This window comes from Vigna umbellata, chromosome 5 (assembly GCF_029865625.1).
Source record: "Vigna umbellata cultivar VRB3 chromosome 5, Vumbellata_1.0, whole genome shotgun sequence".
Taxonomy (NCBI): Eukaryota; Viridiplantae; Streptophyta; class Magnoliopsida; order Fabales; family Fabaceae; genus Vigna; species Vigna umbellata.
The window spans coordinates 9,259,640-9,320,587 of record NC_142169.1 but is presented as its reverse complement, the minus strand read 5'-3'; the positions used below and the strand labels follow the sequence as shown (position 1 = coordinate 9,320,587).

General features: G+C 34.5%; 2 protein-coding genes and 3 pseudogenes across 2 annotated transcripts; 3 read left to right on the top strand and 2 right to left on the bottom strand.

The window, feature by feature from the left end:
* The first annotated feature begins 11,872 nt into the window (after nucleotides 1-11,872).
* On the top strand, nucleotides 11,873-14,443 carry LOC124846553 (L-type lectin-domain containing receptor kinase S.4-like). The gene is made up of 2 exons (XM_088091435.1): nucleotides 11,873-12,172; nucleotides 12,340-14,443. The coding sequence occupies exons 1-2, from the start codon at nucleotides 11,900-11,902 to the stop codon at nucleotides 14,293-14,295; spliced, it is 2,229 nt and encodes a 742-aa protein (XP_087947561.1). The 5' UTR covers nucleotides 11,873-11,899; the 3' UTR covers nucleotides 14,296-14,443.
* A 2,545-nt stretch (nucleotides 14,444-16,988) lies between these two features.
* Nucleotides 16,989-17,616, bottom strand: LOC148197648 (uncharacterized; annotated as a pseudogene).
* A 78-nt stretch (nucleotides 17,617-17,694) lies between these two features.
* Nucleotides 17,695-18,456, top strand: LOC124846549 (putative galacturonosyltransferase-like 1 pseudogene; annotated as a pseudogene).
* A 34,309-nt stretch (nucleotides 18,457-52,765) lies between these two features.
* On the bottom strand, nucleotides 52,766-54,723 carry LOC148197647 (uncharacterized; annotated as a pseudogene).
* Nucleotides 54,724-57,120: 2,397 nt separating this feature from the next.
* On the top strand, nucleotides 57,121-59,404 carry RLK (receptor lectin kinase). The gene has a single exon (XM_047323833.2). The coding sequence runs from the start codon at nucleotides 57,286-57,288 to the stop codon at nucleotides 59,296-59,298; it is 2,013 nt and encodes a 670-aa protein (XP_047179789.1). The 5' UTR covers nucleotides 57,121-57,285; the 3' UTR covers nucleotides 59,299-59,404.
* The last annotated feature ends 1,544 nt before the right edge of the window (nucleotides 59,405-60,948 follow it).

Genomic DNA, 60,948 nt, shown 5'->3' with positions numbered 1-60,948 from the left:
TTTAACAAATACAACACAATAAGCATATAAGCATGTAACATGTAACATAGTACAACCACAGAGTTTTTATTAACTATGTGTTGTTATCATCAAAAACACAGATATCACTAAGATTGTGGGTTCAGCTAAACCTGTGCTCCCCCTATCAACAATCTCAACAGTCATCAAAACTGTCAACGAAAAGTGCGAGAAGGAGTATAAGTAGGTATTCTTTTCAAGCCTTCAAGTTTTCCTCCATGTTCTGATTCTCATCCTTCATTGAATAGTCCTAGGGTTTTCCACCTACAGCTCCCCCTCCCGCATCCACCGCGTCCTTCCATCTTAGGGCTTTCTCCACCCCTACCACTGATAAGCCGTTCGTTTTCATAGCCGAGGAACTCTATTATCTCTCCCTCTCCAATTCCGATTGGAAACTTGCTCTCGAGCACTATAATGCTTCAATTTTGGTTTGTTTTCTCTCTTCAAATCGCAAATTTCTTATATTTTCTCCATGCGATTTTGCTAACATTTCTTAGGACATAATTTTGTTTCATAGGCACCTTTGAAGAATCATCCTCTGCTGCTCTTGTTGATCATGGAAACTAATGTCATTGTTGTTTTTTCTAAAAGATCTGTTCATGTTGTGTATCCTCTTGTTCCTCCTTAATTTGTTTGGTGGTTGTGAGTTGATACAAAAATTGAAATTGGAATTCTTTGAATAATTTCCTGCTTTTGTTGTAGTCTAAGCTTGATTTTTAGAGGCCTTTCATTGGAAATATTTAAGAAAACAATAAGTTTGAATTCATTCATCTTTCTCTCAAACTTTTGTATTTTACTTTTCAGTATTGTAGATTGATTGACTGTTTGTTCAAGTAACTTGTTGCTACAATGCACAAGTGGATTAACTTTGAACCTGATTTAGCATTTATTTTTTTAATTTTTTTTGGGTTGATTATATTTGATAACTTGTGTTCTTCTTAATACAGTGTCATCATGGCATGTAGTCATTACAGGTTGCCAAATGGTTGCTGCCACAAGTAAAATATTTGTATTTTTCATGCTTGTATATGTTTGATTTTGCTTCATCATCTTTTATTTCTTTATTTGTTTTTTTATATTAGGAATACTACTACAACTTAGTTTTTGTTTCTGGTAATTGCTAGAAACACTGCCAACATTTCCTATTTAAGGGCTTTGTTTGCTGAGAGCTTCCACAAGCTATTGTTTACTTAAACTGGAGGGTATGGAAATTTAACCATCACTTTCTCTTGTCTTTGATTTACATTTCCTTTCTTAACTTGCCTTATGATGGCAAACTATCAATTATTCTGATCTAAGTAATTGAAACCATGAAGGTTGATTATGGGAATTTTTTGTGTACTTAGATTGTGTATGTTAATAAGGGTATATTGTTATGTTAAAGTAACTCCTAAAATTAAATGTTTAGGTATTGGTTAAGTGAGTTAATCATTGTTTGAATACAATTGCATGTTAAAACTGGTTTATATAGGAAGAAGTAAATAAAAATGTATATGTTCTCTTGTTTATGCATGATTAGAAAGTAAATAGACATATGCACTAGTGACTAAGGAGTTATGGGTAAGAGCATAAGGGTTAGATGGATTATGTATGAATGAACGTGATAGGAACAAGACTAGAATAAGAGAAGTAATTGATAACCAATTGTATGTTATGAAATTGCTAATTTAGTGGTAATGAATGCTGAAATTGTGAAGATTATCATTATGAATTAGATGCAAATATAAGGTGATAGTTTGTTCATTGTGTTAAATAAAAATGTTGTTGAAATGGTAAGAGTAATTTTAGTAAGCATGTATGTGATACACTTGGAACTAGGTGTAAAATGCACATATTCTGCTCTCATCTCTGTTCAGACATGATGAATGTAGATATTGCGTGTTTGTTTTATTATGTAGGGAATTTCCCATGAACAAAGGCAAAGCCTTGGGCTTTGTCTGCAGTAGCAAGAAGTTCAAGACCGAAGGGGTGTGCTAGCAGGAATTGCCACAACCAATGTGTTTCGCAATCCAAGGTTCAGGGCTATAATGAAGGCCATTCAATATTTTCAACTTTTAGTAGGGGGTGTTATAAAAATTTATTTCAACTTTTAGTATATTTCACATGCTCTTTTTCCTGTATCAGTTTGTAGTTCATTGTAATTGTAGATTATAATTGAAATTCTGGTTTGAAATTTAATTTAATATATAATAAAATGTTATAATTATATCATTTGTTTACTTATAATTTTGAATTTGTAATGGGAAAATTTTGAATGTTGAAGTTGTGGATGGTGGTTTAATATTCTCAAGTGGGGTGCTTTTAGAATTAATGTGCCACTGAAAAAAATACCGATTATTGTTTAAAGAGGTATAAATGTTACCAATGAGGAGCATTGGTATCTTGAAAGTTACTGTAAAGTTTTGATGATGATAAAAGCTGAAGAATTAAAGACTCTAAATGCATCTTTGTTAAACGCATTTTGTAGAAACAAATGTATAGGATAAAATGTAATGGTGTAATCGATTATCACGAGCCAGTTTAGAAGAGAGTTGCTTGCGAAAATAATCGATTATTACACAGAATAATCGATTATCACTGTTTCATTTAATTATGTCCAAGTCTCTGGAATAATCGATTATTGCTCAGGATAATCGATTATCACCATTTTGAAAACCCCATAACGGACACAAATAATTGATTATCACTTATGATAATCGATTATCAATGGCAGTTGGGAGATGTCTTTTCAGTTTTTGACCCTACACGAAACTAGGCTTATAAATAGAGGTCTTCACAACTCTTAGAAAGAACTTTTCAATTGAGAGTATTAGAGCTTTGTGCCTAAGGGAAGCTCTTTGTGAGTGAAAAGGATCTATGCCATTTTGAGAATACAGTTTGTCTGAGGAAGTTCTCAAAGTGATATAGTGCTCTTGCCTGGTCTTGTGAATAGGAGAAGCTCGCGTTTTGTGTGTCAAAGGTCGGAGCGGTTCTCTTCAAGTTTGTTGAGCAGGTTCTTCCGTTCGTTTGTCGAAGGAAGGTGTTTTCTATTCTTTGCTTATTTTGATTATCTGATTGTAATCTTCAAACCATATTTTAGTGAAAAAGGTTAATCACTATTTATAGTGATTAACGACTAGACGTAGAATCTTTTGATTCGAACCAGGATAAAAATTCTGTGTTGATTTTATTGATCCCTAAACTCTTAGCACATCAACTGTTCGATAAAAGTTCGCTAAGAAAATCAATTTTTGAAGCCAACTATTTTAACTTGTGTTGTGACCGTTACACGCTTTTCGCTATCTATATTTTATTCCGCTGCGTGACTCTATAACTGTACCGATTGTTCCGACAATAAAAAATCTAACTTTTATACCATTTGGAGTCCCAAGATGTATAAATGTGAGATTTTTTTATACATGTTCTGATAACATCAGGTATAAAAGTGAAACTATTTTATACCCGTTTTAAAAATAACTGGTGTAAAAGTAAAGCCTTTTTATACCGTTTTTAGAAATGGTATAAAAGTGGAAAACTTTCCATACTCCCTGCTTCTATACCTGTACGAAAATCGGTATAAAAAGTATTTTTTAATAGGTATAAAAACCTTTTTTAGCATAGTGGTTAGCTAAATCTAGATAAGATATTTATTTTATTTCTCATATTTTTAATTCTTCAAGTACTTGCTCTTACTCATTTACTTTCATCATACTTAATCATGTACATAATATCATGTAAACATCATCATACAATTCAATAGATATTACCAAACAAGTATCAAAGTACCAATTACAACTCAAAACCCAACAAGAACAAAAGAACAAAGAACACAAACCAATACTGCACATATGGCTCTCAACGCCATCTTTTTGGTGCTCAACGCTATCCTCACTGGAAAATTGGCGCTCAATGGTACTTTCCTAGTGCCCAACCCCAACATCACTAGAAAAGTGAAGCTCAGCCTTATAGTACTGACACTCAACCTTATACCAAAAAATTAACAATTGTAAAACTAGCTTTGGTTGACACCAATACCTATCCAAATGATCAAAATGAAATCCTAGACAAGGGACTTATTTAAAAACATGTTTATAACTTAAATTAGATACCAATTTGATGATTTGGTCAAGAATCAAGGTTTAACCAATCAACCTACAACTAAAACTCATGAATCATAATTCTAATACTTTAACCATATTTTTCAATGCACTAACTAGCCAACAAAGTCTTAAATGGCCTCAAAGTAAACACCAAATAGCAGCTTTTCTCATAAGACCCTTCCTCCAAGATTTCACCAGTTAAAACCTCTCTTTCTTCACTAAAATTAATCCTTACACAATTCGCATATACTAGATTGACAAACCAACATTCTAAAAGCTCATATACTAGATTCTATACAATTCGCATAAGATTTTGTTGAACTAAAAACTACACAAGTCTTAAATAGCCTAGACATCAACCCCAAACATCAAGTTTCTCTCCAAAACCACTTCTCTAGAAAATCAACTATTAAGACCTCCAAATTTGACCCAAAACTATTCAAAACTCTCATATTTCATTACACCAAGGTTAAACAACAGTTCTTGACCTATTATAAGTTGAATTACAATCATTTAAGTGATTGTTGAAAGGCTTTTTGGTCGCACAAAAAGTCAACAAATCCTGTCCCCCTAATGTAGTAAAGGGTTGACCAGGAATCAATCCAAAGTCTCGGCAAAGATTAAGTTCGAAGTGTAAAGTTGAAATCATGTTATTTATTTACTATTTATTATTTAAACTATTAATGCAATGTGGGGACAATTAATATCAATGAAACTAAAAAGGAAAAAAAAATTAAAGAATTTGTATTAAGCTAAAGAAAATAAAACTCACGAAACCTAAACTAGACTAAGAAACTAATGCTAAAGAAAGGACCTAAACTACTAAACATTGCTATTGCCTAATAATAGAACCTAAAAACTATAAATGCAAAATATAAATGATGCAACTAAACCTACAAATGAGTAGTATGCATATGCTACACTACAATATGAATCTGATATACATTTGTTGAGATTGTTGATAGGGGGAGCAAAAATTCATCTTAACCCAAAATCTGAGTGATATTTGTGTTTTTGATTATGACAATACATAATTAATAATACATGTGTATTCTGAGTTACATGTTCTATATTTACATGTTATATGCTTTTGATCAATGTGTTAAATCTGTTTAAGCATATATGAGAGCATAATTGTGTTGTTCATTGCATATCACTGTGTTACATATGTGTTTTTATATGTGAATGCATGACATATGATGTTGAAAAGGAAAACCACAAGCACTTCTGTTGAATTTTAAATGTGTGGCAAAATAACAGTTTTTAAGTCGATTTCATTATGGGATGAATCGATTAAAACTCGTGTTTTTGCACAAACTATTTTCAAGTGTGCTGTGAGATTTTTTCAAAGAGAAAGTTTTTCAAAACTATGCTTAACATTGTTACTTAGTCGATTGCATGCGTGCTATATTCGATTAAGTCTGTTATTGTTTTGAAATTTTGTTAATGCTTGACATAAATGTCTAACGGTCATATTTTTAATTGTGTTGACCAAAGCATTAAATGATAGTCAACTGCATTAATTGCGCATTCAATTAATCGTCGTTATTGTTGCTAACTATTATAATAGAATTGTTATATTTGATTGCTTTAGTAGCTTAGTCGATTAAATTGCGTTTGAGATGTGTTATTCTATAAATTGACGCAAATTTGATTTTTATAAGAACTTTTGTGATTCTAACATTTTCATATCTTTTGCAGAAAGTTGTGATCCTACAGAAAGAAAAGAAAAGCTCCAAGAAACAAGAGTGACCGTGGTGATCAACTACTTCTGATTTCTTGAAAAGCAAGACTGCTGTGTTTTTCAAAGGCTGATCAACTTGCACATTTGGGTATCATTGAGAGATCAGATTCTGCAATCTTTTGAAGATTGGTTTGAGGTTCCCTGTTGTGATTACAGGAAGAAGATCGTGTGGCGTTCTTGACTTTGAGAGTGTCTCAAAGGGTTTAGACAGTAGGAGAGGGGATTCTTGCTGCTGGTCTTGTTGTGTTCTGCCTATATATTTTGATTAGAGGGTTATAAAGGTGTTTTATATTTTTGACGTGTGGTCGCTATAAAAGCCTTGTTGTAAAAACCTTGATCATTATAATGCATTAGATTCCTGTGGTTGGAAGGACATTGGATGTAGACTTGGTCGAACTAGTATAAAAACACAATGTTTGAATTTTCACATCCCTACTCTCTTTATTCAATCGATTATGTTCTACATTCATTAGATTAAGTTTCTAGTGCATTGAAAATCTTTTACCTTGTGATTCAAGAAAAGTATCAAGGCATCATTTTTCTGAAAAAGATTTTAAAAGATTTTGTTTTTACATTTCACCAACTCAACCCACCCCCCCTTCTTGGTGTGAGAAATTGAGTCATTCTATTTTAACAACATTGAACTATGCTAAACTCTTAAGAAATGAGAAATGAAATCAATCAGAATAAAGCAGTACCAAAAATTAAATCTAACCTAGTCCAACTATCATCAGAAAGCAAATGAGAACAAAATTTAGAATTGAAACAAAGGAAAATCAGTACCTAAACTCTAACTAATCAAAAGCAAGATAGCAATCTCAAAGAAGAATTGAATTCACAGGTAAATGCATATTGATGTGAATAAAAGAGTGCTTAGAGGTCTCAGGAAGACATCTTGTTATGTGAATCCCACTCTAGGGTATTCTGGTTCATATTTCAGAACCTAATTTGACTCTTTCCACTCATTTTTCCTACCAATGTTCATTTTCCTATTCATCAATCTAAAATTCACAAACAAGATTTAAATGTGCAAATGATTGAGGATAAAGTTTCAATTACACTCAAAAATACATTCTGACTAAAGTAAGCCCATCATAGGGTCTTATAGTTCATATTTCAGAACTTACAATGACAATTTCCACTCATTCTCAATCAATGCAAATCTAAATCTGATATACACTAAACATAAAATAATAGAAACATAAATTCGGATGAATCTTTATGCATTAGACTCATCTTTGACTCGAGAAGACATCTTGAAATTGTATGCTCACTATGGAGTCATATAATTCCACTCATTCTCAATCAATGTAAATCTAAATCTGATATACACTAAAAAGAAAATAATAGAAACATAAATCCGCATGAATCTTTATGCATTGGACTCATCTCTGACTCGAAAAGACATCTTGAAAATGTATGCTCACTGTGGAGTCATATAATTCCCAAAGGAACCATAGAAATGTAGAGTTACATAGTCCAAATTCATTTTCAATGAAAAATAAGAAACATAATCACACAAGAACACAAAAAAATCAAAATAACATAATCATATAACACTCGACAAATAGAAACATCAAGAAAGAACGTATTATTAATGAGAAACACAGAGTACAAGAAAAGGTACCGAATAAAACGCGCAATCGAAGCCATCACGGGCTATCACCACCGTGAGTGTTCGCTCCAAAAGCTTAGAGAAACGAAAACCTACTCTATGGAAAGTGTAAACCCTAAGCTAAAAAAATGTAAAATTAAAGGTATCTGTTCATGTGTATGTTTACATGGAAGAAACCCCTTTATATAAGGTCGAAGAAGAAAAGAAAAGGAAAGGGGAAAGAAACTAGCCCTACACGCTTTAATAGAAAAACCTAAAAGTAGCCTAATTCTAAACAATTAGAAACTAAAAGAAGCTTAGAAAGACTCCTAAATACTAAAAGAAAATTGCAAATTTGGAGAGTTATCAGTGATCAAATAGGTAATATACAAAAGTATGCATCACAATAATCTTCCAATATCAAATATCCCACATATTGATCAAGTTCAAGTAATTATACCACAACACAACAAAATCTCTTTAATCAACTCCAACATACCAACTCAGATTATCAAACATTAACAAAATAGAAAAGAGGTATTTAACTTTCCTTACCTTTTTAAGAACTTAAACCAGCTCTAGAGAACCCTACTCTGCTCTCTCAACTCAAAGACTTCAAAGAACACTTACAGACAATGAAAACATGATCAAGATATACCATTAGAACCATTGATCAGTAGAGAACCTAATGGAAGGCTCAGATGACACATGCAGAGGAATTAAAGTCCACATGCAACGGAAAAGTGTGAGAGCTCAAGAAAAGAGTTGAAAATAACTCACTCTTTTGGACAAATTGATCGGATAAATTGGTAGACCTTGCCTCAAGGATCACAGAGACGCTCTCTGATCTTGAAACAGATGAGCAAGGTGCAAGAACCCTTAGAGAGAAGGCAAATGACTGTAGAAAAGTGGTTTATAGAGAGATTATGTGTTTTAAAATAATGAAACTCGTTTATAACAAATTCATTTATATTAAAACCTTTTTAATATTAAAATAATCGAGTCTCAATATTTTTAACTCATTACCACTTCTAAAATATCATTTTCTAAATCTTCACAACTTATTCACCCGTTTTTCAAGTAACAAGTTAACAAAATCAACAACAAATGTCTAAAGCTAAAGGCAAAAAAAAAGGTGCAATATAACATTTTTAATGCAATAAAATATTTTTATTTTTTAATTTAACCCAATGATCATTTGTCCCAAGTTTTAAACAAATTTATTTATTTTTTTACTCTTTTTGATTTTGTAATAAGGTTGGATGGTTTAAGTAATATTTGTGTTAATAAGAATTTTAATTATAATATTAAATTTTATAATACTCTTTATAAAATATCTTGTGCTTGTGCATATAATTTTCTTTCCAAGGTTACAATAATGAAGAATGATGCAATAACAAGCGAGTTTCTAAAAGATAAATAATGTGCAACACTTGATAATAGAACATATTCATTCAGGAGTGAAAACTTCTAACAAGAAAAACATGTTTAAACAAAACTTTAATCCTAAAAAAAATAGAAAATATCTGATATATGTATTGGGAGATTATGTTATATTATTACCGTTCATATTACTACGTTAATGCAAATACCAAGAAAGTTATCATAATAAACTCACGTTACATGATTAAAAGAAATTACATGAAGAGCTAACATCAAATAATGAAATAATCTTTTGTGACCTAATTTTTCATTGCCAACAATTTAAAACTTACGCCCTGTGCATATCTAGTAGTTAGTTACACATTACTATGTTCGAAAAAAAAAATATTAGCATTGTTACGAGAGGAAAATAAAAACAAAAAATTAAAAAAGATAAAATTAACTCACAAGTAAATTAAAGGAAGATTTAGGAGAAATTAATAGAAAACTAACTTACACATAGATTAAAGGCAGATTTAGGAGAAATTATAAAAAAATTTGGTCAAAACACATGATACAATTTCACTAAAGATACTTATAAAAATCTCCTGCTAAATATATTAATACAAAACCATTCTTCCTTTCTTAAAAGAAAACTAAGGAACATGAGCTGTTTATGCAATAGAATAATCTAGAGGCACAGAACCCAAAGTTTGTCCATAATGCATTCCAAGAAACTACATTGTACATTTGTTTATTGCATAGTTGGCAAATAGGTTTGGAATACTATGTTCGAATGTTGAGTCTTCTTTCAAAACTTAGATTATAATAAAGCAGAGAAAGAGATGCTGAGGACTTACAGAAAGCTTTTGTGTTATTTATGATTGATATATTTCCTTTTCCACCATCACCACCACCACCCACCCCCTAAAATAAAGAAGCCTTTTTCAAAACGTGATTCCCTTATTCTATTCTATTCATCCTTTAGCAGTTATCACCCTTCCAATCGAAATTCAAGATTGACCACTATTTTCTAGTGTTACTATCGAGTAGGTTAGACCGATCGGACATACTTGAGTAACTACCGAGTAGGTTAGACCGATCGTCCAAGGACGATGGAAGTGTTAATTAGACCGACCGGGTACGTAGGGACGGTCAAAGTCGATCATTCCCGGTCGGACGCCACTGTGAACTATTCAGCCGTTTGTCGGAGACAACCTTTGAATGTCAATGAATGCATAATTAATGATGTAACGGTCATTGTCTAACAGTTAAGGTGGACATTGATCGTCATTAAGAGATAAATTAATGGGTAATATTTCTTGAAACCCTATAAATAACAATTGATTGAGAATGTAAGCTCTCTGATTTTCTGATTTTACTAGACTTGTAGATAAATTCTGACTTGAGCGTCGAAGTGTTTTCTGTAGGTCACCCCTATTTTGACAGTAAGAAAGGAAGATCCAGACGGTAAGACAGAAACAACAAGAAGAACCGATCGACAGAGATGAAACATTCCCAAACAGAAGGAGCAGAAATTTTTCTCGTCCCAACAGCAAAAACATCTAGTTTTCTAGTTTCAATTTGGTGTACCCAATGTTCTTTACCCTTTCCATCACGATAGTCGAAACTAGGTCATAACTTGTTTTCTTAATCTTGGTTTAGATTAACACGATAAGATTTAACATATATCTTTTTCTTTTATCTTCTTTTGGATTACCATCATAAGATTTGACGTATGGCATCTACATTGATTGGAGAAGAATCTTCAATAGTCAAGAAGCAAATACAGATAAATAGGTTCTCGATATTGATTTTAAAAATGTTTAAAATAAGTTGGGTTGAATTTTGTGATTTAATTAATTAATTTGTGTATTTCAATTTATATAAGGGTGGGAGATGGGATGGTCCTTTGATTTTATATATAGATATTCTATTTTGAAGGATGGTTTAGTTAAATATTTTGTTTATATACGATGATGTTTTGTAAATTATTATAGATTATTGAGTAGAAGAATATTCTTAAGTGATTTATATTATTTATATCTATTTATGTAGTGAGCCAATTTATAAAGTCATCTAGTTTTATGTTGGCGGATTTGGGTTCACATTTTCAGTTCAATCTTAAACTAGATTTAGCTTAATCCTATAGGTTAAAAGCACTTTAGATTGAGTTAATATTTCCAATCACCTCAAGCCAAATATCAACAAAATAAAGACGGATTAAGTTAGGTTAACTCTTTTTACCCTCTAGTTTTTATATTGTTTTTTTCGTCAAAACTGCTAAAACTTTTTTGTGCATAAGATAATTTTGCTTAAAACCTATGAAACAATTGATTAAACATAAACAATCATATTCATTTCACATGTGGGCGTATAACCATGAAACACCTGTTTCTTCTCCATTAAATTAATAATTGATTGACAAATGATAGCACAACACATCAAACTGCTTCATAACTTCGTAATATTCATAGATATTTGACTTTTTATCTTAATATATAACTGTACTAAAATAAAAGTAATAAATTTATAATTTCTCATCAATTTATGACTATGCAACTACACAATTATATAAAAAAAGTACACACTTATAAATTTGCCCAGTAAAGTGAAAAAGAAAAGGACAGGAAATAAAATATAATTAGAGGTTTCTCGTAAACAAAAAATAGAATCTTTCATTTGTTTCTTTTTCATCTCAATATCTAGAGCATGCAGTAATACTATTGTTACCATGAAAGATGACAGGAAATAGAGTAAATGAAAAATAAATGAATTATCCAGTGAACATTCTTTAGAGAATCTTTGGGTCCTTCCCATTTGAAAATGACAGTACGAAATCCAGAAGATAAAATTATACGAAGCAGCCAAAGGCATTGATGCCCAATTTCCCCACTCTTTTTGTATTTTTTCCGAGTCTTCCTTCCAGATTTTCTACTAAATCGGCTTGATTGAGAAACCCAATTTTTAATTTTTTTAGCATAAAACTAATTTATTTTTTCTATCAGATTTTCACATTTTCCCATATCTCTCTAACCACAAAAATTTGGTGTAGGTGGGTTGGTTCATAATCTTTCCCAATTGCAAAGCCTAGTCACTCTCATGTTTCAACTTTGTTTTTGGGTTAGGGGTGTAAAAGAGGGATGGATGTTCCCTGTCTTGGCTCATGATGCTTCATGTGCTGTTTTTGTACATTTATTGCAAGGGGAGACTTTTGAACCCTTGCAATCCCCAACCCCTAAAGCTTCCACTTTTACTCTATCCTTTATAACTGCTTCTTCATCTTCTCTCATACCATTCCCTCTTTACTCTTTTGCCACCCTATTTCCTCCTCCAAGATCTATTTCACCAACTTTTCTATTCAATAAACAACCTGTTATGCTTTTTTCTTATCTCATTTTTCTCTATACTTCCACTAACTTTGTCATCTCACACTCCCTTCTTGTCTCTCTGATCTTTTGTATATTATCTTGTTCATCATGACCACCCTTTTGAAATTGTTGTCTCTTTTGGTGTTTCTTCTGATCCCAGTTTCATCCCAGGTTGAGCAGCTTCTCTATGCTGGATTCAAGGATGTGGGTGCTAGCAACCTGACATTGAATGGGGTGGCTGAGATAGAGAAAAATGGAATACTCAAATTGACTAATGAAACCAGCAGGTTAATGGGTCATGCCTTTTACCCATCTCCTTTTCAGATGAAGAACTCCACCACCGGTAAAGTTGTTTCCTTTTCTTCCTCGTTTGCTCTGGCTATTGTTCCTGAGTACCCCAAGCTAGGTGGCCATGGCTTGGCTTTCACAATAGCAACTTCCAAGGATCTCAAGGCTCTACCTAGCCAGTACCTTGGCCTTCTTAATTCCAGTGATAATGGCAACATCTCCAACCATATCTTTGCTGTTGAGTTTGACACTGTGCAAGACTTTGAGTTTGGGGATATTAATGATAACCATGTTGGAATAGACATCAATAGCATGCAGTCCAATAAATCTGCTAATGTTAGTGTGGTGGGTCTCAATCTCAAAGGTGGGAAACCGATTCTGGCTTGGGTTGATTATGATTCTGAATTAAGTGTTATCAGTGTTGTACTTTCCCCAAATTCATCCAAACCCAACACTCCAATCTTGTCCTTTAATGTGGATCTCGCACCCGTTTTTCATGACACTATGTATGTTGGGTTCTCTGCATCAACGGGTTTGCTTGCCAGCTCCCATTACATCTTGGGTTGGAGCTTCAAAATCAATGGACCAGCACCACCCCTTGATCTCTCTTCTCTCCCGATGCTTCCACAGCCAAAGAAAAAGCAGACATCTTTGATAGTTGGGGTTTCAGTCTCAGTTGCTGTTATTGTGTTATTAGCCATCGCCATTGGCATTTACTTTTACAGAAAAATGAGGAACGCCGATGTGATTGAAGCATGGGAGCTTGAAATCGGGCCACATAGGTACTCCTACCAAGAGCTCAAGAAGGCCACCAGAGGCTTCAAGGATAAAGAACTCCTTGGGCAGGGTGGTTTTGGCAGAGTTTACAAAGGAACATTGCCAAACTCCAAGATCCAAGTAGCCGTCAAGCGAGTTTCTCACGAATCTAAGCAGGGACTGAGGGAATTCGTGTCGGAAATTGCCAGCATAGGCCGGCTTCGCCACCGGAATTTGGTTCAATTACTGGGATGGTGCCGCCGCCGTGGCGACCTCCTGCTTGTGTATGATTTCATGGCCAATGGGAGCTTGGACAAGTACTTGTTTGATGATCCAAAGATGGTCCTAAGTTGGGAACACAGGTTCAAGATCATAAAGGATGTTGCTTCAGCTCTTCTGTATCTACATGAGGGGTATGAGCAGGTGGTGATACACAGAGATGTGAAGGCCAGCAATGTTCTGCTGGATTTTGAGCTTAATGGAAGACTAGGTGATTTTGGGTTGGCAAGATTGTATGAACATGGGGCTAACCCAAGCACCACAAGAGTGGTGGGAACATTAGGCTATCTGGCTCCTGAGTTGCCTAGAACAGGAAAGGCAACTACAAGCTCTGATGTTTTTGCATTTGGGGCACTTCTGCTTGAGGTGGCTTGTGGGCGCAGGCCAATTGAGCCTAAGGCATTGCCAGAAGAGTTGGTTTTGGTGGATTGGGTGTGGGACAAGTACAAACAAGGGAGAATACTCGATGTGGTGGACCCAAAACTAAATGGAAATTTTGATGAGAAAGAGGTGTTGGTGGTGTTGAAATTGGGGTTGTTGTGCTCAAATGATGTGCCTGCTGCTAGGCCTAGCATGAGGCAAGTGATGAGGCATTTAGATGGGGAAGTTGAAGTGCCGGAGGACTTGAAAAAACCAGGAGATATAAGTCAGCAGGAGGGGTTTGATGAGTTCTTGCACTCACTTGCATCTTCTTCCTTTGACAAGATGAGTTCAGGCTCTAATTTTGGAAACAGAGACATGGATAGTTTTCTCTCTTTTGCTAATTCACCTCATTCCCTTCTCCACAGAGGAGAAACAAGGTGATTCTGAGCAGAGATATACTTTCTTTACTAATCTTTTCTCACTTGAGAAATTTCGTGTGTTTTTAGTTCCCATATGCAAGTCTCATTATAGAAAGATTATGGATATGATGAAATGAAATGGTAAAATCTGTGACTCACTGTTCTTTTGATGTCCCTTGTTGGTACTCCATTTTGTTCTTCATTTCTTAACATAGCTGTGCAAATCATATACCATTTTGATTAGCATTTATTCACTAAGTTTTAATGTGCAATTGTGGGTATTGTTTTGTTATTAGGATGATACAAAAGGTGAGAATTGAAAAAGGATAATGTTAAATATGTGAAAAACAAAGAACAATTGAAGTAATGAAATTCGTAAAATAACAGAAGATGAATGGGAAAAATATCTTGAAGTTTTTCTTTTTCAATTGAAGTTGCTAACACAGCACGCCATTTCTTTTGGTTGGTGAGATATGTCTTTGCCTAAAATGGTTTTCTCTTTTTGGAGGGTGTTAGGAGATCACGATTCCTGGGCAATGTGATTTGATCTTATGTTTATTCGGTTGGTGTATTCCTTTTTACTGTGTTAGTTTCCTCTCTCAGAAAAAGTTTCAAATGGCTAATAGTTTGAGAAAAAGAAAATTTCTAAATAATGATGGTTAAGAAAAAAATAAGAAATCCTTAAACTTCAACTTCAAGAAAAAACAAAAATAGAGAGAGAAATAATTATACGATAACATTCGATTTTTATAAAGTAGTGTAAAAAAAATTATTTGGTGTAGCTTGGACAAAGACAGGCACTTTAAACAATTTTAACTTACCACGTCTTCTTCATCATCCTCTTAAACTAAAATGTATAAATTAACTTTTTCTCACTTTATAATCTCCATCTTGATATACAATTTTTATCTCAATAACTTGTCTAACTACTTAATAAACATATAAAAAATACTTAATTTGATCTTTATATTTGTACCTTGAAGTTGATGAAAACAATACTTAATTTAATCTGATTCTTTTCTATGGAAATTTACCATCTGTCACACATACCCATACAAAAATTCCAATTTATAGATTGTGTTTTGCATGGATTACAAACATTCCACGTTTTCTATCTCTGCTATGATATCCTTTATTACAAACGAGAAATAAGTAACAAAAAGGGAAACTGTAATTCCTTTTTCTTTTTTTTAATCTAAGGTACGTGCTCGATGCATAATATATTAACAAACAGTGAAATTGTAATTTCAGGATTTCCTTGCGTAAAAGTTGGAATACAAATAAACAGAAGTGGAGTAAAATCATCTAGGGACAAAAAGATAAATCTTTTCAAATGATTGGCGACAGAAAAGAGAATAAAGAAAAGGAAACATGCAGAATAAACAATAAATATATATATATATATATACACACATATTTTCAGTAGTATAAAATTATTAAAATAAAACATTACATAGATAATAACTTATCAAGAATTTCAAATTTCCAATGAAGGAGAGTTTATACTTTGGAGAACAAAACTCTATTTATGATTTATGCCAATTTGTTAATTTGACGCTGAAAAGACTGAAAAAGAATCATTCCTAAGCTCACACCATTAAGATGATCATTGCAAAAGAGAAAACATACACAAAAACGAAAAATATAAAGGCAAGGGTAAGCTAGTGTACAAATAAAGTCTCAGATAATAATTTAGTTTAACAATTAACAACATTCAAGAACAAGCAATGCATAAAACCACAATACCACAATACTCACTTATCCGGATATAATGCTGATATAGACTACTGCAGGCATGCACTCATGGTAGTATTTATACTATGCAAAGTTATAAACAAGGGTAACTCGATCTACTCACCATGAGGTAAATTTTCTACTCCAAAAACCCAGAGGGCTTGGGTGAAGACCTCCTGCCATTCTCTCCGCCACCCCATTTAACTCTACATGAGTTAAATGGTTGGTAGAATGAGGATACTTGGGTACCGTAGTTTCTCTACCAAGCATTCTCTTACAACTTGGTAGAAAATAGAATCTTTCCTTGAGATTCTTCTCCTAACACACTTTTTTCATTCTCATATTACATTTCACACCACTTTCATTCTCATATAAACCATATATTTTTATATACATTGCATACAAACATATATACCATTGATTGTACTTCAAAGGACCATAAACAACACTAGTGCAGTAAAGGGAAACGACAGCGGTTATTTTCGCCTATCTGCACCGGTTCTGCAACCGAGGTATATACAGGCGAGGCAAAAAGTTTACCACTTTTTACCTCGGTTCTGAACCGAGACAAAAAGGTGTCTTCTTTTTCCTCGGTTCAAATGCAACCGAGGCAATAGAGGGTATTCCTTTTTTTTACCTTTTTTTTTCATCAGACTTTTGACCCTGGTTGCTGGTGAATCGAGACTGTAGAGTGAAATTAATAATGTGATGTAGGTTTGCCTTTCATATGGCATATAATGATAACAATTAACTAGTTGCCTTTAAAGGGCACACGAATAACGAACAATTTGAATTGAACCCATAAACTTTTTCTTTGTTGAAAAATCAATTGACAAACAACAAAAGCACACATTCTGGTGGTCCACTTGTTACCGATGTTTACCGTATTCTTTGTCATTGCTATATTAAAATATCCAAGGGTAAAGCAACAGTACTAAAATTCAATTCTCATCGAACCTGACCAAAGATTTGTGCTTGGAATTACTTATCACATGATGTTTCATAACTATACTCGGAAACCCCAGAAGAACCACAAGATTCCACCACTTTCTCCAGCAGCTCATCCTCACTGTCGTAAACAAACCTTGTGTGCTTCCCACAATCTTTCATTCGCACTGATGTTGTTCAACCCAGCACACAGTTCATCAAGTAAACACCCTCCATCACCATCTTCATTGTCGTAACACTCTTCATCCTCTTCAGCATCCTCGTAATAATTTCCTTCTTCCTCCTCCTCACTTTCTTCCTCCACGTCATCTTCATCCTGTGTGCTTGCAACATTCACTTGCATCGACCAAACACAAGCACCATCATCCTCAGTTGATCCTCCACTTCTATGTATCACTTCCTGATAAGTGACCCCAAAAGAGCATTCCAAAACCACCTCCGATTTGTCCGAGAAATCCAACAGCAAGGACCGTGTTATCACACTCTTCTCACCTTCAACCTCCTCCTTGTTCTTTTCAAATGATTCATTCACAACTTACCATCAGAAGAAAAACCCTTCAATCTTTAGTTTCAAACGAGACCATATTAAAATACTAAGAGAACCTAGGCACATACATAGGCGGTGGCTTCTCCACACGACTCTCTACATACATATCTGCATAATCAGATAACCTCAGTTACATTTTACACACTAAATTCTCTTCAAAATCAAGCATAAAACAGCAAAAAAATCTTGCAAATGGGTAATATACATTTTGTAAACAATGCAGAAAGTAATAAAATTGGGGATGGAAGTTGTTATCGAGAAGCTGTTACCGAGAAGTTGCTTCACTCCAACGCGTTTGCTTCCACTTCGTTTGCTCCTCTAGCGCGTCCCTCCTATGCGCCGCCATATCCAACTCCTTCCCTTACCTCAACGACATTGCCAAGCTGGCAGATACCCTGTTGGGGGACAAGGCGGTCCTCACTGCCCTCGAATACTGCAACACCAACTTCACCGCGTATTTCACTCCGACGTTCTGGTTCTCGCTCACCTTCACCGATTGGAAACCCTACTACTTCAACACGGGGTGATGGTCATCGATTTGGAGCGATGGCGAGAGAGGGATTACACCACCAAAATCGAGGAAGGGATGAAGCTGCAGAAGAGGATGGAATCTACGATTTGGGTTCTCTCCCTCCCTTCTTGGTTGTCTTTGCTGGCAACATCGCTTCCGTCGATCATAGGTGGAACCAGCACAGTCTCGGTGGTGATAACTTCTGTGGGCTCTGCAGAGATCTCAACCCTGGCCCTGTTAGTCTCCTCCATTGGAGTGGCAAAGGTAAACCCTAGGTTCGATTGGATGCTAACAGACCTTGCCCTTTGGACGCGCTTTGGGAAGCCTATCATATGTTGAACAATCCCTTTTCTTTAGATTCTTTAACACCATTCTTCAGCTCTCTATGGATTCTTCAGCCCTTTGAACGCGCTTTGGGCGTTTTGGGAACCCTTTTCTGTTGAACAATACATTTAGAGAGGGAGGATGACAAGCCTACTACCTCGGTTCTGAGTACAACCGAGGCAATATGCCTTTTTATGACATTTTGCAGAGTGTATTAGTATTTGGAGAGTTTTATGACTCGATTATTCACAAAACCGAGCCAGAAATCTTTTTAAAAAAATTTATGTCTCGGATGACCATGTAACCGAGGCGATACACCCTATAGGCATCGATTCTTATATGAACCGAAGAATACACTGTTTCAATAATTACATATATGCCACTGCATTTTATATGCTTCGGTTTTTACGAAATCGAAGCATATATAACGTGTTAAAAGGTCCTTTTTTTACTAGTGCAAAAATCAACTGAAATTATTCCATATATATTATTACACAAGAACAATCCAAAAAGAACCACTAAACAATAAAAAATCCATTTAAACTCACACTTAGACAAGGAAAACAACTTTGAAACCCTCACCAACAACTTTAGAAGGGTCTAAAACCCCAAAAACGACCTAAAGAACGTCCAAAACTAATACCTGGAACCCCGAATTTGATATTTTCAAAACCTAAAAAAGAAACCAATATTGTTGCGGTAGCGCTCAACGCCCAGAATCTACTGCTTAGCGCCAGAGCCACTAGAATGGTGGTGCTCAATGCTGGCGCCCCTGGAATAGAGGCAAGCGGTGCCAAAAACTGCCCCTCAATGCCATATCAGTTGACAACACATTGTTTTCATGGACTTTGATGCACTTGAGACTTGTTTTAATGATAAAAAAGATTTCTTACACACTAGAAGTGATGTGAAAACATGTTCATAACTAAAACAAGGTTCCTCTTTCATCATTGGACCCAAACTAGGTGCATTAAACCCATATGCAACTCCAAAAGTACCCAAACTCAAATCTACACTTTCTAACCCAAAACTCTGCAAACCAAAAGTATGAACAAGTCTTAAATGACTCAACAACAGACCTTAAACTCTCTAATTCAACCCAAACCCGCTCCCTTAGAAATTCACTACCTAAAACCCCCTTATTTAGACTAAAACTAAGCAAAAACACCCTCACAACCCTCTACTGCATAATATGCCAAATTTTTCTAGTTTGACAACTCTCACAAGTCCTAAATGGCTCTAACACAGTCCCCAAACTTCTATATTACTCAACCCACTCTTTACTCACAAACTTACCTATCAAAACCCCTTAATTTCACTTCAAACAAGTAGTAATTACACTCAGATTCTTCCTCTCAACTTAACATCATAAGTTTCCTCATCTAAGTATATTAAACAGTCACAATTACCCCATAACATTTACCAAACTACAACTTCCACATTCTACTCATTATTTCAAGAATCAACATACCAACACTCATCACTTTAAGACCAAATTAGTACTTCAATCTCATATTTTCACAATCATCATTATTCATATAGTTTTTTCATCAACAACATATTCATTTCATCATACAATAAATCACACAACAATTCATACATTCAAAAATCTCAACCATTCATCATAACACACACTAATCAATATTTACTCAATTTATAACATTTATATTATCATATAACCATATAACTCATCAATGATTTTAAACCTCTTATTACATATAAAAAAACAAATTAGCTTCCTTTACTTTGCAATAAACTGTCCAACTCAAAGAAATGTTATGTCGATTGCTTGAAACGCAAGGAATCTTTAAACGAACCTACGAGATACCAAATTGGAAACGGACAGTGTCCTTAGAACCCTAGGTGAACCAAGAATGACTAGAGGAAGTATGATAACACATGCAACAGTACTAGATTATTCTAAAACAGATTTGGAAACAGAATGAGAAAAATGAGTAAAAACTTACTTGCTCTATTCTTGAAATTGATCGGCTAGATTTGTAAACCTTGACGCCGTGATCATAAAAACATCTCCTGATTGTCAAACAAATGACTTAAGAGGAAGAACACTTAGAGAGAAGATAAAGAACTCTAGAAAAGTGGTTTCTAGAGAAGTGATACGTTTTAAAATAATGAAACTCGATTATAACAATTTCTTTTATATTAAAATCTTTTAATATTAAAATAATAGAGTCTCATCATTTTTAACTCAGTGTCACTTCTAAAATACCCTTTTTAGGTCTTCACAATAAATATAAATATATATATATATATATATATATATATATATATATATATATATATATATATATATATATATATACACACACACACACTTTACCTCGAGAAACATTTTGATAAAAAGAAATTTAAATTAAATTTCTAATATTTTCAGTTAAATATGGCGTATTTTTGTACTTAATACTGTGACTTGACTTTCACAAATCAAATCAAGTTGTTCATTCTTTTCTTAATTTTCTTCAACTTACTAAATCAAAAAGGAAAGATGTGACACAGTCGAAATTAACTACAGAATCAAACAAAACAATACTTAAATGAAAACAAAATATATTTTAAATATTTAATAAAATAAATGTTTTTAATAAAAATTAATTAAAAATATTTAAATTTATAAGTTATTTAAAATTTAATTAAACATAAAATTAATCCACTTCTGAATATAGAAAATAAAGAATATTTATCAATGTATACTTATGATTTTTTTATTTATTATATTTCTACCTCATTTTCTTCCAATCTCTTTTCATGGGCATATTTATAATATTCTTTCATCCTTCTCTTTTAGAAAAGAAGAAAAAAAAACTCCTCCAAGATCGTTCTAGAAGCATATAGAAAAACCCCTCCAAAGTAATTTTACAACTGCCTCCAAACTCATTAAAACCATTCCTATAATAATCAAACTCGTACAAAAATAATTGAGGTGGCGCAGCAACAAAAGTCTTCCTCATGTTTCAATTATTCCTATGTCATTATTGTTTCAAGGAAAAACACTGATAATATTTCTATTAAAAGAAGAGCTTTTAGCAAATATAAAATAAAATACTAGTCTAATTTAGTTTCACAAACTTTGTTTACTTAAATTCAATAAAATTAATTATATAATTTGTTAATATTAAAAAGTATATATTTACGAAATTAATATTAAAATACTATTTTTATTTATATAAACTCCGTATTTGAACAGACAGGAATAGAGGTTTTATATTTGTTAAACCCTTTTGGTAGACTGATTTCATTAGCAACGTAATTTAATTCTGGTAATGTCAGATCAACGACCACTTCTCCCACAATTCTCCCAAAGGAATTTCAGAAGGAAAGAAAGTTGAAAATATCGTAAAACATTAACTAACTTTATATTATAGATTTAAGTACTTAATTTTAATTTTAAATGTAACAATCCAAAATATATAACTCAAAATATATAGTAAAAACTATATAAATAGTAGTCAACATCATAATATAATAAAACAGTTAAACACTTGTAGATAAGAAATTAATCTTACAGTCATCCAAAATGGCTATAAAATTTAAAATTTTATCTACAATAGAGTATTCCAAAAAGATTACAGGCAACTAAAAGATCAAATCTAAAACTAGGCAGCAGCGTCATCGCCCTTCAATACCCAAGGAACCTCATCCACCTCTACTCACATCCAAATGAATTATCATTGCAAAAGGAAAACATCACACGTACTACATACAAACACAAGAGTAAGGGTGAGCTAGGTAAACAAAGATCATATAATTATAATAACATAAGACATGTAGAGTTCAATCAAGCACATCATACTGGTCAAATATCCTAACATGCTAACTTCTAAACTTGACTCGTCCGGACTTAGAATAATTGTCGAGCTATGGCGGGTTATGCACTCGTGGTGGCCTCTACTGCTTTGCAAAGCCATTGCCAAAGGGTTTCACCCTGCCACTCTCACGAGGTTAATCTGTTCTAGGCCTTGAGGCATACTGGAAGCCCTCAAGACTAAGATCTTCTACTACTCCTCACCACATGGTTCAATCCTCTCTACTTGAGAATGAAAGACCATTGGAGTTTTAGGAAAACCCCCAAGACTGAGCTCCCTGCAATTACTCTAAACAACCTGGAATCTCACCAAGAGATTCTATACTGATATTACAATCATCCCCTTGAATCACATACTTTTACTTGTAATTTCAATCATAATCATACATATTTATATACTACTATACACCCTAAACACACTTCACCAGATATATTAACATTTAATAGAATTCTATCCCATAAAATAGCAAAAGAGAGAAATCTGCTTACCATCATTCGCTCTGCGTACCCAATTCGCAAGGCGAGACCAGGAGTCACTCGCATAGCGATTTGTCTTGCTATGCGAATTAACTCGCAGAGCTACCAGATCTCAATCTCTCGCATAGCGGACCCAGGTCGCTATGCGAGAACCCCAAATAGAGACCAACCCTCCCAAACCACTCGCTATGTTGTCCTTTTCACTATTTGAATAAAATTGGAATTAACCCCAAACCACTAGTAGGCGCATAGCGCCTTGATTATCCATGCGAATCACTGGACAGAGAGCAACCCACTCCAACCATTCGCACAATGCCCAAATTCGCTATTCGAATAAACAAATAGAGATCAACCTCTCACGTCATCCGCACAGCGCACCAACTCGTTGTGCGAATGCCCTTGGCAGAGAGCACCCTATCATAGCGACTCGTTATGCGAAACTACTCGCACAACGAGTCTGCATAATCTGCAGAATGAAATTCTGCAGATTTATGCAACTCAAGCACCAAATACCTATTCTAACTATTTTCCTCAACTTCTAACGCTCCTAGATTGTATTATACACCTAATTAGACTTGTCTAAGTGATTCTAAACATTCCTACCACCAATCCAAAGAGATCATGAATGAATTTCTACTCTAAAACACTAAATTTCACCACTTAAGGACCCAAATCAAAATTTATCACTTTGCACATGTTTCTGACCATTTAGAAGACTCATACAAGTCACAAATGACTTACCTATAATGTCTAAACAGACCAAAAGGGCCATTGACCTCTAATTCCCAATTTCACCATCTCACTTCCTCTAGAATACCCTAAAACACTTCCAATTCCTTAACTTTCTATCCAGCATCTACTATCACATAATACCAGTTCACAATGTATCAAATTACAGATGCACAATTCATCCCAATCAGCTCACAAACCACATTTATTAGATTCACATTAATCATTCCAAACCTAAAGGATTTAACTTACACTATTACCACATTTTAGCTCAAACAACAACTATATGGAGAAAACAATACACACACATATCCAATCATAATTAAATTAGAAATCTAACTCCCCTTCCCTTAGAGATTCACAGCCCAGCTCGCCGGATTACCTCTACAATACCTTGTACCGCAAGGAACTCAACAGGACCCTACAAATCACCAATTGGTGACCAAGAACACCCAAAACACATGCAATAGTAGAGATTGTCAGGTCTAGGTTTGAAAACAGCGAAGAGAAATAGAAGAACAACTTACCCGCTGGAATCGAGAAATTGATCGGTCAATTACGAAGCCTTCAACGCCATGGATGTCTGGGCATCTCCTAATCGTCAATATGACAGCTCAGTGAGAAGGAATTCTAGAAAGAAGACAAAGAACGAGTAGAGAACGGAGGTTTTAGAGAGATGAAGTGATTTAGATAATGAACTGAGCTTTAGTAAGTTATATCTATATTATACGATTATTTTAAAACTAAAAAGCTCGTCTCATTATTTTAATCCACTTATCTACTCTATTACTCTATTTCCATGTTCTTACATTAAATAAGGAATTAAGAGTTTATTATATAAAGTTTAAATTTTAATTTTTAAAAAGTTATATAAGTAAAAATATAGAGCCGAAATATCTTTAATTTAAATATTTGATTCTGAAAATTATATAAATATTTTGTTTCTTGAACTATGTCGTTTTATTGTTTATTTGATAATCACTTTTAATTATTTTTTTACTTTTAAATTTTACATAATCCTAAAAATACTCCTGCAAGTTACCGTTCACAAAAGAAATAGGCTATATTGTTATAATCTGTTTGAATAAATTTATTTCTTATTATTTATTACTTATCCACGTGAAATTTCCTTCACTTATAATTTTCAACATTTTAGAGTGAATGTATTAGAAATCCATTTGCATCACAATAAATGGGTATTCATACTTTCAAAATATAACATAGAAATGACATCTTTGAAAAATGTCCACTCAGAACGATCGTTTTGAACCAATAGTCAAACATTCACTCCTTTCGTGAACATTGTCCCTTCAGCACAAACTTTGAAAAAGAAAAAGTTATTTTATATATTATAAAGACAAGTCATTTTTCCTATTCATGACAACTACAGCAATATTGCACTAAAGTTTAAAAAAGGTGAAGCAAAAGTAATTATAGAGAAGCACTTAAGGTCTTGGTGAATATTGTTTTGAAATTTAGAATATATAATCATTATCCATATGAACCAACTGTGACTAAAGTAATGCTGCTATTAATTTTTTTATTTTAAATTATGCATGATTGCCTTGAATGAAAGAGATCCCAGCTGTGATAACCACTATTGAAAGAGTAAACAAAATATGACTTTACTACATAGAAAGCTCATTCGAAAATGTATTTTATCTGTTTTAGAAAGTTTGTTCTAAAAAACTCATTCCAAAAATTATTGTAGAAGGTATAATATATGTTTTGGAAAGTTTTTTCATATAAAGCTCGTTCAATAATGCATTTCATACATTTTGGAAAACTTGTAAAAATTATGTTCCAAAAATTTTATTTTAGAAGTTCTGTTTGAGAGATTATATTTTGAAATCCTCTTCTGAAAATTCCAACTAACTTATTCAGGAAAATTTTCAAAATAAGTAATCTACAAATATTTATAAAAAGTAAAATAGTTATGGACTAAAATTATAGGGGTGCGGGAAGTAAAAGCCTATGTATGTCACTTGAGGCATGTTGGTTTTTCAACATAGGTTGGGGCTTCTGCTTCCTACACCATATCATTTTCTTTCCGCACCCAATCCCGAACCCTATCATTTTATTTAATTTCTGTGTTGTCCTTTAGTTTTTTTTGAAAGTTGTCTACGAAAGAGATGTGAAATGGAGTTTCATGGAGGAGCTCCATTGCTGGCTGTGTTTTGACGTTGAGATGCAGAAATGATTGTGTTGGTGATTTAAAGAGGGTGCAAGAAGAAATAAAGATAGGTACATGAAGCAATACCCATAGGTTGGTGTTGTTCCTTTAGGTGGGTTTGGTAGACAAGGTTTCATTTTATGACCACTTCTAAAAATTACTTTTTCGGCTTCTATTTGTTAAACAATTAAAAATAGCAAATGTTTAGGGAATAAAAATAAATTTTGCAAGAAAATACTGGATTTAAAAGAAAATGTACCTACAAATTATGAGATTGTTGTATCATATTCGTAATCAATGTGGAAGGTGACCTGACTTTTCATGTCATCCCTTAGTGAAGATTTCAAGGGTCTTGAATGAATTTGGAGAGATTTGAAAATAAATTTTTTTGTTGTTTATTTGAGTAAATTTGGAGGTAAGTGAGAATGAATTTGGAAGTAAAATTTGTGAGAATTAGTGTAAGATTTGATTGACATGACAGATTAAAAAAATTTGCTTCCAAATCCACTCTCATTTACCTCCAAATTCAATAAACAACAAAAAAATTTATCTTCAAATCCCCTCATTTACTCTCATTTAAATCCATTCAACTGAACAAGGCCTAAACGTTGAAGTAATAAAAACATGGGGCTTACTCCCTACACCACCCCACTTTGCTCCCTCCACCACCACATTTTTTTAAAATTTCAAAACTATCCTTTATATTTTAAAATATCCTACACCCCACCCCTTTTCTTCAACGGATGTTAATATCCGTTGAAGACAAAATTCTTCCACGGACGTGCTACATCCGTTAACGGATGTGGCGACATCCGTTGCCTTTTTTTGTTTTTTAGTTTTTAGTTTTTTTATTTTTTTTGTTTTAAATTAATATATAAATATTATTTAACTATTTTAAAATTATTACTTAATTATTTATAAATTAATTTTATTTTATTTAATAAAATAATTATTATTAATTTTAATTTATGTATTATTATTTAAATAATAATTAAAAAATTTACTATAAATATATTAAAACAGATGTGCCACATCCGTTAACGGATGTGGCGACATCCGTTGTTTTTTTGTTTTCTAGTTTAGTTTTTTTATTTTTTTTGTTTTAAATTAATATATAAATATAATTTAATTATTTTAAAATTATTACTTAATTATTTATAAATTAGTTTTATTTTATTTAATAAAATAATTATTATTATTTTTAATTTATGTATTATTATTTAAATAATAATTAAAAAATTTGTTATAAATATATTAAAACGGATGTGCCATTGCCTTTTTTTGTTTTTTAGTTTTTAGTTTTTTAATTTTTTATATTTTAAATTAATATATAAATATTATTTAATTTTTTAAAAATTATTATTTAATTATTTATAAATTTATTTTATTTTATTTAATAAAATAATAATAATTATTTTAATTTATATATTATTATTTAAATAATAAATAAAAAACTTTTTAAAAATCTATTAAACGGATGTGGCACATCGATGTGACCACATCCGTTGAAGTTTGTTTTTAAATAAAAATAATAAACTAAAATATAAAATATGTAAATGGATGTTACGGATGTCAACATCCGTTGAAGGTGAAACGGATGTTGACATCCGTTTTATAGAAGGGCAAATAAGGTATGGGGATGTGTAGGGAGCGGTTGGTAGTGGTGGAGGGAGCAACTCTCTAAAAACATAGTCTCTTTGTAACTCTTTTTCAATAATTATTTTGTTCATATTGTCGATTTTATATAGTCTTTAATAAAAAATAAAAAACTATTTATTAGCATATATGTTAACTTTTTACATGTCTCTCTTATGTGATGTATAAGAGAGGTTCAGTAGAACTAATACGATATTTTCCCCTTACTTTTAATTTTCGAGATAATTTTTACATTTGGTCTTTCTTGCCAGTAAACTTTGTTCTAATTTTTGTTTCTATAATTTCTTTTTTAATTTGCGTTATTTATTGATATTATTTAAATATGAATTGTCTATTAAGTGATCTAATTAGTAGAAAGAACAAACACATTTCATTTTTAAAATTACTTTGTCTAAAGTAGAAAAAATAATTAATATAATACAAAACATATAATTTTCCTTCAATTAAATTTCGTATCTCCTAATGTTTTATGGTTAAATATATATATTTTCCCTACAATTAAACTATATACAAACCATACAAATCATATAATAAAATTAAAGTTAAATATATTTTTAATCATTAAACTTGATGTAAAATTGGAATTAGTTTCTTTTTAAAATTTTTGATATATTTATATATTTAAACTTTAAAAATAAAATGGATACCGTCTTCATAACCTAACTGCTTTAAAAAAATTTAACATGTGAAACACATTTTAAAGTGGTGTTTGAGTTGTTAATATCGTTTTGACAAGTTTTAACTCAAATGTTAGTCTGGAACACCGTTTTAATAAATCTAAAAAAATTAGCATAATTATATTAAAAGAACTATATCCATTCATTTTAAAATTTTAATGATAAAAATGTATCAAAGTTTGGAACAAAGACAAATTCCAATTTTGCATCAAAGTTTTGGAAAATAAAAACATATTTAACTCAAATAATTATATACAATAGAGTGTAAATAGCACTTCCCCTTCAGAAAAAAAAACACTTTCTTGAATTCATCATCATAGAATCCAATTATTCCAAATTTCACCTTTAGAGACCACCACAAACCCATTTAAAATAGCTTTTTTCTTTCTACGTTCATGATTATGCACCACCATGGTTACTAATTCCATCCTTTACTTCAAAAAATACCCCTCTTGTTGAATAACGCTTCCTGTGATACAACCATTGCCTCAAATTACACTCCCTTTATCGTAATATTTACAATTTTTGAGAGAAGAAAGAGTAAGGATGATGATAGATTGGATTTTTCAAAATCCAATTTTGATCCAAAAAAAAGTAGTTTGGATATATAATCTTGATCCATTTTAACTATATCAATTAGATTTGATTTTTTCAATCTAATTTAAATTGAATTAAATCTAGATTGAATTTATTTTGTCAATATGATTAAATTTAGTTATATTGACAAAATAAAATTGATTATTAGATCTATTGGACATGGTTTTGACAAACTTGACTAGACTTGGACCTAGACCATCTCAGCTCGTCTTCGGTTTGAATCGATTAGGCTCAACTCTAGGTCTAAGCTGACATGACTTTATCCTTCAGCTTAAGCCAACTCGTTTCGACCTTCATCTTGAATCGAGACAACTCAAATCTTCAACTTAGGCCTACTTGACTCTACTTTTTGACCCATACCAACTCGACTATTAAGCTCAGACCAACTCAACTCTTAAGCTCAGGCCAACTCGACTCGACCCTTGGCTTGGGATAACTCGGCGTTACCTACAAACCAAACTAACTTAACTCTAGCCTTTGGCCTAGACCAACTCAACTTGACCTTTGAATTGGCTGAACTCGACATATCCCTGCATTGACTATGTTTAACTCCTGACCCTTGGCCAGGCTGACTTGACTTTACCCTTTAGCCTATGTTGACTTGACTTGACCTTGAACTTTGGTTGATTCGTCTCAACCTTTTACCTAGGCCAACTCATCTTGACCTGCTGCCCAAATCATCTAGGTTTGACCTTCGACTTTAGTCGTCTAGTTGAGCCTTCAACTCGAGTTAGATTGACATGACCTTTGGCTTGGATAAACTCGACTCTTCGACTTGAATCAACTAGATCTTTAGCATGTGTTGACTCAACTTTTCAGCTTGAGTCATCTCAACTCAACTCTAGGCCTAAGATGAATCCACTTTACCCTTCAGCTAAGGTCAACTCAGTTTAACCTTGATCGGAACTAACTTACCTTGATTTGGGTCGATTGGGCTCAACCTCGTCTTAGGCCAACCAACTCAACCTTTGACATGGTCTAACCCTGTTAGAAAAAGTGGTAACAAAGAGTATGAAGGAAAGAGATGATGTATTATTATTATATATTTACAAAAGGTTTACCAAGGTTATAAATAGAACTCATGCATGTGCCATGCATGTACAAAAGATATAATAGAAATTTATATCTATTAACAAGGTCCTTAAACTTTGGGGATTTGACCAACATCAAAGACTTAAAGTTCATCTTGAAAAGTGATAAAAGCATAATCAAAGATAGGCTTAATGAGTGAATTTGTAATTTGGAAATGTGTTGGTATGTGATGAACAAAAATTTATTTCTTTTAGACTTTGTCACATATGTAATGCAAATCAAGCTCAAAGTGTTTGGTCTGAGAGTGCAAGATAGGGTTGGCAGTGATTAGCACAATGATGAGGTTGTTTGAGTGAATGATAGGAGGGGAAATTGGAAAAGAAAGGTTTTTAAAATAGAGAACCCAGGAGAACTAAGTGGTGATAGAAGTTATGCTTCTATATTATGGTTCGGTGTTACTTCTTAAGAAAACATGGTGCTTCTTTGAGGAGCAAAAGATAAGATCGAAGCTAAGGTAGATGTCAAATCCCGTTGTGGGCTTGCGATCATCTAGGTCAGATCCCTAGTTAATGTCAGTGAAGGCATGAAGAGCAAGGTGGTGGTTGGGAGTGAAACGAAGGCCATGAGTTGGAGTTCTAGAAACATAAAAAAAGGATATGTTTGACAACATGTTAATGACGAGTTTAAGATTGGTGAATGTATTGGCAAACCTTGTTAATGGAGAGAATGATGTTCGATCGAGTAAACGTGAGGTATTGGAGAGTGCTAACTATTTGTCTATATAGAGTATGACTAGAATACGTTGTGGAGCTGTCGATAGTGAGCTTGAGTGAAGAAATCATAGTCATGGGCCAAGGTTTAACTTGTGTCATGTTGTCTTTGGCGAGAAGTTGTTGAATTTATTTGGTTTGATTTAGATGGAGGGCACCATGTTGCATCCAATGAACCTCGATGCTAAGGAAGAAGTGCATAGGACCAAGGTCTTTAAGGGTGAAAAGAGTTTTTTTTTTCCTTTTTATGAAAATAGGCAAATTCGCCTCCTATATTACGAGAATAAACAGATTTTTAAAAAGTTAAGAAATTAGGAAAGTCCTGCAGGTCCCTAACGACTTCATATGAAGAAGTCATGTACCTCCTAGACAACTTAAGTGGGTATTTCAAATAAGTGGGTACCATATTTCAAATCTTTGAAGGTTCTCACATCAACATGTTAAGGAAAAGTTGTTCAAAAATTACAACACAACTACCCACTTATTTTAACAATGATACCCACTTAATTCCGGTGTATGTTATGATGTTTTTTCCTTCAAATAGTAAGTGTTGATGTAGTTTGTGGGTTCCAATTTTTATATGTCTTCGTTGCGCCCCACTTAATTGTCATGTTTGTTTTAATAATTTTCTTCTTAGAGTTTTAACAATTTTCAAAGGTTGTGTCACGGTTCCACTTTACTTCCCAAAAATTGTCGACTTAAGCAAGCACTGACATTTAAGGAAAAAAAAATCCCAAACAAAGAAGCCAACTGTCAACACTCAATTTTGTCCGGGTTGTAAAAAATTCTATTTTTATTGGTTATTTATTATTTTCCTTTTTATTATTTTACCTTTTTGTTTTATTCTATTTTTATGTATTTAGATTTTTTGTTTTTAATTCAATTTCTATTTTTCTTATCTTCAATTTGTTTTAATAGAGTTAATTAATCAAAATAATTAAAAAATTGAAAAATAAAATTAAAACTGAAAACAATTAAAAAATAAAATAAAAATTAAAAAAAAAAGGGAAATAAAAAAAGAGAAAAAACGTGGGAAAGGGGTATGCGAGGGACGTGTCTGGAAGGGGGGGACAAGGTGGTTACAGGGGAATATTGGCCAAGATTTGAGGAGGGGAGGTTGGGATCAGAGAGGAAAAAAGAGGAAAAGGGGGGCACACGAGGGACGTTCAGCGGGAGCGATCATCCAGTCACAGAAGCATATCCACCATTGGCACCGGAAAAGAAAGACAAAGGCCAGAGGAGGAAGAGAGGAAGTCACCGGATTCTCGCAGCAAGCAGCAGCCTTAGAGCTCCGAGAGGTAAGCATCTTGCTCCCCTGTGTGATCATGTATGTTTACAGTATAACTGCCTTTTATGTTTATGCCATTTTGCTTATGCTATGGTGAGTCTGCCACATTCCCCATTTTAGAATCTTATAGCATTCGTTTATCCTCTTCCTCTAAGCATCCATCTTCATCCTTTCTTGACACTGAACCTCCAACTCCTTTCATCCATATTCACCCACTGCCACGAGACATATTAATACCCACGGCCAGTACTAACACCTCACGGTCACCACCTATCTTCACTGACTACACCATTAACTAAAAAAAATCAAAATCTGTCTTCATTGCTCTGGCAACAAACAACACCAAAACAGATTCAAATCACCAAATGAGAAAACCTAAACACAGAGATAAGAGAAATTGGTAGAACAATCATCTGCCACGCCGGCAACGGTGGTTGGGAGTTCCGCCGGCGGGAGTTAGGGTCGAGCAAAGGGGGGTGCCGGTGGCGGCGTTTCTATCCCAGGCGTACAAGGGAGACCCGTGAGGATACCTGTGAGCAGCGAAGGCATTTCCAGCATTAGCGTTTGCCGCCGATGATGTCTCTGGTCCAGCTATAGGGCACGGCGGTGTGGCATCGGAGGCAGCGGTGGCCGCGAACGGAGTGTAGCGTCGGTGTGTAACGCGGAGGAAGACCCTCCCTGAGAATCACTGTTTTTTTTTTTTTGAAAGGAGAAAGAATGGAGACGGTGGTGTCATGGCTGGCGGTGGTTATGGGAGCGCGAGTCGTCGCCGGCGAGCCCAAGACGTGTTCTGGTTGAAGCAACGGTGGCCGGCCCTGACGGAGATGGCAGTGAGTCGTGGTGCTGAGTAGGAGATCTTGGATCTCTGGAGAGGGCACAAGCCGGCGTGAAGGAGTGAATGAGAGTGGGAAGGTAGAACCCCTAGGAAATTCTAGGTTAGGAACCATTCATTTGGGCCAGGCCCAAAATTGAGCGTACGTCCAGGAACCTTTGGCCTTTTTCGAGCGTTCGTCATCCAACCTCATTTTCCCAACGAACGCTCGTCCATAACAAGCGTTCGTCATCCAACCACATCTTCCCAACGAACGCTCGTCCATAACGAACGTTCGTCATCCAGCCTCATCTTCCCAACGAACGCTCGTCCCAAACGAGCGCTCGTCATTCGGTCTCCACTTCCCACATCTTCCCAACGAACGCTCGTCCATAACGAGCGTTCGTCATCCAGCCACATCTCCCCAACGAATGCTCGTCCATAACGAGCGTTCGTCATCCAGCCACATCTTCCCAACGAACGCTCGTCCATAACGAGCGTTCGTCATCCAGCCACATCTTCCCAACCAACGCTCGTCCATAACGAGCGTTCGTCATCCAACCTCATTTTCCCAACGAACGCTCGTCCCAAACGAGCGCTCGTCATTCGTTCGTCATCCAGCCACATCTCCCCAACGAATGCTCGTCCATAACGAGCGTTCGTCATCATCCCACATCTTCCCAACGAACGCTCGTCCATAACGAGCGTTCGTCATCCAACCTCATTTTCCCAACGAACGCTCGTCCCAAACGAGCGCTCGTCATTCGTTCGTCATCCAGCCACATCTTCCCAACGAACGCTCGTCCATAACGAGCGTTCGTCATCCAGCCACATCTTCCCAACGAACGCTCGTCCATAACGAGCGTTCGTCATCCAACCTCATTTTCCCAACGAACGTTCGTCCCAAACGAACGCTCGTCATTCGTTCGTCATCCAGCCACATCTCCCCAATGAACGCTCGTCATCTACCTTCCTGTACTCAACGTACGTTCGTCAAACTCTCCCCAACGGACGTTCGTCCTCTCCCCAACGAACGCTCGCTATCCTTAATATTGTCCCCAACGTCCGTTCAGTCTCTCCAATTTCTTTTGTTTATTTATTTTTCTTTATTGTCTTATTTTATTTTGTTCTATTTATTTATTTTAGACATTCACTTATCCTAAAATATATATTTAATAATACAATATTGATAGTTTAAATAAATTGAATTTACAAGAAAAGTTTTAAAGGTTTAAAGCGCACGTGTGACCGCTCGCGTCATCCTTGTGCTAAAAACCTTTTCTTCTTTTCTTAAATAAAATTTCAAAAATACGTTTTAAAGGTTTAAGCACACGTGTGACCGCTCGCGTCGTCCTTGTGCTAAAAACCTCTTCTTCTTTTCTTAAATAAAATTTCAAAAATACGTTTTAAAGGTTTAAGCACACGTGTGACCGCTCGCGTCGTCCTTGTGCTAAAAACCTCTTCTTCTTTTCTTAAATAAAATTTCAAAAATACGTTTTAAAGGTTTAAGCACACGTGTGACCGCTCGCGTCGTCCTTGTGCTAAAAACCTCTTCTTCTTCCTTAAATAAATTTACAAAAATATGTTTTAAAGGTTTAAGCACACGTGTGACCGCTCGCGTCGTCCTTGTGCTAAAAACCTTTTTCTTCTTCCTTAAGTAAATTTGCATAAAAAATACGTTTTGAAGGTTAAGTACACGTGTGACCGCTCGCGTTGTCCTTGTGCTAAAAGCCTTTTTCTTCTTTTCTTAAATAAAATTTCAAAAATACGTTTAAAGGTTGAACACTCGTGTGATCGTTCGCATCGTCCTAGTGTTCAATACTTTTGTCTCTTATTTACGTAATATTAAACGAGGGTATGAGTGCACGTGCGATCGTCCGCATCAGCCTAGCAATCAATGCTCTCAAGTCTTCCTAAATAAGCAGATAACAGTATGAGTGCTCGTGTGATCGTTCGCATCGTCCTAGTGCTTAATATCGTTATCTCTCTTTTCAAAAATAATTAAAAGTATTTAAATATCATTTTAAAGGTATGAGTACTCGTGCGACCGTTCGCATCGGCCTAGTACTCGTTACCTTCTTTTTCTCGAAAATATTAAAAATATAAAATCTCCAAAAATTAAAAACATCTGCTTTTCCAAACAACAAACAGTCTTTCAAGCTAGAACTACGTAACCCTGATTTCTCATTTTGAATGAGAATACGTAGGAGCAAGGTCAATCCTTGTCGGGCCCAAAAAACTAAAAAATATGTTTTGTTTATTTAGAATTTTATTTTAGGGGATAATTAAACATTTTGAAAAACCACATCATATTCGTGCATTTAGTTAAAGGTACTGCCTTAGGGCAGGCGTTGTGGGGTGCTAACACCTTCCCCACGCGTAACCGACTCCCGAACCCAATCTTTGGTTTTCGTGGACCGTGCTTTATCGTTTTGAGGTTTTTCCATAGTTTTCCATAATAAACTATGGTGGCGACTCCAAATCTCTTTTTAAAACCCGTTTCTTTTTGGATCGTCGTCCCGCCGCGATTCCGGTTGCGACAGATGGCGACTCCACTGGGGATGTCTTCAATTGCCCCGTTTGCCAAAGCAGCCAAAAAAGATTTTCCCAAGTTTATTAGCCCGGTCAAATTTCCAACATGGGTCCTTAGACTATACTTCTTTCTTAAATCGGAAGAGTCGGTGTGCCGTGTAGCATCGGATCTTGTGTTAACATCCATCTCGTATGAAGTCAAGTAAGTACCTGTGATTTCCCTTAAAATTACCATGTTACTAAATGATGTATGAATATGATGCATGATAATAAAACAACATGACGAAACAAAGCACATGCATGGTATGAAATGTAATATAAAAAAAAAACGAACAGCATGAGGGTTACAGAAGTACATATTTCTCCCATCGTGCCCTAACAAAGGTTCACTGCTTTGATTTCAAGGTCAAGTATATGCAATCTCACCAGGATGGTTCCCTGAACCTAAAGGTCAAAGGTTACTAGAGCTATGGCCCCCTTCATAGCATTTCCACAACAGTCGAGTAATCAACTAGGTGTGAAGACACAAATGAAGAGAACAGACTCTAGTTGGAGTTCTCACGATAGCCAAACAGGAAGCACATCCCAGAGTGACACCGCTACACAACTCCTCTAATTCTAAGCTACGCTCAGACCCGGGTATAGGGCCCCACTCATGATATGCCAAAAGTGTGTGTGTGAAGGGAGGAAATTATGCACACCCAAACCCTCACCTGCAAAACAACCCGAAAAATTCCCAGGCAAATATAAACATATTGTCTACCCTAGGAATTTTTCGGGTTGTTTTGCAGGTGAGGGTTTGGGTGTGCATAATTTCCTCCCTTCACACACACACTTTTGGCATATTATGAGTGGGGCCCTATACCCGGGTCTGAGCGTAGCTTAGAATTAGAGGAGTTGTGTAGCGGTGTCACTCTGGGATGTGCTTCCTGTTTGGCTATCGTGAGAACTCCAACTAGAGTCTGTTCTCTTCATTTGTGTCTTCACACCTAGTTGATTACTCGATTGTTGTGGAAATGCTATGAAGGGGGCCATAGCTCTAGTAACCTTTGACCTTTAGGTTCAGGGAACCATCCTGGTGAGATTGCATATACTTGACCTTGAAATCAAAGCAGTGAACCTTTGTTAGGGCACGATGGGAGAAATATGTACTTCTGTAACCCTCATGCTGTTCGTTTTTTTTTTGATATTACATTTCATACCATGCATGTGCTTTGTTTCGTCATGTTGTTTTATTATCATGCATCATATTCATACATCATTTAGTAACATGGTAATTTTAAGGGAAATCACAGGTACTTACTTGACTTCATACGAGATGGATGTTAACACAAGATCCGATGCTACACGGCACACCGACTCTTCCGATTTAAGAAAGAAGTATAGTCTAAGGACCCATGTTGGAAATTTGACCGGGCTAATAAACTTGGGAAAATCTTTTTTGGCTGCTTTGGCAAACGGGGCAATTGAAGACATCCCCAGTGGAGTCGCCATCTGTCGCAACCGGAATCGCGGCGGGACGACGATCCAAAAAGAAACGGGTTTTAAAAAGAGATTTGGAGTCGCCACCATAGTTTATTATGGAAAACTATGGAAAAACCTCAAAACGATAAAGCACGGTCCACGAAAACCAAAGATTGGGTTCGGGAGTCGGTTACGCGTGGGGAAGGTGTTAGCACCCCACAACGCCTGCCCTAAGGCAGTACCTTTAACTAAATGCACGAATATGATGTGGTTTTTCAAAATGTTTAATTATCCCCTAAAATAAAATTCTAAATAAACAAAACATATTTTTTAGTTTTTTGGGCCCGACAAGGATTGACCTTGCTCCTACGTATTCTCATTCAAAATGAGAAATCAGGGTTACGTAGTTCTAGCTTGAAAGACTGTTTGCCTATTAAACTCATCCCGAATATGATTCCATGTTTTCTTGTCAAAAACATTGTTTGGTCTATTTCCTAGTTGAATCTGCTTGACAACCAAGTCTGCAAATATCTTGTCAAGGGATGCTGTCCATCTTGTCCTTGATCGCTCTTGCTTGGGCTGATTGCTAGCTTCAAGTTCCATCCACACCTAGAGTTGAGTGTGTTGTGGTGGAGAAAGAGAAAGAGGAGAAAAGGAAATGATAGTGTGAATACGAAAGGAGAGGAGTAGAGGTAAATTTGACGGCAGAGGATGGAAGAGATCAACGACGGCGCCGTGAACGGCCACCGCGAACAAAGAAGCCAACGAACCAAACACCAACGAATAAAAGAAAACATAACAACACTAAAAAACACAAGATTTTTCACCCTCAAATCATGCCTGGTAAGGAACCCTAACAATCATTGCAAACCTCTGAATCACCGTGAAATAGAGAGCAAGAACGAAACACAACACGGTTTAGAAGGAACAATGCTGGAATGCTTGGTGTCAAAGGTGGCCAACAAGCATCAAAAGGAAGCAATGAAGATACAACTTGCCATTGGGAGGGATTTTTTGTAAGAAAGCTTCGTGACCTAAGTTTTGCAAAAGGAGAATGAAAGTCAGCTTTCAAAGCAACGAGCCATGTCTTTGGTCTCTAAATTTTCATTTCCATGTCGGTATAAAAAAAAAGGAAAATGTTATTTTAACAACTTTTTTTGACAATAGCTTATGTGGTAGCATGTGATTGGTCTGTTTCAAATATACGGACCAATAAAATAATGGCGCGTAATCCATTATCAAAAAGTTATTAAAAAAAATTGTTAAAATATCGGGGTCCTAAAAAAAATTCAAAAGTATTAAAAAAATGGACTAATCAATGACTGACAGATGACTATGTTAAAATGTTGTCAAATAAGTGTATTAACATATCATTTTCCCATACATATATTATAGAAAGTTAATTCTTTTCTGGAAAGCTTGTTGTGAATGCTTCTCTTGTGTTTGGGAAATGGAAAAATATATTTTGACACATATTTTTTGATAAAATTTTGATATAGCAGTCGTGTCATTTTTTCATTGATCTATTATTTATTTGTTATTATATTGATGTATTCTAAATCTAATGAAAAAAAAAACTGTGTTATGTCAAAATGTTTTCAAAAAATCTATATTAACATGTTACTAGTACATATATGATTTTATCATTGGATTATGAATGATGGAACGGAACTGTTGGAACTTATTATTTTTTTCTTTTTTTTTAACAAAATATACGGAGGGTGTTGCTCCCTCCACCACCACACCTTTCTCCCTCCACCTCCCCTTTACTATTTTGTCCCTCAGTAAAATTTTATTTTTAGGGTTATTATTTTTTAATTTTATCCATTCACAACCTATTTCACTAATAACTTATTCTAGTCCCGTACATGAGTAAAATACTTTTATTTCATTTTAACATTATATTTCTTCCTCTCTTTCTTTCGTCGTTGTGAGATACTACAAGTTGCAAAGATTGGTGGTGGTGGAAAGAATTATCAAGCAGTCTCCCTCTCGTGGTGCAGTGCGTGGAGTGGTGCAGTGCGTGTTGTGTTTCCTCGTATTCGAATAAACCTTGAAATAAAACCCTAAAATAAAAAACGTAAACGGAGGTGACATCCTTCAACGGATGTCAACATCCTTCAGCGGATGTCAACATCCTTCAACGGATGTCAACATCCGTTTAAGGAAAAACGGATGTCGACATCCGTTTTACCTTAAACGGATGTTGACATCCGTTGAAGATGTCACCTTCTGTTTAAAGGTTACGTTTTTTTATTTTAGAGTTTGTTTTATTAGGGGACATCCGTTGAAGGATGTCACCTCCGTTGATGTATACTTCCTCACGCTGGTTGATGCTCTGGACGCTCTTCGATGTTCCTCCACAGCATGGCAGCGACGCTCCTTCACACCATGGCGGTAATGGAAGCTTTCAAACCAAAAAAAAAAACTGGGAAGAAAAAGGAATGGAAGTGCGGGAGGTGAAACGAAAATGGGGAAAGGGGAAGAGAGTTCCGTGGGTGGGTGCTGGGAAAGTAAAATTAGAATTTCAAATTATTTAAAATAGGGTAAAAGTAAAAATTCTTTTAACTTAAGAATATAATTGTATTTAAAATAATGTGGGGAGGTGGAGGAAGTATAGGGTGGTGGTGGAGGGAGCAACACCCAAATACGGATTCAAGTTTAAGCCCAAAATGAGTCCATTTTACCTAATCCACTTACTATTTACACTCCTCTTATTTACATTCTTATATCGTATGATTTACTTTCCATTTTGGTTTATTGTTTAGTTTCCACTGAATGTTCAAAATAAATAATCATATCAGTAACATGTGTGCTATGTGTTGCTCTAAAATTTCAAATATACTACATACGTACGTTCTACAAATATTTTGTATATTATTTTTGTTCTTTTAAAATTTAAAATATTTTAGGTGCTTGTTAGTAATAAGGATAATTGAAAAACTGTTATAGATAATAATTTTAACGAGTTAACTCGATAATTAGAAATAACTTTTGTTAAATATATCCGTAATACTATGTAAATATTGTTAGTTAGGTAAGTTTTCTATTTCTAAATTGGAATGACTTCAAACATGTTTAAATTTAAAAAAATATATAAAAAATTGATGGATTTATATTTTCATTTGACATAGAGGAGATATTATATGCATCTATGACATGAGTCTATGTATAAGATATTTGATATCACTTTTAACCTAAAACCTTAAAGTAATAAGTTTATGAGTTTTATCTTATAAAATGTTTAACTTTATCAATTTTATCCAATGTAAAATTCTAATTCACACTTAAATTATTTACAATTATTTAATTTTTAAAGAACATGTTTAATATATTATCCGGATATGATAGTTTGACATAGACTTCAATGAAGGATTGCACTCATAGTAGTATTTCTACTATGTAGAGATATAAACAAGGGTAACTCGACTTACTACTCATGAGGTTAATCTTTCACTCCTAAGACTCAAAAATCTAGGGTAAAGACCTGTTATCATTTTCTTCGTCACCCTAGTCATCTCTTACATGAGTTGAATGGTTGGAAAAATATCAGGATACCCCCTTTCAGAAGTCAGTCAGTCAAACATTCATAACAATTGTCTCAAACACAGAACCTCTCCTTGAGATTCTTTTCACATTACATATCATCCATACTCAATCACATTTATATCATTCAATGAGCATAAATAAGTATCAAATCAAATATATTGTAACTCAAAATCAAATGAGACATAACTCAGAAACCAAGAAAAGAATAAAATAACTTATAGGCAACATACACCTAGCACCACGTCTGGCATCCGATGATCCAGATCTCTCGCTTAGCAAATAAAAAAACAGAGAGTTTTTTTCGCCTAGCGAACACTCTTGCCCAACCATTGTAGAACCATAATTCCCTTCAATATAACTCACCCAACAAATGCAAAAATAGTGGGCTTTGCTCGCCCAACGAGTCTTTATTCGCCCAACAAATCTACATAATTTTGCAGAATAATAGTTTCTGCAAAATTATAACTAGCCAAACTCCAATTCCTAACTTAACACACCTCTAGACACACACATAGCCTAAATTTCCATCCAAAACACCGAATTTGATTCACTAACAGGTTTAAACCTAAAATCAAGTACAATTTAGATCATTTTGCCATCTATTTAGCTTACTTACTCCAACTCACCATTTAAAATCTCCCCACTCAAATTCTACACATTTCTAATCATATCTTCGTAAACTAGGTATCCAAACAAGTTCTAAATCGCCTAAAAACAAACCTTAAACTTCAAACTTACCCTAACAACCACTCCTCTAGAATTTCACCTACCAAAACTCCCATTCTAGACTAGAAAAGCACAACCCCTCTAACCAATTATCTAAATACAGTTCAACTTCAAATAACTATCTCAAAATAGCCAAATTTAACTTTTCAAATTTATCAAGAAGTAAGTCTAACATTCAACAGATAATCTACGCATAAGAATTCACAAATTCAACTTAACATTTCAACTTCAATAAGTAACTCAACATACCAAATTTCAGAATTCAATTCACTTTGACAAATCAATTACCATACCATTATACAAATATCATTTAAGATCTGTCTGATATTTAAAATCAATACAACTAGCTCCCCTTACCTGTTTGACGATCAGATGACTCTAAGACTTTAAAATCTCTCCCACAGCTCCAAGAACTTTCTTTGCTCCTAATAACCACAACAACTTGATCAAGGTACCCTGAATATCATTGATCAATAGAAAACTCAAACCTCAGATTAGAGAGAAAAGACAGATACATGCAAAATGCCTAAATCAACAAAAAGAGAAGAAATCAACTTACTCTTGACAGAAATGTTGGGTTATTGGGCTCCCTTCCTATGTGGAGAATAGGCCTAAATAATGTGGACCTTTATGTCTCACTAGGTTAAATAGAGATGGGTAAGATTAGTAGGACACATTCGAGTCATTTGAAGAGAGGCAAAAGCCAAGTGAGAGAAAAAGGAAGAGAGAAAGTTATTCCTGCATAACCCTAAACCTGCATTGGTGTTTTCGTCGCTGTGAAGTCATTCACCGTTGGATTGAGCTAATTTTTGGACAGTAGGTTCCAGACATATGGTTCTTCATTCTAACAGTTCAGATCGTCAATTGGAGGTCTAGATTGGGAAAAATCGATCTCGCACCAGCAACCCTATTTTGGAGGATTTTAATCTTCTTTGTTCTCATTTGTAAACATTTATTCTTATTTAAATTGGCTTATTTAACGCATCATTTGGTGTTATTATTGGAGAATCTTTTGTATCCTATTATTGATCATAGTGGATTTTTCTTTGGTTTGGACGACTCGTGATTTTTACCCTTGCATTGAGGGGTTTTCCACGTTAAAAATTGTTGGTGTCTCTTTGTGCTTTGGATTCTATTTTTGTTCTATTTGTTTGGTGCTTCTTGCAAATTCTCGAAAGAAGGGGGATTGAATTTCCGCTGCGTTATTAATTTTTTCTAAGTTGTTATATTTTTTGGCCTTTCCCCATCAGAGTGACATCAAAGCTCTTTGGTTTAGGGACTGTTTAGTTTGCGTGAATGATGGAGGCACATACAAAATCGATTCCTTTGAATGGAGAAAATTATCACCTATGGAAAGGCAAGATGAAGGACTTGCTATTTGTGAAAAGCTTGCATATTCCTGTTTTTGCTTCCAATAAGCCGGAATCCAAGTCAGATGAAGAATAAGATTTTGAACATCAACAGGTATGTGAATTTATCAGGCATTTTGTTGATGATAATGTTTATAATTTTGTTGCTAATGAGACACATGCGAGAAGCCTATGGGATAAGCTTGAGTCCTTGTATGCCTCTAAGTGAGGGACTAATAAATTGTACTTGCTGAAAATTTTTGTGGAGTTGAAGTACAAGGAAGGAACTCCTGTTTCAAATCACTTGAGTGAATTTCAAGGACGCTATGATCAATTAGCAGGAGTGGGTATAAAATTTGATGATGATCTATTGGGCTTATTCCTATTAAACTCTTTACCGGATTCGTGGGAGACATTTCGGGTTTCCATGATAAGTGCTACCCCTAATGGTGATATTTCTTTGCAAATGGAAAAGAGTGATGCTCTTAATGAGGAGATGAGAAGGAAGACACAAGGTACTTCATCTCATTCAGAAGTACTTATTACAGAGAATAAGGGGAGAAGCCAGAAGAAAGAACAAAATAGTTGTAGAGATAAAATTAGGAGCAAGTCCAGGTCTCAGTATAAGAATGTGGAGTGTCACTATTGTCACAAAATAGGGCATATAAAGAAGAACTGTTTTTTGTTGAAGAAAGATAGCAAAGACAAAAAGGGTAAGTAAAGAGAAAAAGATACCGATGATGGTGATTGTGTTACTACTACTACATGTGGTGACTTTATTTGTCTTCGTGATTATGACACTATTAGTCTTGTATCTGATGAGAGCATGTGAATAATTGATAGTGGTGGTACACTACATGTTACATCCAGGAAGGAGTTCTTCACATCTTAACCTTGTGATTTTGGAGTTTTGAAGATGGGTAATGATGGGGTGTCTAAGGTTATTGGTGTTGGTGATGTTCACTTGCAAACCAACATGGGGATGCAGTTGTTGCTTACACTAGTACAAAAATCGCGTACAACGTCGAATATTTTGGGCTTTTAACGGCGAATTCGCGAACGACGTCAAATCAGGAGACGTTAAATTTACGTCGAATTTTGTTAATATATGATATTAACTTAACGTTGAATTTTTTCAATATTCGACATTAATCAATTTTTTTGTTTTTTGTCAACTCTACGAGACCTGAAAAGCAAAAAAACAATAAATTTCAGTGTTTGGTATTTTATAAAGCATGAACTATGAACATGTAGTGTAGTATCAACAACAAAAAATAATGACCAACAATAAACAAGTTCAATCAAAGAACAACAACAAACAAGTTCAACTAAACAACAACAACAAACAAGTTCAACAAAAAAAAACAAACAAGTTCAACAAATAAGTTCTTCAAAACGAAAACAAAAACTAATCTTCAAAAGGTGGGTTCCTCGGAATAAAGTTTTGTCACAGTAAGAAAGAAAACAAAATGCGCCTATGAAGGACAAGAGCACATAAATAATCGGTTAAAATAAACAAAAATCATAATCAAGTAATTAATTAACATGCATTTGTATCAAATGAAAGAAAGATTACATGTAATGCGCGTCAAACTTCGTTTGAGAAAAGTTTGAGAAGAGAAGAGGGTATCGCACGCTAAGATAAAGTGAATGAATTTTCAATCTCCCGCTCAAATTTTTATTCAATTCACTAACGTTTTGACGTCGAATTTAAAAGTCATTTGGTGTTTTATATCCTTTTACGTCAAATTACAATTCTAAACGACATTTAATAATTGTATTTATTTACAAAAATGCCACCGCTCATTTTTAACGGTTGTTATTCAATGGTTGGACGTTGAACGCGTGACGTTTTTTGTACTAGTGTTAGAGGAGTTAAACATGCTCCAGATGTTTGCTTTAACTTGATTTCTGTGCAGGTACTTGATGATGGTGGATTTGTAACCACTTTGGTTCTGGAAAGTGGAAGCTCACCCAAGATAACTTTATTGTGGCTAAAGGGGAGAAAAACTCTAAGCTTTATTGGACAAAAGCTTTGGTTGCTAAAGATAGTGTGAATGTCGTGTATATGGAGTCATCTTAGTGGCACAGAAGGCTTGGGCATATCAGTGAAAAAGGACTTAACTACTTAGCTAAAAAGCATGTTCTTTCAGGATTGAAGAGTGTAGAGTTAGATAAATGTTCTCACTGCATGGCTGGTAAACAAACCAGAGTATCCTTCAAGAAGCATCCTCCTTCCAGGAAGTCAGAGTTGCTTGAATTGGTGCATTTTGATGTTTGTGGCCCATTGAAGGTAAAGTCTTTTAGTGGTGCACTTTACTTTGTTACTTTTATTGATGATTGTTCCAGGAAGCTTTGGGTTTATGTACTACATAGAAAGGACCAAGTGTTGGACAAGTTTAAAGAATTTCATGCTTTGGTTGGGAGGTAGTCAGGCAAGAAGCTGAAGCGCATTCGTATTGACAATGGTGGTGAATATTGTGCACCATTTGATGCTTATTGTAGACAATATGGTATTGCACATGAGAAGACTCCTCCCAAAACTCCTCAGTTGAATGGTTTAGTAGAGAGGATGAACAAGACATTAATTGAAAGAGTTAGGTGTATGCTTTTTGAAGCAAAATTGCCTAAGCATTTCTGGGATGAGGCATTGTTTATAGTAGTGCATGTTATTAATCTAAATCCTACAGTTGCTTTGAACTATAAGGTACTAGACAAGATTTGGTTTGACAAGAATGTTAATTATGATCATTTGCGTGTCTTCGATTGTAAAGCATTAGTTCATGTTCCAAAAGATGAAAGATCCAAGTTGGATGTGAAGAGAAGGCAATGCATCTTCATTGGTTTTGGTCAGGATGCATTTGGTTACAAGTTGTATGACCCCGCTGAAAAGAAATTTGTAGAAGTCGTGATGTGCAATTCATGGAAGATCAAACCATTAAAGATATTGATAAGGTGAAGAAGTCTACACCTAAGGAAGATGGTAATGTGGCCGATTTTGATCCAATTCAATTATCTATTAATGATTTGGATATCGATGTTCATGATGATGAACAACATGGTGATATTGATAATCAGCAGATTGGAAATGGCTTGGATGTTCCTATTGATAATGTTGATGAAGAGGAACATGATGTGTCACTAGATGAGAGTCTTGGTGATATACCTGAGTTACCAAAAGCTCAATCCAGAAGATCTGATAGGCCAAAACAACCTTCTAAGAAGTACTCTACCAATGAGTATGTGATGTTAACTGATGATGGAGAACCTGAATTTTATGAGTAGGCCATTGAAAGTGAAGAAAAGCAAAAGTGGTTGGATGCAATGCAGGATGAGATGAAATCTCTGCATTATAATCACACTTATGACTTCGTGAAGTTGCCTAAGAGTAAGAGAGCCTTAGAGAACAGGTGGATTTTCAGAGTGAAGGAAGAGAGCAATTCTACGTCTACCAGATATAAAGCCAGATTAGTGCTGAAAGGCTTTAGACAAAGAAAGGGTGTTGACTTCAATGAGATTTTCCCACTTGTGGTCCATCAGAACTGTGTTAAGTTTAGTTGCTACTCTAGATTTGGAGGTTGAGCAGATGGATGTGAAGACAACTTTCCTTCATGGTGATTTGGAGGAAGAAATTTACATGAAACAACTGGATGGTTTTCTTGTTGAAGGCAAGGAAGACTTTGTGTGTAGGCTACGAAAAAGCCTATATGGTTAGAAGCAAGCTCCGAGGTAGTGGTATAAGAAGTTTGAGTCTGTTATGTGTGAGCAAGGCTACAAGAAGACTACTTCTAACCATTGTATTTTTGTCAAGAAATTTTCTGAGAATGATTTCATTATATTGTTGTTATGTGTTGATGACATGCTTATTGTTGGGAAAGATGTATCCAAAATTGACAAGTTGAAGAAACAACTAGGCGAGTCATTTGCCATGAAAGACATGGGAGCTGCTAAGAAGATTCTTGATATAAGTATCACTCGTGATAGAAAAGAGAAGAAACTTTGGCTATCACAGGAGCACTACATTTAGAAGGTGTTGCAAAGATTCCAAATGGAAAATGCTAAAGTTGTAAGTACTCCTCTTGCTACTCATTTTAAGTTGAGTGTTAAACAAAGTCCTTCAAATGAAGCTGAGAAGATAGATATGAGCAAAGTTCCTTATGCTTCTGCGGTGGGTAGTTTGATGTATGCAATGGTATGTACAAGGCCTGATATTGCACATGTTGTTGGTACAGTCAGTAGATTTCTCTTAAATCCAAGTAGAGAGCATTGAAATGCTGTGAAATGGATTTTGGGGTATCTTCGTGGTACTAGTGGTTTGAGGATTTGTTTTAGAGGTGATAAGCCTACTTTGGTGGGTTACTCAGATTCAGATATGGCTGGAGACATTGATTCCATAAAGTCTACTTCAGGCTATTTGATTCAGTTTGCAGGGGGTCCTTGGCTTGGCAATCAAAGTTGCAAAAGTGTGTAGCGTTGTCTACTATTGAGGCATAACTCATTGCACTTACTAAAGCATGTAAGGAGTTGTTATGGGTAAGAAATTCTTGCAGGAGCTTGGTTTTTTGCAAGGGAAATACTTGTTGGATTGTGACAGTCAAATTGTTATTCATCTTGGTAAGAATCCAACTTTTCATTCTAAATCCAAACATATTGATGTGAGGTATCATTGGATACGTGATGTTTTGGATGCTAAGTTGTTGGAATTAGCGAAGGTTCATATAGATGATAATGGTGTTGATATGATGACCAAGGCATTGCCAAGAGGAAAGTTTGAAGTTTGTTCTGAGATTGCCAGTTTGGCAGATATCTCCACATAGTCGTGAGGGGGAGATTTGTTGGGTTATTGGGCTTCCTTCCTATGTAGAGAATATGCCCAAATAATGTGGACCTTTATGTCTCACTAGGTTAAATAGAGATGGGTCAGATTAGTAGAACACATTAGAGTCATTTGAAGAGAGGCAAAAGCCAAGTAAGAGAAAAAGGAAGAGAGAAAGTTATTCCTGCATAACCCTAAACCTGCATTGGTGTTTTCGTCGCTGTCAAGTTGTTCACCGTCAGATCGAGCTTATTTTTGGACAGTAGGTTCCAGACATATGGTTCTCCATTTTGACAGATCGGATCGTCAATCGGAGGTCCAGATTGGGAGAAATCAGTCCTGCACCACCAGCCCTGTTTTGGAGGATTTTCATCTTCTTTGTTCTCATTTGTAAGCATTTATGCTTATTTAAATTGGCTTATTGAACACACCATTTGGTGTTATTATTGGAGACTCTTTTGTATTCTATTATTGATCATAGTGGATTTTTCTTTGGTCTGGACGACTCGTGGTTTTTACCCTTGCATTGAGGGGTTTTCCACGTTAAAAATTATTGGTGTCTCTTTGTGCTTTGGATTCTATTTTTGTTCTATTTTTTTAGTGCTCCTTGTAGATTCTCGCAAGAAGGGGGATTGAATTTCCACTGCATTATTACTTTTTTCTAAGTTGTTATATTTTTTGGCCCTTCCCCCATCAAGAAATTGATTGGCTAGAAATGAAGATCTTGCCTAAAGGATTTCTCAAGCGGTCTCTTATATTCACATATATGAGTAGAGGATTAGATATTTTAAAGAGAATGTCGAGAAATCTTAATGGAAAGAATTTTAAAGAAATAAAACTTTTTATATAATGAAACTCCTTAATAAAATTTCTATTTATACTTTTGATATTTTTAAATTAAAATAATAGAGTATCATTATTTAAAACACTACTAAATCTAATACTTGATTTTTTAGAGTTATATATATATATATATATATATATATATATATATATATATATATATATTTAGTATTTAGTATGTGGAATTAATGGTTTTAATTTTTGTCTTTTTAATTATGTTTTTTATGCCTGTAAAATTTGAAGTAACTATTTTTAATCTTTAAAAATGAAGGAGTTTTAGTTTGCCTCTTTATAAAATATTTTTTAAATTTTATTTCTTTAAAATTTCAAATCCTTACTTTTAATACCTTAATATTCATTTTAAGATAAATGAATAACTTTACCGATTTTAAAAATTTCTTATGTAAGCAATATATTATAGGTTTAACACCTTGTTTGGTCTCAATTTTGGTTGGGAATGTTCGAAATGGTCCAAATTTTTTTTGCTATTCATTGTAGTCCTAAAGAATGTAATTTGTGTTCAATTTAGTAATTTTTGCAAACGTCGTTTAAATCTTTAACGGCCAGATGTCCAGATGTGTAATTACAGAGTGAAATGTCATGTATTGGCTAATGTGAAGTCCTTTGTGATATTGTGAGTTGGATTTATTATTTTTGAAATTTTATTTCTGATATTAGGGTTTCTGAAAATTAAATTAAGGGTATTGAGGTCTGAAAGGTTGATCGTTGTTTGGGAGGGTCGTGACGGCACTCCCACTACCTTCCCTGTCGAAGCTGGTCTTCATTAACAGCGACAGCACGATTGACCTTCCCTGTCGAAGCCGGTCTTCATTTAACAGGTGCTCCATTTCTCGCGAAGAGGAGCTCGAGGTGGTGGCTCGCAGTTGATGCAACAATTCATGGCAGCGGGGTGAGGCTGAGGAGGTGACGGGCGGACGTCGAAGGTGGAGAGGCCCGAGGAAAATGGAAGCTCTGGAACGGCGGCGGCGTGCGATTAATTTTTAAAACAAGAACCCTAATATCAGAAATAGAATTTCAAAAATAATAAATCCACCTCACTACCCCTTAAGGACTCCACGTCAGCCAATACATGACATTTCACTCTGTAAATGCACATCTGGACATCTGGTCGTTAACGATTTAAACGACGTTTGCAAAAAGGACTAAATTGAACACAAATTACATTCTTTAGGACTACATTGAACAGCAAAAAAAAAATTGGGACCATTTTGACTATTCCCATCCAAAATTGGGAACAAAAAAGGTATTAAACCTATATTATAACACTAGTTTTTGTTTGCCCACTTAGAATTGTCACTTTACTATTTTTTTTTTCTAACACATAAATAATGAATTAATGTCATACAATCTTTTAATTTTAGGATGGTACTTTTTTTTTTATAACCATCAAAATCAAACTTACTCATTTTACTTAATAAAAGTATATTTAAAACTTCTTTTAGGTCTAATAAATTTTAAGTCTAATTCAACTCTATAAAAACGAGACATGCACTTTATCTTTAGTTAACTTGAAATTTTTAACACATTCTCTCACAATGAGGTATATACATCTTATGTGTGAGAGTTAACACTAGACATTAATGAGTAAAATGATATATTCATCAAATACAAATCTCACTAAGATACGTTCTAACTCATTACTGTGATTAAATGTATTACAAGCAGGTATATAAATAATCTTGTAAAGGAGAAAAACAAAAAGAACATAACATAAAACAAAACAATTACAAATATATATATATATATATATATATATATATATATATATATATATATATATATATATATATATATATATACATATGTATACATATATATATATACATATATATGTATACATATATATGTATATCTATACATATATATGTATGTATATATGTATACATATATATGTATACATATGTATATATGTATATATATACATATATATGTATATATATCTATATATATATATATATATATATATAATCTTATAACAAAAATTACATGTACAAAGAATCTATACTAATAATATAATATGTTAATATCAAATTCAGTTTTTGGAAAATCAATGTTAATAATATGTTAATAGTTTCAGTCATAACGTGTTTATAACAGAAAAAAAAATTGCAATACTGATGTAAATTTTATTATTCTCGTATTAACCTGAGCTTTCTTACTGAAACATGACTTATATATCATAGATTTTCAATACAGTAATGAAAAGAAAAGGCTAAAAGGAAACAGAAAAGAGAAGAGAGAAGCCAGAGAAAAGGTGGCAGAGAAAGAAGAGAAGTTTATTGATGTATCAAAGCGTTACAAGAGAAGAAATATATAGAGAATGAGACAGTAACAGAATAACAGAAAAAGCAGGTCAAATAGTAAATCGAACATCTGGCTAAGAGAGACCGAGTAGAGTACAGTGACTTGTACACTGAATCAATACAACCGATTGGTTCACATTAGCTAGTCCAAACGGTGTAGAGAATCAGCACAAGATCGAATGATCAGTCAAGTGACTTGTACACTGAATCAATACAACCGATCGGCTCACGTAAGCTAGACCAAACGATGTAGAGAATCAACACAAGATGGAACGATCGGTCAAGTGACTTGTGAGCTGAATCAATAGAACCGAACGGTACAGGTTAGTGAGACCGAATGATATAATTGTTATCAGCCCCTCTCAAGCTGGGCGTAAATGTTTTGAAGACCAAGCTTGGAACGAAGAAGTTGAAAACAAGGAGAAGGTAACAATTTTGTTAATATGTCGGCTATTTGCATGGTTGTGGAGACGGGAAGTAACTTGATCAGTCCTGTTGCAACCTTTTCACTACCAATGTGGCAATCAATGTCAATATGCTTTGTACGTTCATGGAAGACTTGATTTGAGGCAATTTGAATTACAGATTGATTGTCATAGTAGATGAGAGCGGGACACGTGTAAGGAACGTGTAGATCATGAAGAGAATAAGTGAGCCACTAAAGTTCACACACAGTGTTGGCTACCGAACGATATTCAGCCTCAGAAGAACTTCGAGAAACAGTCGGTTGTTTCTTGGAACGCCATGAAATGAGAGAGCTTCCAAGGTAGACAGTGAATCCAGTGACCGAACGACGAGTATCAGGGCAGGTGGCCCAATCAGAGTCACAAAAAGCTTTAAGTTGAACAGTAAAGTTGCGTGGAAGATGAACACCAGCACCAGGGGTACCCCTTAGGTATCGTAGGATACGAGTAGTAGCTTGTTGCTGGGCAGATGTAGGAGCAAACATGAACTGACTGAGGTGATTGACAGCAAAGGTAATGTTCAGACGGGTGGTGGTAAGGTAGATGAGTTTTCCAATGAGACGACGATAGGAGGCAGCAACATCATTCAAAGACCGAACGGTATTTGTAGGAGATTGTTTGGGAATTATGAGAGTAGGGACAGGGGAGCTATCAACCATGCCAGTTTCAGCAAGGAGATCCAGAACATACTTACGTTGGCTAAGGTGTATCCCTTTGGAGTTACGTGCGACCTCAAGACCAAGGAAGTAAGTTAGATCACCAATATTCTTTATGCGAAATGTAGAATGAAGAAGATCTGTGATGTGTTAAATTTTTTCATCATTATTACCGGTGATGATGATGTCATCAACATAAATGAGAAGTGTCGTAGTGTGATTGTCATCATGTTTCAAAAAAAGAGAATTGTCAGAATGGAACAAGTGTAATTGTGTGAAAGTAAAAAATGATGGAGTTTAGCATACCATTGTCAACCAGCCTGTTTAAGACCATATAAAGAGCATTGGAGTTTACAAACCTGATTTTTGGTTGAAGTGGTAAAACCAGGAGCAACTTTCATATAGACATCTTCATGAAGATCACCATGTAAGAAAGCATTATTAACATCCAATTGTTTGAGTGACCAACATTGAGATGCAGCTATGGCAAGAAGAAGCCAAACGGTAGTGAGTTTGGCGACAAGTGCGAAGGTATCTAAATAATCCAGTCCTTCAATCTGGTTATATCCTTTGGCGACCGGACAAGCTTTGTAGCGTTCCACAGATCCATCAGAATTGTATTTGATTTTGTAAACCCAATGACAACCAATAGTTGTTTTGTTAGGAGGTAAAGTGGTTAGCTCCCAAGTGTTGTTAGCCTGTAGGGCATCAAGCTCGGCACGCATGGTAGTAACCCATTAGGGTTGTTTGGAAGCAGCAGAATAACATGTTGGTTCAACATTGGACGAAATAGATAAAATAGTATGCTTGAAATGAGTATATAGTCGATTGTATCTAAGGTAATTTGTAATGGGATACCGAACAACGCTGTTAGTTTGAAAATCTTTTAAATAAGCAGGGATCTTACGAGATCTAGAGGATCGTCTTATACTAGCAGAGGTATCACTACCAGTGTCATCTACTTGAGTGATATCTATGGATGTGCTATGAAGAGTATCATTAGTGTAAGGAACGATCGGTAAAGTATTAGTATTGGTAAAACCGAGTGGTAAAATGTCAATATGAGGAGAACCGAACGGTAAAAGATCATCATAATTATTTGTGTAATGATTTGGAAGGGGTAAAGATAAAGAGTTTTCGGTTTTATGAGTATGATGATAGGGAAAAACATTTTCATGAAAAACAACATTACATAATATGTCAACCTTGTGATTTTTGAGATTTAGAAATAGGTAACCTTTTGTGTGTTGTTTAAAACCTAAGAGAATGCCAGGGACAGCACGATCATCAAACTTCTTTCTGTGAGCAGTAATGGTGTTGGCATAGCAAAGACAACCAAAAACACGTAACATTGAGAGATCACAAGGAGATCCATGAAGCCGTTCGTGAGGTGTATCATTCTGTAGGACAGGTGTAGGCATCTGATTTATCAAAAAAACAGCATGTTGAGCTGCATAACACTAGAAAGCAATTGGCAAATGTGAGTGAAAAAGTAATGCACGAGTAATATTTAAGATGTGTTGATGTTTACGTTCAACCACTCCATTCTGTTCAGGGGTTTCCACACAAGTAGTTTGATGATTAATACCTTTGCTTGAGAAAAGATCATGCATAATGAATTCAACACCATTGTCAATGCGTATAGTTTTAACCTTTTTATTGAATTGATTTTCTATATAGCAAAGGAAATTGAGTATGTGGGTTTTGAAGAAGATTTATCTAACATAGGTACAATCCAAGTATAACGAGAAAAATCATCAATGATGGTTAGCAGGTATTTAAAACCATTCATAGAAGCAGTACTGGGTACCCATATGTCAATGTGCAATAAATCAAAAGAACTTAGTGAATGAGATGTGCTAGCAGTATAAGGAAGTTTCTTTTGTTTGGCCCGATGGCACGCATCACAAGGAATTTGAGTATCATCATTTTTTATGTAAGCATGTTTGGTTTGTAAAAACTGTAACCTAGCATGTGATAGATGTCCAAGACGAGCATGCCATAAATTTGGATGCTGAATAGAACAAATTACAGGACTACAATTAGTGTTATTTGTACAAGCAGATGAGTCAAAGAGATATAAGCCATTGTGATGTCTAATCAAACCAATCTTCTCTTGAGTTTGCATGTCCTGTACAATGCAGCCAGAAGGGGAAAATATTAATTGACAGTTTAGTTTTGCTATAAGTTGTGAAACAGAGATAAGATTGAATGAAAAATCAGGAGCATATAACACATTAGAAAGATTGATTTTAGTGTTTAACCGAACGGTACCCTTGTAATGAGCATGTATGATTTTGCCATTAGGTAAAATTATTGGAATGGGAGTAATCTTTTGATAAGAAGTAAAAGATTTTAAGGAAATAAAAATGTGATCAGTGGTACCAAAATCAAGTAGCCAGATATTACCAGAGTGCACTTGAAAAATCGAAACAATATTACCTGGAGAAGTATTTGTAGAAACTGTTCCAACTTGGTTAATGTGCACATTAAAAATGTTGGACTCAGATTGTTTGAACAACTGAGCAAGAACTTGATATTGTTGAGGCGTGAGTTGAACGGTCTCGGCAGAAGGGCGTTCTTGGTCCAATTCGTTCGGTAGAAGATGGTTCAGTTGACTATCAGCATAAGAAGATGAAATAACATTGTGAATTTGGCCGGGTTTGTTGTTGAAAAGCTTGTGGCCAGGAGGATAATCATGTTTCTTGAAGCAAACATCTATGGTATGTCCAGTTTTGTGACAATATGTGCAGACCTTACGAGTGTTGTTATTTGTGATTTTGACACTCCGGTTATCATGACTGGGGAAACCATGTTTTTTAAAACATGTATTTTCTTGGTGGCTGACCCGATTGCAATAGGTGCAAGTGACAGAAGCAGAAGCATTCGTTGAAGAAGATAAATTAGACAAAGAACTAGCTTTAACAGATGCAGTAATATGATCAGTCATTAATTGGCGTTCTTGTTGAATAACAAGAGAAAAAAAATTGAAATGGGAGGAATAGGGTCAAGAAGAAGAACATGAGATTATATATTAGTGTAGTGATCATTTAAACCTCGTAAAAGCTGCATGGCACAATCTTCATGTTTTCGCTGGGAAAAAATTGAAGAAACTGCACAAGAACATTTGGGCTTACAAGTATAGACAGGATCTGGGTGGAAGCTATCATCCCAGAGAACTCTGAGTTTCGTGAAAAATTCTGTAACAGAAAACTTGCCTTGGGACAATGTAGCAGCTTACAGTTGTAGAGTGGACATCCTGGCAAGATCACCTTGAGCAAAGCAGTTCTTCAGATCATTCCATATATCGAGAGCGTGATCCATCCAAATAATGCTTTCACGAATGTTAGTAGAGACAGAATGCAAGAGGTAGGAAACTACCATGCTATTGCACCAAAACCAGGCCGAAAACGAAGCATCAGTCTTGGCGGGTTGAGGGGCTGATCCAAGAACGAATTCTACCTTGTTCTTTGCATAAAGAGCTATGACAAAAGATTTGCTCCATGAATGATAGTTTGCGGTGTTGAGAACGGGAGAAACGAGGGATATGGTTGGGTTTTCATTTGGATGAAGATAAAGATATGAATGTGTAGGGTCAGAGATAGGTGGATGTGTGTCAGTGGTAGCCATTACAGGGAAAAGAAACAAGAACAGTGGTGGAGAAATCAGAGAGCAGCAGAAATTTCTTCCGATACCATCATAGATTTTCAATACAGTAATGAAAAGAAAAGGCTAAAAGGGAAGAGGAAAGAGAAGAGAGAAGCCAGAGAAAAGGTGGCAGAGAAAGAAGAGAAGTTTATTGATGTATCAAAGCGGTACAAGAGAAAAAATATATAGAGAATGAGACAGTAACAGAATAACAGAAAAAACAGGTCAAACAGTAAACCGAACGGTCTAGGTAAGAGAGATCGAGCATAGTACATTGACTTGTACACTGAATCAATACAACTGATCGGTTCACGTAAGCTAGACCAAACGGTGTAGAGAATCAGCACAAGATGGAACGATCGGTCAAGTGACTTGTGAGCTGAATCAATACAACCGAGCGGTACAGGTTAGTAAGACCGAAGGGTATAACTGTTATCAATATATATTCTCAAGAGTAAGAATAAAAGATTTTTAAATTCTTTTTTCTGAGTAATATCCTTAATTTTCAATATTTAGTTGAGAATGTATTGTATATTTGTGTTGTTATCTTCAGTGACTTTAATGGGAAAACTTTTTTATATATTATGTCATCTAACCTGTTTCACATAAAATAAAATATTTATGGTTCAGTAAGTATTGTTCTACGAAAAATACTCTCATTTTTCGGATAATAGGAAACTTTCATAAATAGAATATTGCTAACACACTACTAAACTGTTTAAAAGAGTTCATTAGAGAAAATATACATTAGGATATATTGTAAATAAAAAACTAATAATTCTAAAAATAATGTAATTAAAATGAATAATGTATATATATATATATATATATATATATATATATATATATATATATATATATATATCATGTTTTGCTGTAAAAAACATGATCATATTTTAATCTTTAATTACTTAATTCTTCAATATTAAGAAATTTGATTGATCTAATTAACAGTAATAAACTTTTCTAAATTTATATTGTTTCTGAAAGTTATTCTTCCTCACCATTAACATTACCCTCTTTCATCTTTGTGAATAAATTATAACTTAAATATACTTTTAGTTTATATGCAAAATTTGTATTATTTTTTAATTTTGATACATTTTTTAATTTTTAAATATTAAAAAATGAATATAATTATTTTAATTTAATTAAGTTATTTTTTATGTGTTAAATACATTAATAAAAATATATTAAATTATATAAATAATTTAAATAATAACGTGAAACGTGTTTAATATATCAAAAAATTTTAATGTAAATTAAAATCACTATATTCATTTATTTTTAGAATTTTAAGATCATATTTTATGAAAAAAACAAATTCTAATTTCATACATACTAAAAACATTTAATCCATTAATTATTATAAATACTTTAATTTAAGCACTGAGAGAGGGAAAACATGAGAAAAAGTATTAAAAGACGAAAATTTTGAATGAAAAAGAAAGCATGAAAATCCATCGAAGACAATCCAAAGCTAACAAAGAAACAAAATTGATAAATTACCCTTTTAATACACTACATTTTGTTCATGTACAAATAAAGTTGTTTACTGAGGAAGGAAAAGCTATATTTATTAAATCAGAGTGGAAAATACAACCAAACTTAAAATTCAGAGAGATAAAGTGTTTTTTTACCCAATATTTTGAATTGCTTCTTAAATGAAATGTTTTGTTTTTTATTCTAACATAACATTTTAAATTTTGTTACAGTGGAACTTATTCAATGAAATTGAAGTATGAAAGTTTTGAAATTTAAGCGCCATGAAAGTGAGAAGCAACTTTATTTTACTCACAAGATGCTTATGAAGCAATAAAAAGGCTTTATTCCTGTTTCTTTATTTTTTTTTTTTTTCTCTTTTTCTCTTTATCTTTTCCACCCTTCTTCTGTCACTTTTTTTCCTGCCAAAATACAAAAAACGTACTGTACACATATCACCCGCAAAGAGAGGGTCCCTACTCACCTCTTTGTCACATAGTAATTGACTCTACTCACAAACTTCGATATAAGGAACTTTCCAGAAACAATTTCTCATCTTTCTCCTTAATGGCTACAATTTTTATTATTTAAGGTAACATAGTAAAATAACGTTAACTAATAACATTGAGAATGTTACGTGGCAAATATTGAATTGTTCCAATGTTCCATAATCAGTAATGAAGTAGTCGTTTTCTCCGTGATGTCTGTTTATTATGCACCAAAAGGTAATAACTATGTTTGTGAATTAAATAATAGACATACAATTTTGAAAAAAAATGAAAGTAAACAGAGAAAGTGAAAGTGATGTATCTGATTTTTTGCGTTGTTTGTAATCTTTAACTTTTGCAATCTCAAATCTTGAATTTCTCGTTTAACACCTAGAGACGCAACTGTGAGGGAGGTTCGTTTTCTTCGCAGTGAAAGTGCCAGGATCTTTCCTCGTGGACCACAATTGAAAGTTCAAATGTGTGGTACACGTTTTGGGCGGTTGAGAAAACATAGAAACAAACGAGAAATTTAGCCTTTGCCAGAAGGAAACGAATTTCTGAAACATAGAAGACCATGTTTTTCAAGGTTGTAACAGTGGTGTTTGTGCTGGCAACAACAGTGGCTGGTGAAGATTCCGTGAGTTTCTCCTATAATGGGTTCCGGTCATCACCTCATTTGTATCTTGACGGCGGTGCTGAGTTGACCTCCGGTGGCATGCTTAAACTCACCAACTACACCAGGCAACAAAAGGGTCATGCTTTCTTCCCAAGTCCAATAGACTTCAAGAACACCTCAAATGGAAGTGCATCTTCTTTCTCCACCTCCTTTGTGTTTGCCATAAGTTCTGAGTATCCGAATTTGAGTGGTCATGGGATTGTTTTTGTGGTCTCTCCAACAAAAGGGCTTCCAAATTCTCTGCCAAGCCAGTACCTTGGCCTGTTTGATAACATCAATAATGGCAACACCAGCAACCATGTTTTTGGGGTGGAGCTTGATACCATTCAGAACACTGAATTTGGTGATATCAATGACAACCATGTTGGAATTGATGTCAACGAATTGAAGTCGGTTAAGTCAGCCCCTGCAGGATATTACAGTGTCGGGGAGGTTAAGAATTTGAGTCTGATCAGTGGCTACCCAATGCAGTTATGGGTGGAATATGATGGCCTAAAGAAGCAGATTGATGTTACTTTAGCTCCAATAAACATCGGCAAACCAGAAAGGCCTTTGTTATCTTTAAGCAAAGATCTTTCTCCAATTCTTAACAATGGCATGTACGTTGGATTCTCATCCTCAACTGGGTCAATTCGAAGTTATCATTATATTTTGGGTTGGAGCTTCAAGGTGAATGGCCAGGCTCAACAACTTGCCATCTCTGAACTCCCCACACTACCTAGACGAGGCAGTAAAAAACAGTCTAAGGTTCTTATTATTGTTTTGCCAATCATCATATCACTCAGTTTGGTCATCGTGGGGGTGACTGTTGCAGTTGTTCATGTCATGAAAAGGAAGAAGTTCACGGAGCTGCTTGAAGATTGGGAGCAAGACTATGGTCCTCATAGGTTCAAGTACAAAGATCTTAGCCTGGCAACAAAGGGGTTCAGGGAGAAGGAGCTATTGGGAAGCGGTGGATTTGGCAGAGTGTACAAAGGTGTGATGCCAATTTCAAAACTTGAGGTTGCAGTGAAGAAGGTGTCTCATGAATCAAGACAAGGGATGAGAGAATTTGTGGCAGAAATTGTTAGCATTGGGCGTCTAAGGCACAGGAATTTGGTTCCCCTTCTGGGGTACTGCAGGCGCAAAGGAGAGTTGCTATTGGTCTATGACTACATGCCAAATGGAAGCCTTGACAAGTATCTCTATAACAAACCAAGAGTGACCCTAAATTGGAGCCAGAGATTTAGAATCACCAAAGGGGTTGCTTCAGGTCTGCTTTATCTACACGAGGAATGGGAGCAAGTTGTGGTCCACAGAGACATTAAGGCTAGTAATGTGCTACTTGATGCCCAATTGAATGGTAGATTAGGGGACTTTGGTCTTTCAAGATTGTATGAGCATGGAAGTGACCCTCACACTACTCACGTGGTTGGAACACTTGGGTACCTAGCACCAGAGCACACTAGAACAGGTAAGGCCACTACAAACTCTGATGTGTTTGCTTTTGGTGCATTTATGCTAGAGGTTGTTTGCGGAAGAAGGCCAATAGAGCAAGTGGGGTGTTCTGGGAGTGAAATTCTGGTTGATTGGGTGTATAATTGTTGGAAAAGAGGTGAGATTCTTGAGGCAAGGGATCCAAATTTGGGCACAAATTATAAGGCAGAGGAGGTGGAGTTGGTGCTGAAACTAGCTTTGTTGTGCTCGCATTCAGATCCTTCAGCTAGACCAAGCATGCGCCAAGTTGTTCAGTACTTGGAGAAGGATGTGCCTCTGCCAGACTTGTCTTTGCTTAGCTTATCTTCCACCGGCTTAAGATTTGGTCTGCATGAAGACTTTCAGGATTGTCCAATGTCTTATCCTTCGTCCATGGATAGGCCAATCTCTCGCACTTCTTCAGTTGCTGAATCACTTCTCTCTGGTGGACGTTGATTTTAGAAAAAAAGACACATGAAATCTTTGTTCTATTTCATTGTATTTCATTTCATCGAATTCTTAATATTTGTTATTTGATTTTGTATCATATTCTTATGTGAAATCAGTTTTCTAAAATAGAGAAGAACATCTTTATCTTTGGTAACATGAAAAAAAAAAAAAAAAAAGAAGAACTAGACTATTCAATATGACAAAAGATTCTGTGAGAGTCTGTCGTATATTTTAAAGTACGAACATAAACAATGACAACATAGCTTTTTTTCTCATGCCCCCACTAGATTATCACTTCTGTATATTTGTTTAACTGAATTATGAATATCTTCATGCTCATTCTTTCAAAACAACTTTGCTTTCATATTGAGAACCATGGTTTAGCAAAAAATCACATAGAAAGTGGTGGCATCAAAAGTTGAAGAAGTTCCATAAAATTTTTTGGATAATGATATTTTGACAACATTTTTTAACAACATTTTAACATCATTTACATGTCATTCTGTTATTGATCTACATTGATGTTTATAATTATTATTATTGATTATGGAGTAATTTTAGACTAATCACATAATGACACATGAATAATGTTAAAATATCAAAAAAAATGTTGCCAAAATATTATTATCTATAAAATTTATGTTGCTCACAATATATCAAAGACTAATTAATATTCAATTATTGTCATTTACTACAACGGCTTTGTCTAAATTAATAACTAATTTAAATATTCATCGTAAATATAACACTCCAACTTAAATAAAGGATTTTTACTATATTCAATTTAAAATTTTGAAATGAGTTTATAAATCTTTTTTATTATATATTTTTTCAGCTTTCTGATTTTTAATATCTAAATTTTCAAAACTATTTGATTTAAGGTTAACTAAGTCAAGATGGTGATCACTTTAATAATTTTGACTTTCAGATAATAAATTACTTTATTTTACGTTTCTTAATGCATGAAAAAAAAAAAAAGATGATAGATATGATGGACTTTTTTTTTTTCTTTTTAACATTGCCTTAACACTAACAATAGAAATGTAACACATCAGTGTCATCTTGCATTTGGTATGACATCTTGCATTAACTACCAAAATTTTAACGATTTATTATTATTGATTCTAAATTAGTCTCTAATTTTAAATTTAAACACTAATTTCTTAGTAATTAATGTTAGAGTTAGAGACCAATTTAGATTTTAATTCATACATTAATTATAATTTTTTATTCATAATAAAGATTGTTTTAAATATTAATAATTTTTTATTTATAAAATGGTAACTAAGTTAATCAATATAGAGACTAATAAGGTTTTATCTCTAAAATTGGTTGATAGTTAATGATTTTCTTATAATTATATATATATATATATATATATATATAGTTTATTTTATAACGGTTAAATATGTTTTTAGTCCCTAAACTATTGGCCGTTCCTGGTTTTCGTCCCTGTTTCAAAGGAAGGTACAATTTGGTCCTCATTCTTTTCAAAACGTTTGTTTTAGTCCTCGAAAACTAAACACTGTTTAAAAATTTGGTCCTCATTTAGCAACAAATGAGGACTAAAACCAAAATTCCGAGGACTAAAACGAACGTTTCGAAAAGAGTGAGGACCAAATTGTACCTTACTTTAAAAGAGGGACGAAAACCAGA

Excerpts from the sequence above, each read along its gene's own strand:
- RLK (XM_047323833.2), top strand. The coding sequence starts at position 57,286 with ATGTTTTTCAAGGTTGTAACAGTGGTGTTTGTGCTGGCAACAACAGTG.
- LOC124846553 (XM_088091435.1), top strand. The coding sequence starts at position 11,900 with ATGTTTCAACTTTGTTTTTGGGTTAGGGGTGTAAAAGAGGGATGGATG. Across the intron at positions 12,173-12,339 it reads TTCTATTCAATAAACAACCT|GTTGAGCAGCTTCTCTATGC; the intron begins GTTATGCTTTTT and ends GTTTCATCCCAG.